The sequence below is a fragment of the Salvia miltiorrhiza genome, chromosome 1 (genome assembly GCF_028751815.1).
Source record: "Salvia miltiorrhiza cultivar Shanhuang (shh) chromosome 1, IMPLAD_Smil_shh, whole genome shotgun sequence".
NCBI classification, from domain to species: Eukaryota; Viridiplantae; Streptophyta; class Magnoliopsida; order Lamiales; family Lamiaceae; genus Salvia; species Salvia miltiorrhiza.
Genome location: NC_080387.1, coordinates 57,846,864 through 57,907,811, shown reverse-complemented (window position 1 = coordinate 57,907,811; position 60,948 = coordinate 57,846,864). Strand labels below are relative to the sequence as shown.

At 35.6% G+C, this 60,948-nt stretch overlaps 5 protein-coding genes across 9 annotated transcripts; 1 reads left to right on the top strand and 4 right to left on the bottom strand.

The window, feature by feature from the left end:
- Positions 1-9,773: 9,773 nt before the first annotated feature.
- LOC131010599 (uncharacterized) lies at positions 9,774-10,937 on the bottom strand. The gene is made up of 3 exons (XM_057938199.1): positions 10,661-10,937; positions 9,845-10,580; positions 9,774-9,801 (listed from the first exon to the last, which is right to left on the bottom strand). Exons 1-3 carry the CDS (start codon positions 10,935-10,937, stop codon positions 9,774-9,776), a joined length of 1,041 nt encoding a protein of 346 aa, XP_057794182.1.
- A 4,927-nt stretch (positions 10,938-15,864) lies between these two features.
- Positions 15,865-19,579, top strand: LOC130998254 (low-temperature-induced cysteine proteinase-like). Its single transcript, XM_057923688.1, has 5 exons — positions 15,865-16,798; positions 18,001-18,236; positions 18,343-18,483; positions 18,684-19,133; positions 19,212-19,579. Exons 1-5 carry the CDS (start codon positions 16,342-16,344, stop codon positions 19,302-19,304), a joined length of 1,377 nt encoding a protein of 458 aa, XP_057779671.1. The 5' UTR covers positions 15,865-16,341; the 3' UTR covers positions 19,305-19,579.
- Positions 19,580-24,949: 5,370 nt separating this feature from the next.
- Positions 24,950-29,420, bottom strand: LOC130998216 (protein RICE SALT SENSITIVE 3-like). Of its 4 annotated transcripts, none has more exons than XM_057923653.1 (8): positions 28,711-29,420; positions 26,568-26,674; positions 26,392-26,445; positions 26,189-26,320; positions 26,013-26,121; positions 25,877-25,915; positions 25,739-25,795; positions 24,950-25,660 (listed from the first exon to the last, which is right to left on the bottom strand). In XM_057923653.1, the coding sequence occupies exons 1-8, from the start codon at positions 28,762-28,764 to the stop codon at positions 25,076-25,078; spliced, it is 1,137 nt and encodes a 378-aa protein (XP_057779636.1). In that variant the 5' UTR covers positions 28,765-29,420; the 3' UTR covers positions 24,950-25,075. The 4 variants fall into 4 exon arrangements, with proteins under 4 accessions (XP_057779636.1, XP_057779631.1, XP_057779648.1 ...); XM_057923648.1 differs by having other exon boundaries at positions 25,877-25,918; positions 28,711-29,270; XM_057923665.1 differs by lacking the exon at positions 28,711-29,420 and adding an exon at positions 26,840-27,040 and having other exon boundaries at positions 26,568-26,706.
- A 135-nt stretch (positions 29,421-29,555) lies between these two features.
- On the bottom strand, positions 29,556-33,076 carry LOC130998241 (protein RER1A-like). Of its 2 annotated transcripts, XM_057923680.1 has the most exons (3): positions 32,539-33,076; positions 30,032-30,212; positions 29,556-29,924 (listed from the first exon to the last, which is right to left on the bottom strand). In XM_057923680.1, exons 1-3 carry the CDS (start codon positions 32,901-32,903, stop codon positions 29,871-29,873), a joined length of 600 nt encoding a protein of 199 aa, XP_057779663.1. In that variant the 5' UTR covers positions 32,904-33,076; the 3' UTR covers positions 29,556-29,870. The 2 variants fall into 2 exon arrangements, with proteins under 2 accessions (XP_057779663.1, XP_057779658.1); XM_057923675.1 differs by having other exon boundaries at positions 29,556-30,212.
- A 12,416-nt stretch (positions 33,077-45,492) lies between these two features.
- Positions 45,493-48,716, bottom strand: LOC130998179 (putative F-box/LRR-repeat protein 8). Its single transcript, XM_057923614.1, has one exon. The coding sequence runs from the start codon at positions 47,349-47,351 to the stop codon at positions 45,792-45,794; it is 1,560 nt and encodes a 519-aa protein (XP_057779597.1). The 5' UTR covers positions 47,352-48,716; the 3' UTR covers positions 45,493-45,791.
- Positions 48,717-60,948: the final 12,232 nt, after the last annotated feature.

The window sequence follows — 60,948 nt, the reverse complement described above, 5'->3', positions numbered from 1 at the left end:
TGAAGTGATTTAAGGCCATCCTTGTTAGCCACTTGACTTAAATTGTGTCCAAATTCTCATGCGATCCTAGTTTACCATCTTTGTGCCTTATAGCCTTTCTTTGAATTAACCAATGATGGGTAGAACTTAGATTGTTAGTGGTTACTTTGATGAAAATGTATGAGAAATGATTGAAATTACTTGTCTAACTTTGATTGAGTGAAAATCACTAGTCCCCTATGAGCTCCAAAAGAAAAGAAAAGAAAAAGAAAAGCAAAAAGAAATGTTGAATAAAAGAAGTATAAAGGGGATTGATTTGCCTTTTGAATCATGGTCTTGATAAGTATTCATAGGGTGAAAAAGAAGAAATGTGGGGATATTGGTTGATTGATTAGAAAAGAACAATGGTGAATATGACTTATTCAATTTGGAAATTGTATGGGATATGAGTCACTTTGCCTATAAAGACCTCACCTCACCAAAGAGCTCTCATTGCAACCTAAAGAAAAGCCCTTGTTGATCATTATTTATAACACATTGAAGTATAGAGAGTTAGGATAAATGGCAAGCCTATGGTAGATTGCATACATGATTCAATTTGAGTGCAAACACGTCCAATCTAAACACTTGAGAGTTGAGTGCATCATTGAAACATCCACCTTTGTGAGGATTCAAGCTTGGAGGCTCTAATGTTGAACTCTTTGACACTTGTGATTTCTTGAAATGCACATCTACTTGTGATACTCATTTGAAAAAATTGTTGAAGCCCTTGAAATGACACCAATTCATGCTCACATGTTTGTTTACTTTTATTTCTCTTCTCTTCGTCGTTTGGGGACAAACAACACTTTAAGTTTGGGGGGTTGACAAACAAGGTTTTCGTACCTCAATTCCACATGTTTTGTTTGTCATTTCCCTTCATGTTTTGCTTGTGAATGCTTGTTTGTGCCCGAATATTTAGTTTTATGAAGATTTGATGTCTTGGTGTAGTTTTGGAGTAATTTCAGGAAAAATCAAGGATTAATTGGAGGATTTTGAAGATATGAGATTGAAGTACATCTCGAGAGGAATCCGTGGGCGCAAACGGCGACCAAATCCGAGTCCGGACGAGGGAGAACGGAGCAAAACGAGCGGGCTGCACAAAACGCCCAGTACCCCGCGGTCACCACCCGCGGCCACGGGGTGGGACCGCGGGTCAGCTGCCCCCGACTCCAGGACACACCCGCGGTCACCACCCGCGGCCGCGGGGCGGGACCGCGGGTCCCCTGACTCTCCCCCACGTTTGCCGGCCGCGGGCGCGGGCCAGGACCGCGGGAAAAGGGCGGAGCCTCCCCAAGTGGGCCCCAGTCGGGTTTTTCACCCCTTAAACCCCTTTCTCCCCCTTTTCCTCACATTATTCATCTTCCCCAACCTCATACTCACCCATTTCCATCTTCCCCAATTCATTCACACTAAACCCTAGCCTCCATTACCACATCTTTTTACCAAGATTGAAGGCATTGAAGAGGAGAGAAGATTGAAGAAAGCTCATTAATAGGATTTGTCACTTCTTACTCTCTCTTTCATTTATGTATTTCTTTGATTTTGGTTTGTTGTTTGTGAACATGTTTGGATAAAATCCCCCATTAGTTTGGGGATTAGGCTCATGGATGATGTAATAGATTGATTATTATGCTTAATATATGTCTTGATTACTTCCTTGTCATTATCTTTGCAAGCCCTAGTATTCTTTCTTGTATGGATTGTTGGCCACTTTCTATGCATTTCTCATTTGTGATTTGAATCGGGAGAGGATAATCATAATAGATTAGGAGCTTGAAACATATTGACTCAATAAACCGGGAGGTTGAGAGTTGGGTGAGAGTTTACCGATCCTTTGTGCTTTTGGGAGTTATAGGTTAGAAGTTGACCGGGGACGGCAACTATGACCCGTAATCTACCGTTTTAGTCGTCCGGGAGGGGGCTAGAACTAGTGGGGAGATCACTCTAGATAAATAGGAATATCAAGACTAATATTGAGCTAATTTGAAGTCCATTGCTAATCCATTGATGCCTAATCCCTAAACCACCTTCATCACTTAATTAATCCACTTTGTTTGATTGTTCTTATTTTGTCTTTGAATTTGTTAGTTAATCAAACCACTCACCTCCTTGTTTAGTCTAAATAGCTCTAGCATAATGAATTAGGATAATCACTAGATTGAACTACTAATCCTTGTGGGATACGACCTTGCTTCCATATATTACAACTACCCGTATACTTGCGGCGTGGTGAAAATATTAGCGAACATCTCTTCAACATGTAATCCTTTAATATATTAAATAGATAACGCTGTTGAGTTTAAACTCCTTTGCTTTCCCTTTGTTTGAGTTTCACTACTTCACATTATATTTTGTTGTGTCATTTAATAAAAAAGATTCTTATTTAATTGTCTTATATACTACATAATATATAAATGAGTTAATGGGCTCAATTAGCCGTTCTTGTATAAGAAAATGAAAAAATGTCCACCCAAATAAAAATATGAAAAAACTAGCATTTTCTAACGTAAATGTACAATTATACCCTTAATACTGTTACACACTTTTTCTCAAAAGTATGTAATAACATAAAGTGTGTCACTGCAAAAAGTGTGTAACAGTGTATTTTACACTGTTACACACTTTTTCACAAAAGTGTGTAATAATGTAAAAGTGTGTGGTTGCGAAGAAGTGTGTAACAGTGTAAAATACACTATTACACACTTTTTTCATTTCTAAAAAGTGTGTAATAGTATATTTTATACTGTTACACACTAAAAGGGTATTTTAGTCAGAAATGCTATTATTTCCATGGCTAGAATTTCCTATGACTAAAAGGTTTTGGCTAGAAAATATATAAGTTAACGTTATTTCATATATATAATTGTATGCTAAGCAATAAGCATATAGTATTATACTACGTTGTATACGTATGTGTATATTATGTATTAAAGGCTCATTACTTCGGCAGTATGCCAGTATCGCAGTATCGCATATTTAACTCAATATGTCGTATAAGGTATCAGTATCGTTTGCTTTTATGCATTAAAATATATCCGATTAATACATATTTAATACTATTATTTATTTGAATGTATTAAAATTATCATAAAAGATACTTCTATCTCTTATTTTAAAGAGTTAATTGCCTATAAATACATCAATTATACTCAAATTTTGCTTTTTAACCAAATCTATTTTTGGGGTAAAAAATACATAAACTTTTAATTTTTTGAAATTTGACATGACCCCAAAAGTTCGTTAGCCAATAAGTTGATTGTCTGAATTCTAAATCTAAAGGTATAGTTGGAAAGCTATTGACGTTATCTTTCTAATGATACTTATATTGTTAGGTTTTGGTAACCGGAAGTGGTCGAAAAAAAGAAAAAATATAGAGTTTCGTGACCTCGACTTTTATGCCATTTTTTTTACCACTTCCGGTTATCAAAACCCAACAATATACGTATCATTATAAAGATAACATTAAGAGCTTTCCAACAGTACCTTCGGATTGCCCATCAGAATTCAAACAATTAATTTGTTAGCCGACGAACTTTCGGCTCCGGTCAAATTTCAAAAATATAAAAGTTATGTATTTTTTGAACAAAAAAATAGATTTGGTCAAAAACCAAAATTTGAGTATAGTTTGTGTATTTATAGGCAATTAGCCCTATTTTAAATATGTGGCAGGGTGAGTGACACGGGTTTTAAAAAATTTAAACCAGATCAGTGTATTGTAAACGGAAAAGGGATTCCAAGTGTTATGTTAGATGATAGTGTATTATTGTGGGCCATACATGATAATTTTTTTTGTGAATAAGTATGAAAAGAAAGGATAAAAAATAAATGAATTGTGGTGAGATATTATTCAAAAATGAAAAGTATATTTTGGTGAGATAATCTAAGATGGTAAAATGTACATGTTTTTAAGAGATGAAGAGAATATCCTAATACGATGATAGAACAAATGTTAATACACCTTGACGTGTATCAACAGGAAGTGGGGGATATATTGATGGATAGAATAGATAAAATTTATATTGCCTCCATCCAATTCAATAGACCACAAGGCCTGGGCAAATATATTAAAAACAAATAGTTTATATTAAAATAGGAGATAGAAGATACCTTATATATTAATTAAAAATGAATAGTTTATAATAAAATAGGAGATAGAAGATACCTTTAATTTTTTAGGGTAAATTTGTGAAAAAAGTATGAGGGATAAATAAAAATACTATTTTTAAAATAAAACACGAGATAATTTTGTGGGGGGCACAATGACATTTGATGTAAATATTAATGAGTTTTGTAGGAGTGCTTGTTATGTATGATTTTTTATTTAGAAAGTGACCTATTGAATTATGTCGTCCAAATAAGGAAACATGGTCTATTGAATTGAGACCGAGGGAATAAGATAGAGTAAGTTAAGTTAGTTAATTTGGAGAGTGATTAAATAATCAACTCGATTTTGAAGTGATAAATAATCATACAATTAGATGATTAGAGTGCAAACTAAATTATCCATTATGAACTGAATCATACAAATCACACATTCGATTAAATTTGATTATTTTATCAATAATATTTTATGAACTGTAGGGCTCATTTGGTATGTAGTACTAGATGAGATTGATATGTCTTTTACTATATAACTAGTGTATCTCCCGCGCGATGCGCGGTGATTACAAACTACACATATAATATACTTACTTCGTTCATTGAAAATATAATCAAAAATATCAAAAGATAAAAAAGACAAAAAAAAGGTTTACAGAAAAGTTTAAACACGTTCGATCTTTAGATAAAAATATATAAATAAAAAGATATTTAATTTATTGAATTTATATCATTATATTTTATATATTTATTTATTTCAGATTCAATATATATTGTATTAAATAATTTTTCTTGATCTTTAATTTAATATACCACACAAAAATAATAAGATGTGTTTTGTGTAAAGAATACAAAAAATAAAAATATTAAAATTGCATACTTCACGTCTTTTTCAAAAATAAATATAAATGCACATTTAAAAAAAATAAAATACTATAATTAAGAAAACAATAAAATTTGAAGAACATATTATCCTAATTCATTTCATTCATGAATGAAAATTTTCATTTGACAGATCATGCTAAATCACGTAGTTCCGAATTTTAATTTAATCATGTCTTTGATTTCATTATAAGTCAGTTTTTAAATGATAGCGAACAAATTAGGTAGAAATAAATTTTATTCAGTTTTTTTTCCCCCATTATTTTCGGCAGTTAGTATTAGATTTAGAGTATTGGATGTATATTTTTCTAATTCCAATTATATCCTTGCAATTGTATCAAATTACATTTACTTTGCTTTTATATATATAAAGATATACTGATACCATGTTAGGTAAAATGTGGAGGATTGAATTATACTCTCTCAATTTTATTTATAATAATAGAGTCCACACAATTCTACCTACATTTAAAATGAGACTCATATCCCACTAATAACTTTACTCACATTTTATAAAAATTTGTGTCATTCACAATGTGGCCATTTTTGTGTGGATAGAAGAAGTATATAACTAACAAATATTATCATTATGATTTGTATCACATATACATACCACTAGGCTTTGGTCTTGGAATAGAATTTTTAAGATTGTTGATAATGTGATGGATTTTGATGCCTGTTGCTCCAATGACTTGATTTGTAAACTGCTTTAAGGCTTCTGCATTGGTACCTCTGGTACCGATTTATTTAATTTTTACTTTTTTCTGATAAAAAAAAATCTGGAGGTGGTATATAAAATTGCACAAGTACTTTTGATTTATAATGGCCGGGAATAGTATTTTTGTACCAAATCAAATATTAAAGCGTAACACCCGTACCAAACGAGTACTTGTGACTGTTGTTGTAAAATTAGCTATTGAACTGTATTTTTTTTTTAATTTCTTGATCAATATATTATATATATAAAATATTTAAATAAAAATTCTATAATTACATGTATATATTAATGAGACTGATATAATGATGGCTCGTCAATAGTTAATTTTAAGAAAATATTACTGAAAAGTAAACAATTTTGAGGAAGTAATAAGGTAGGAGTTGAAAAACAGAAAAAGTTGTACATGGGCAATGTTTAGGCTTGGGCCTCGGCCTGTTAAATATAATTATAGTTCATGGATCGGTGATCATACTCGCTACCATATTCATTAATCAATCCAATAGCAAATTTTCCAAAATGATATTGATTTAAAAGAAGAATACTAGCCCTCAAAAAAAAAAAAAAAAAAAGAATACTCAAATGAGAAAATTCTTCTTAGTAATTTATTCAATTTCAACTACTTGAGCATTTGGTACCAAAAATAAATAAATAAAAATAAAACCCTACTTGAGCATTTAAAATACAACTGACAATTGCAGTCCAAATGGGTAAAATCCAGAAACTAAATTATTGGGCTATTTATGCTTTCAATTTGGTGCGGTGGTTGCGCACAGACTAAAGTGACTCGTTATGAGTAACAGATCTAATTCCATATTGTTAGTTTTCTTCAATTTTATTGGGATTTTCTAACTTTATCATCTAAATCTATTTAGCTAAAGTAGAAATTGTATAAAAGAGAGAAGACAAAAAAAACTTAAAAAATCTTTGAAAGCAAAGAGATGCTAACAAAGAGCTAAGTCTCGTTAAAATCTTTATGCCGAAAGTTTAATAAAAATAAATACCATTAAATAAAAAAGAGTATCACATCTATTACAACAAGAAAAAAAAAATCAAAACGATCAAACGCAACCCTAAAACACGAAAATAATGGAGGAAAATGAGCTTCTGACAAAACACAAAACTTTAAATAATAGAAAGACCACGCAAGTCTTTAACAAAAAGAGCCCGAACTATGTGTGTGTTGTCCAAACGGTAATGGATTAATGCCTAAGACCAAAAGTCTTGAGTTCTTGAGTTCGAGTCCCCTGTGACGCAACCTTTAAATTTCTTATTTAATACTGTTAATTTATTAACCAAAAAAAAAAAGAGCCGAACTGCCCAAGGCCCCAAACTCGTCCCAACACACCAAGCATTTAAAAAAGGTTCCGATAGGTCACTCCAAAAATATGTACCACCACCATCGCCACAAATAAATCTTATAATACTATAATCTGTACTAAATCTATTTTGCAAATATAAAGAAAGGCTAACTCCAAAATCTAATTTCATTGAATTACTCCACATATTCATATAAACCATCACAAAAACATATACTTCATCCATCTATAATTTTTTGGCTCATTATAGCCGACACGAATTTTAATAAAATAGTTATTAATATTATAAGTGAAGTGGTAATCTCACTATAAATGTAATTTGAATTGAGTAATTATAAAATGGAGGAAGACCCCATCAATGGCAAATTTTATAAAAAATAGGAAATTGAAGGCTAATAAAAAGGTGAATTGTGTGGATCTTACTATTGTAAATAAATGTGGCAAAATTTTAATGGACGGATCGAAAAGAAAATAATGACAATTTTTTCGTGAACGAAAAGTATATCATATAACAAAGTAAACTATATGCGCAGCAGATGTAACAAAAGCTCCTGCCAGAAATTATTAGGTTCAAGTTAGCGGTAATTAACCAACTTTTTTATTAGTAAGAAAACAATTGGACATCCGATTGACCTACTAAATTTCTTCAATAAAAATAAATCCTATTGTTTAATAATTTTGTTTGTATTCATATAATTTTGTTGTCTTCTTTCCCTGATAAAGTATGCCTTTTATTTCCTTTTTCTATTTTGTGGTTCCTGAAACTCTTGAGTTGATAAAGAAAATGATCAGAATCCACAGCTGATAAGAATAAATCCGTTTTTACAATAAATACTATACTTAAAAGGAATAAATCCTTTCTACATTTTTTTTAACTATGAAAAAGCCCATTTTAAACTTATTTCGGGACGCTTGTTTTAGTATTTGCCCATTTCCTTCCGAGATACGAAAAAATGATAGTTTAATCGGTGAAGTAATTAATGCAATGATCTCGTGGTTGAAAATTTTAAAATATAAATCTTCATCTACTTCCTTCATAATATAAATGTATCTACTTCCTTTAAATTATAATAGTGTAAATATCATTTAACAAATTAATGTATAAGTTGACTAAAACAAATACAGGCACTTTGATTTGATAGTACACAAATTACATGTATGTACTGGTTAGCAGTACTTGCATACTTGATAATTAGAATCATCTATGTGGATGAATCGCAAGTTTAAAGGATATAGACAAGCCATAAACTTAAATTTATTATAAGTACACATATATATACACAAATATATAATGTAATTTATTCTTAATGGTGTGACCAGAAAAAATAGATTCTATTACAAATGTTTTTATTCTTAAATATGATTTATCCTCGGTCATTTTTTTATTACTATATAGATGTAGTTTACTCCTATATTCAATATTCCTAATGGGGGGTTTCAATACACAATTTCTATTACAATATTCAACTTCAATTATTTGCAGACTTTTGGACCAATACTTTTCGATTCAGTATGAACACACTGTCCCTGGAATCTTTTTCTTTGTCTTTTTGCCTACTCCAGATACAAAAGAGAAGTAAAAATCTTGTGGTGTTTGTGAACATATATGACAGTCGTTACTTCTAAAATTGTTATTTTCCAAAAAAATTAAAAACATATACTCCACCCCTCTAGCTGAGTATATATGACAATTATACTCCACGTAGATTGTCAAGTACATACACTATAAAAAAATATGCAATTCACGATGAATATTAACGATAAATTATACCGCCGTTAATCAACGATGGATTCTCGATGAATTATCGTTAAAGATTTATTAATAACGAAATATTTAAAATAAATAAATAATAACGATGACATATTCCGTCATTACGACAGTTTCCTATTAAATTTTATTTACTTGTTTTTGTTTTTATAATTTTTTAAAAATAAAAATACGATTGACAATAGCTAGATGCATGCAGTCATGGACTCATGTAGTCATGTGTAGGGATATCAATTCAGCCCGAAATTCGTGGACTGACCCGATTAACCCGTCAATTTGAGAACCCGATAAAAATTATAATCCGACTAGCCTACAATCGAATAGCCCGACACCCGATAGGGTCAGCTCGACTAACCCGATGGGCTAGCCCGAAATTCGAATACTTAACATAAAATATTTAGATATAAAAATTAAAAAATAATAAAATTTTATAAAGTCTCGTCATTTCACTTCTCTGTATTTTTAATAAAATACTAACATAAAATATTTAGATATAAAATTAAAAAATGATACCTATTTAATATATATATATATATATATATATATATATATATTAAAAAAACACTCAAGGGTGAGGGGTTAGGTAGACCCTCAAATCAGTAAATAAATCAAATCAACTAGTATCTTATACATGACACTGCCCAAAATGTTGCATATTATATCTTTATTATGTAAATCGACGTTGAAATTTTATTTATTTATGTGTGAATTTATTTATTACAAATATAATATTATCAAGATAAATATATTAGTTAATTTTAAAAAAATAAATTTTGAGTTCGACTAACCCGATGGACTAGCCCGAAACCCGAATATTTAGGGTTAGGGTTGAAATTTTCTAACCCAAATTTTTTTTCAACTCGATTAACTCGCACCCGAATAACCCGTAATCCGACAGGGCTAACCCAAATTTCGATGGGTTGGCCCGATTGATTTTTTTTTTTTTTTTTGATCAGGAAAGGAAATTGTATTAAGCAAGAGACTGGTACCAGAAGTACCTAAATGTCAATACAAAACGAAAGAGAAAAAGCCGAAGAGCACCAAGTCTCGAAGCTACAGTCCACGACGAACAGCTTATAAGATTTAATCCAGCTCCAGAGTCTACCTTTCGCTTCCAAAACCAGATTTTTCGCCTCCCAAACATTTCCATCAAATCTGCTCTCGTTTCTTTTCTTCCAGATGAGCCAAACAATACACATCCATAAAGCTTTGAGAATTTTAAGGCTTCTCTTACCTTGTCCCAGATGGCTGAACATCAAGAAGTGCTGTGCCACACCTTTTGGTCTAACCGTGCTGATGCCGATCCATTTTTGAAGGGCGTCCCAGATCAGTTCGGATTTCCCACACGAAAGGAAGAGATGATCGTTTGACTCCTCTCTCAAAATACATGAATTGCACCAAGCTTCTTTGACCGGAAGGAAAACGTGTCTCTTGGAAAGATTGCAGCAAGTAGCAAGTCTATTCCTCAAACACCTCCAGGCTGTCACTTTCACCTTGTGTGGAGTCGGCGCATCCCAGACCTTTGCTAAAACCTCGTGTGGCAGTTGGTTAGAGTGTGAATCTCCTCTGCTTGCAGCGATGACATGGTAAGCCGAGTTAGTCGTAAATTTCGCAGACTTAGTCGCTTTCCACTTCCACTCGTCACTCATACCTGCACGAGGAGCCCCATCAGAGATAACACTAATCAAGTCATCAAGAAGCCCTTTCTCCCACTCAAATAATTCCCTTCTCCACTTAAGCTCCCACAGCCACCTCCCATTCTCCCACCTTCCCGACTCTTCAATAGATGCATTTAAATTTTCGCAAAGTCGAAAGAGTCTAGGGAAAGCAAATCTCAAAGGTTTTCCTCCCACCCACCTATCAAGCCAGAACTTCGTATCCCTACCATTCCCCACCTGACGCGAGAGATTTTCAAAGAACCACCTCCCGGCCACACTTCCCCCGACTGCAAGAACTTTCGGCCACCACCCTCCCCCCTTCCTCCCTTACACATCAGCCCATTTTCTCCCCATTCAACATCCCCGTAGATAGATCTCACCACCCTAATCCACAGCTCCTCGCCCCCCTGAAGATATCTCCAAAGCCACTTTGCCACAAGAGCACAGTTAAACCAATCCAGATTCCGAAATCCCATCCCACCCTCATCTTTTTTGGAGCAAAGTGCACTCCATTTTACCCACGCAATTGTTCTCAAGTTTCCCCCTCCGCCCCATTTTTGCTACTAAGTAAAGGGGTTGGCCCGATTGATATTCTTAGTGGTGTGTGTAGGGACATAATTATATTGATAAAGTTATTTTGAGTAGTTAGTTATAGTTGCATGTAAGCTATCTTAGCTCTTAAGGGCCTGTTTGATATGGGTTTATAGGTAGGATAAATTAAATTAATACATATTAGTGTGATGTTTGATATCATGTGCAGTTAATATGGTCAACTCCTACTTAATCCTACTTCTCCATGCTATTTTGTGGGATTAACCCATACTAATAATCCGCCCACCCCCCCTCGGATAAATTTAATACTGAGAAGTTGGATAAAAATTCTGCTACCCTTCCTCACGCATATCGATGCAAATGCCCAAGTAATGGTGGACACACATGATATTTTTAAAATTATGTGAGGATAGTTTTGGTATTAGATAATATAATCCAACATAATCCTATGGATATCAAACATAATATAGGATTAAGTAGCCATGATATCAAACACCCATGAAATAGTATAAATCCACACTAATCCACACTAATTTCTCAAGATAATTTTAATCCTAATCAATCCTAAATTGCAAATCAAACGGCCCCTAAGCGTGCTAATTAATTGCTACACTTTCAAATTTCAATACATTTTGTTTGACCTTAAAGAGCACAACTTTGCTTAACTTCCTAAGCTTCCCTCTAACTCTGAATCGCGTAAATTTATCTAAACTTTATCTTTTTTGGTTATATCATAAAGATTTATGCTATGTCTTTAGAGGACGTTCACTTTGCATGCTTAATAAAATGAATGATTAAATATTTTTATTTTTAAGAGTAGAATCTCTCTAATCTCACCATTTTAATGAGTTATGAATCAAATAAAATTAGCTTAAATAATAAAAATAATCAAAGATCTTGAAATATTTCAAAGTTTCAATCCATCTAAATAAATAAAGAATTAGGCTTATTATTTTATCCATCAAAATTAATCCTTAAAATTAACGTTTAAGTTAAAAGCTTATATTTATTGCTTGAGAAGTCCGAAGCAACCTAATGTATCCGTTTTAAAAAATAAAAAAGATTCTCTAGTTTCAAAATGAAATCCGTATGCGGGTCAATTGTAGATTTATTTTGTCATTAAGAACATGAATACCTACCCTAAAAATGGAGGTAAATTGTGTGTATATGTCGGATTAGTAATATTGGCGGTTAATATCTAAAGTTAAATATTTTAAATTTGAATATTATTATGTGATTTTAAAAATATATGTTTATCTAATCAAAAATGGAAGTAAGTTTTTTTTTTTTTTTGTGATACGGTAAAAAATGGAGGTAATTAGTTGATATCGACAATTAATTATTCCGTATTCAATTTTAGCTATTCTAAAATAATTCTTAATAATCATGCTGCAATGAATATTTTTAAAATTTATATTATTAAAAATATCGCATATTATGAGTTCGGTGTATAAAATATCAGGAGACCGTCATTTTAATTATCTTAAAAAAGAAAAGGAAAAGGAGGCTGTCACTATATATTTTTAAAAATTGAAATATAATAATGATGTGATGTGACAAGTTTTAGAAAAATGATCACAGATTTTAATTAGCTGTTATTATCATATACTCATGTAGTCTTTGTCCTAGCCCCAGTTTTATTTTTAGATAAGAAGATTTTTGTTTCTTGATATGGATAATTGCACGGCTGCTGGTTCATAAATTTATTTTGAATATCATAATATTTATGAAATAATATTAAATCATGTTAAAAAAAATGAATTAAGTTAGACAAGCTCTATAGTTCATATTACTTGAAAAAAAACATGCCACGAATCTAAAAATATAATTGAAATATTAAGAAATAAATGAACTTAGTTTATTATTTCTGTATAGTTTTCTTCACATTACGTCTACGTTACAACATCGATCTTGTCAACATTTTCTTCAATCATAGTTTTTTTTTTAAAAAAACCTCAAACTATTGAACTTTTTTCCATCATGGTAGTCTCCACTCTACACATCACCTTTTGGTTGATCTTGATAACTATCACACATTTATCAAAGTAGTCAATTATATAGTATTGCTAACTCTCACGTTCAAGTGGATGATGGTTGAAAAGAGAGATGCTCCAGAAAAAGTTCCCCATGGATTTTTGAAGCACATTTGGTATAAGTTTGCTCCTCATAAAACTTCAAAGTTTGTTGGAAGCTTCTTTTGAATAAGATCTCAACTAGGCAAAATCTATTAAAAAGAAGTGTTCAAGTGGATGATGACAAATGTCCTTTTTGCTTCACTGATGGTGGAACTGTTTATCATTTATTTTTCTCTTGTTCGTTTGCTCATAGAATCTGGGCTAGCTGTTACAATTAGTTTGGGCTTGCGTATATTGGTCATGTCAATCCTAACTCTCATTTTGAGCAACATTTGGGGTTATCAAGGAAGAGAAGAACTTTAGAGGTATTGAAGGCTTTATGAATTTGTCTGGCATGGAATATTTGGATTCACATAAATGAAAAGGTCTTTAAGGCTTTACCAAGCAGCAATGAGGATTTGATCGAGTTAATCAAAGTGAGGTTTTGGTTTTGGATTTCTAATCTTCTTCCTAGCACTTCTTGTTATAGGTTGGGGGATTGGTTGTGTAATCCTTCTCTTGTTTTGATTCATTGGGATAAAATCTTTTGTTTTGTTTTTTGGAACTGTGTACCAGTTTTCGGGTTGCACCCCTCGTGCGTTTTCTTTTTTGAATAAAATTTTACTTACCAAAAAAAAAGGTCAATTATATATTATTGGACAATAAATAACAGCTAAGCTGGTATGTGTGAATTATTTTGTATTTTTTCTAGAGTTTTTTATTTTTTGAAAAAAAAGGGTCAATTATTGGCCTTTGCTTAGGTTTCACAACCAATCTCTTATTGTGACTCTTAATTTAAAGTTTCCTATTTGATAATAAAATTTGTTTCCTCGTAATTTCAATTGCAAAATTTTGTTAAAAAATGATAAATTTTCTATTTTACCATTGAGGAAATTAATGTACTTGTTATATAGTTATATTCTTATAAATCTACTTCACACCTATAGGCTTCTTTTCACCTGGAAATTTTAGCTTCCGAGTATATTATTCTTCTCAATGACATATAGACATGAATTTCTTTATCCATTGCAATTTTCCTAAAATCCGTCGCAATAATAGCATGGGGTGATAATATTTTAACCGCCAAAGATTCTCAAAACGAAGATGCAAGAGATAAATCAACTCACGAAGTCACATTTTGAATCAAATTGAAAATTTGAATTAAACCATTTTGATTCTTTTAGCAGTCGTTTTTGGTTCTATTTTAATATTTTTAAAACTAAAGTTGAATCCAGCCGATAATTAAAGCGGATTTGTATTATTCATCATGATAACTATAAAGTGCATACAACTAAAGTTTTTATTTTTTTGAATTAACATCATACTAATAAAGTTGATAGGCGTAGTTCCCCTCAATTTTCTACTTGTGATACCACTATAATAATAAAAAAAAAACCCCACCGCTCTCCCTCCCTTAAAGTAAAAATAAATAAATAAAAAATAGGTAAATTTGAGTCTATGTGTTGACATAATGGTGAAATGATCAATGTTCGAAATCAAATTTTTTGGATTTGAATTTATCATATTGTGATTTTTATATATAACTTTTAATTTGTAAAAAAGTAGTAGTAAATTCGAAGAGTAATGCTAAACAGCCGCATTGTGGCCACCCACAATTTATCTAAATACAAAATAATTTAATTTATTTAACTTATTTTTTAAAATAAAAATAAAATTTAGTTATTTTATCAAATTCTCTACATTGTAATAATTTTTTTGCAATTTTTTGGTAACTTTTTTATTTTTATTAAAAAATAAATTAAAAATAAAAAATGCAAAAAAAAAAATAACTACAATGTAGAGAATATAGTAAAATAACTAAATCCTATTTTTATGTTAAAAAATAAATTAAATAAATTAAAATTTTCCTTATTATACTAGTGTGTGGGTGGCCATAATGTGGCTGCATAGATTTATTGAAATTCGAAATCAAGACAAACAAAATTGAGAATCTTGGATCATGGTCCATTCGATAACAAATATTATTTCCCATGAAATTTCGTTGTCCTTTAATATATATCACGTCAAAAGAAGGAACATGGGTTTAGCACTAACATTGGGGAGTATTAAATAGCTCGTGCAGAATCGTATAAGTTACACATATTTTTTTTTATTATTTAATATAAGATGAGAGTGTCAAATAAGTCCATGTATATATTGTACAAAATATAAATTATTTTCAATTTTTAAAATTTGAAGATATACCATGAATTCATGACTTTAATGAATAAAATTAGTGATGTAGGGTTCGATTTTGGTATGCGGTGAAAATTTTATTTTTTTGAATTATTCATCTTTCACAACAATTAATATTTTATAATAAATTTATAATGTATCTATTTTATAGTACAATTGTATAATAACTATTCCTATATTTATACATGTTATGAGAACAAAATTAATCTAGGCCTGCGGAATTGATTTTATATTTCTATGACATGTTTATAATGATTTTTGTAAGTACAAATATACTAGTGTTAATAGGCAAAAATGCCCTTTTCTTATAAACACTTGTAAAAATGCCCACTTTCACTTATGAAAGTGGGCATTTTTACAAGTGTTTATAAGAAAAGGGCATTTTTGCAAATGCCCCAATATACTACTCCACTATAAAGATAAATTTATATGCATATCTTAACCCATCTCACAAAAAACTCGTAATATTTTTCTTTTTTGGAAGAGAAGACTTCTGATGCTTATTATTCCCATGTGATTGACTGGTAGAATACCTTGATCGGAATTCGGAAGCATGCGACTTTCAATTCCAAAAGTTTCGCAAATAAAATTATAATTACATAAGTAGCTAGAATTGAAAAGAAAATGAGAAGACATTTGAAATAAAACATTGCATAAGTGTGGCATATTTATTGGAGGATGAAGCAGAGCCCTTGTTGCCCCTATTTGGGAGCCTGAAATTTTGGAAGCTGCATTTCACTTTGCTCATTCATCACATACGATACGACGCATCCACGATCATAATCCGCATACAATATTAATTCACACTACCCAATCACCACCATTATCCCAATCTTGAAAATAAATATCTCAACGCGCAGTTGCGTATATACATACGCATACGTATGCAACTTGCGAGAATCTTTTAAATCATATGGTAATTCCCCATAAAGTCCCTCCCTTTTTTCCCCCTTTATAATTCGACTCTCTTCTTCTTCATCCCCTCACCCACAAACAAGGAATCTCATAAAACCTAGCCATGCCTACAAACTCTCTGCTCCTCCTCTCTCTCTGTCTCCCCCTCTTCCTCGCCCAGACATGGGCCGCCGACATGTCCATCATCTCCTACGACGCCGCCCGGACCGACGAGGAGTTCACGGCGATGTACGAGTCGTGGATCGTGAAGCACGGCAAGTCTTACAATGCCCTCGGCGAGAAGGAGAAGCGCTTCCAGATTTTTAAGGACAATCTCAAGTACGTCGAGGAGCAGAACGCCGTCGAGGGGCGGACCTACAAGCTCGGCCTCAATCGCTTCGCCGATCTGACCAATCAGGAGTACCGGATAAATCATCTGGGGACCCGGCCGCGCGCCGCGCGGCGGCTCGCCGCCACCAAGAGCGATCGATACGCTTTGAGAGACGGCGATGATTTACCGGACTCCGTTGACTGGAGAACCAAGGGCGCGGTCGCTCCGGTCAAGGATCAGGGCAGCTGTGGTAATTAATTTTCTTTGCCTTTTCAAATCCTGTTTTAATTTTAATTGAAGTATGTATACGTGTGTATATTTATTATTTATTTATTGGTGCATAACAAAGACGTTTAATTATGTGCTGTCATATTTTAGGATCTAAATTCTAAATATTAGTAAATTATTCTGATTGTTTGATCCGTAGGCTTCCAGAATTTACAGAAGTTATTATGTATTTTCATCTCATTTTTAGGGCAGTTGAGTTTCTTTTAAATGTATTTGTCAGAGGTGTTCTAAAATATGATAGGAAAAAGAGTGGTAACTGCAGTTTGATTCACAGATATGTATGTCCAAAATCAGATGTGTTAAGAGAGATCCTCCTGAGAAAATTGGGTTTAGTGGATGAAATAAGTGAAGAAGATCATAGGTGGGCTGTATCGGTATTATAAAAAATTATTGGTAGTTTACGTTTGGTAGCAAATTGCTGGTATAGAATATAGGAATCGGTTTATTTTAATAAAGTTTCTCTCTGATTCTTTTATTTTTTATTATTTAAAAATTATGGATAAGACAGAGAGTGTGCTGTTGTTTTGTCGACTATTTTGTCGACTATTGTTGGTCTGTAGACAAATGAACATGACCTTTTATTTTGGTGGACCTCTTCCAAAAGGCAACTCAATGAATAAATAACTTACAGCGAAAAAGGAGGGCCTTTTTATATTTAGTTTTCATGGTTGGCTTTGGCTATTCTCTCTCAGTATAAGTATATAGAATCCGATCATTTGTATTTTCTACATCACATGTTCGTATTTGGCGCTATAGGGAGTGCATAGAGCCATAGATGAAATTGCTTACAATCATTATCATTTCAGCATATAAAGGGTGATTCTTGATGGCTGATCATCTCTCATCAGTGTGTAAATCTGGTTTCCCTATATCTACTTTCTTGATATTAGTGTTTTCCAAAAATCATCCACGAATCCGTTTTATGGCCATTGGGCCACGATAAGACGGCTAACTTGGCTGCATCCTACTTTCTCAAAGATGACACTTTTAAAAAAAATAATTTGTGGTTTAAAATATCTGTTGATTTGTTTTATTTGGAAAAGACAAGGACTTTCCTTGTGCAAGACATGGTGGTCGAGCCTTAAAGTAACTAAGGCAGATTTGTCTTCCTTTTATTCAAGATCTTGATAGTGATGCATCCTGTAAATGATTGGAATTTTATAGGAAGTTGCTGGGCGTTCTCTACAATTGCTGCAGTAGAAAGTATTAACCAGATCAAAACTGGTTCTTTGATCTCGCTTTCCGAGCAAGAGCTGGTGGACTGTGATACGTCCTATAACCAAGGGTGCAATGGTGGTCTTATGGATTATGCATTTGAGTTCATTATCAAAAATGGTGGCATCGACTCGGATGAAGATTATCCTTACACAGGGAGGGATGGCAAATGTGATACTTACAGGGTTAGTTCTATATATTGATTCTTTCTTGGCAGTTTCTTTGAGCTAATGTGGCACTCTAGTTTGTCTTGCTCTGAAATTAACGACGTCCCTGGTAATTTGTTTGCAGAAAAACGCCAAAGTTGTATCAATTGATGATTATGAAGACGTACCTGTAAACAATGAGAAGGCGCTGCAGAAGGCAGTTGCCAACCAACCAATTAGCGTTGCCATTGAAGCCGGTGGTAGGGACTTCCAGCTTTATCAATCAGTAAGTTCTGTCTTCAATGGCACATTAATACCTCTCATCCCTGAGATTTTGACATAATTAGAAAGTTGCTTAAAATCCATTTTCATCAGTTGGAAATTGTCTTATCAGAGGCCTCATGCTGCCCACCCTTTATGTATAGTTGTTCAAGGGATCTTGGTTTCAGTACATAATCTCTTATTTCGCCTTCCAAATCTCATCAGGGTATATTCACCGGAAAATGTGGAACGAATTTGGACCATGGTGTGGTTGCTGTCGGGTATGGTACTGAAAACGGCAAGGATTATTGGATCGTTAGGAACTCCTGGGGTTCAAGCTGGGGAGAGGAGGGGTATCTTAGGATGGAGCGCAACATTGCAGCTAAGACTGGTATCTGTGGAATCGCTATAGAGCCCTCGTACCCAACCAAGACAGGCGAAAACCCTCCTAACCCCGGTCCATCTCCTCCATCCCCTGCCCCAAAACCCTCAGTTTGTGACAACTACTTTGAATGCCCCGAGAGCACCACCTGCTGCTGCATCTATGAGTACGGAAAGTACTGCTTTGCATGGGGATGCTGCCCGCTGGAGGGTGCCTCTTGCTGCGAGGACCACTACAGTTGCTGCCCCCACGACTACCCTGTGTGCAACGTCCGTGCTGGTACCTGCTCAATGGTGAGTATTTGCGTTGTTTGTGCTTTGTTCCTAATTCTTTGTTGCTCATGTAATGAATGTGGTTAATGCAATGCGCAGAGCAAGGAAAACCCACTGAGCGTGAAGGCGTCGAAGCGCATTCTTGCCAAACCCATCGCCTTGGGTAGACAAGGGCTTAAGAGTGATCTTTGAGACAATGGGATTGAAAGAAGGCAAGTAACCTCATATTGAAATCAGAGGGTATGGAAAGCTCTGGTTTGTACATGATTCTCCATTTGCTTCAGATTTGAATCTCGAAAACCAAAGCAGATTCTTGTGTATAGTTGGATATTTATTTATGATTAAGATGTAAGAAGTTGCTGCTGTGATCATCCAGCGCGGCTCGGGGGAATTGTGATTTTACCTTTTCAGTTCATACATTCAAGAAACCCTTTTCCATTCGGTATTTATGGATTTGCATTGCCTCATCAGTATTGTCGTTTTGCTTTTTCAAAGTTTGTGCTCATTAACTGCCCAAAAGTTTCTTGCGGGTACTTTATAACCAAGTTTGGTTGAATCTCTAAATTTTCGAAATCGCTATGCATTTAAATTTTAAAATACAATGTTTGGCTATTTCTTTGTTTTCACATTGGATATTTCATAAAATTGAGTACTCATTGAAGTTATAACCCTTGAAATTTTAAACTCTAGTGAAGGCATGGATGCTAGATTTTGGAATATATCCCTTGAAACGAGAGATCGGCTTTTATTTTATAAAACTGATAAATTTGGAAACAATAAATCTATGCATCCACATTATGGCCTTCCACACACTAATATAATAAGAAAAATCTTGATTTATTTAATTTATTTTTAAAAATAAAATTAGGATTTAATTATTTTATTATATTCTCTACATTGTACTTTTTATTTTTGCATTTTTTATTTTTAATTTATTTTTTAGTAAAAATAAAAAGTTACCAAAAAATTGCAAAAAATTAACTGCAATGTAGAGAATATGATAAAATAACTAAATCTTATTTTTATTTTAAAAAATAAGTTAAATAAATTAAATTATTTTTTATTTAGGTAAATTGTGGGTGGCCACAATGTGGGCTGTTTAGCATTACTCATTTGGAAAATACATAATAAATCTTGGGATTATGACTAAAAAATACACCAACTTTGAAAAAAATTGCAATTTTCAACTGAACTTTCAATTAAACTAAAAAATACATAAATATATATTTTTGTTGCAATTTTCGCTTAAATTTGACTTTCAATTAAATTAAAGCTTAATTGACAGTTGATATTAAGTCAAATATATTAATTTTTGCCTTCTTAGACCACCAAGCTTCCAACTACTCCTCATTATCATAAGTTAGACTAACATAAGGCTAATTTTCGATTGCCAACTAAGCTCTAATTTGACCGAAAGTCAAACTCAGGTGAAAATTACAACAAAAATATAAATTCATGTATTTTTTGGCTTAATTGAAAGTTCATGTGAAAATTGCAACTTTTTTCAAAGTTCGTGTATTTTTTGGCCATAACCCCATAAATCTTAATAACTTTATGGTTTTGAAACTTGATGAAATAACAACAAACATTCTTATCTTCCTCAATAAAAGAATATCGAGATGACTTGGTACAAACTTGATAGTTTCTTATATACAAAAAAACCATTTGCCAAAAATATTTGAGGCGGTCTTGCTACTAAAATCAGGTGCAACTCATTTGGTCATTTAGTTAAGTTTCATTGATACGAATTATTACTCCATTTGAAAGGTCATTGTCACCAATTATCACTGATATTGAAAATAGATGTACATCATGAATGGAAGAGTTGCTGGAAAACAAAATGACTTTTGTTTTCTTGTACAAGTGTCTTTCCCTCGTACGATCATATAATTATGATTTATGATTGATTAGTTTGATTGCAAGTTTTAGTTTCGTGTTAATAAGTATTATGATTGATTATTTTGATTTATATTGTTATTAATTATAAGAGCTGCAGGCTACAGCCTCGAATTCGATTTTTCTAGTGTATATATGAGATTCTACATTTCTTTTATTTTGGAATCTCGATTCCACAAAACAAAATTAAAAAAATTAAAATAAAAACTTATCTAGTTCGTATTTTTCTAGTGTATATATGAGTTCGAATCCCATAGATTTACAAAAAAATTATTTTTTACAATTCATACATTTACCCAGCCAATTCATGCGTATTCTACATAAAACTCATATATTTTTTATAATTCTTATTTCTTATTTTAATAGGTGCTCTCACGGTAGCCCTCCCATATATATATAGGGGAGCGCTCCAGTGAGACCCCCTATTTTTCGTGTAATATGGGGACAATGAATAAGACATACATATTGATGAACGAGACAGTATATACTGATGAACAATGCAGAGTATACTGATGAATAACAAAATTTAAAATATTCAGCTCCCTCCAGAATTCGAACAAAAAAAATCTCTCTCCAGATACAATATCAGTCATAGAATTGATAAAATAAACGCATTAGATCGTGCCTTATGTTACACGAAAAATAGGGGATCTTATTGGAGTGACCCCCTATATATATATATATATGGAGTGGATCCATGGAGAATGATAAAAATTTTGAGTATGAAGAATACAAATAATCCGTTGGATTTCCTAAATCTAACGGTAGTAATTGATTTAAGTAATCCCTAAATATTAATAAAGGCTAATTAGGTAATTAACTTTTTTTTGTTAACCGCCCCATTTCCTATTTGTGTTGACCATATCTCTTTAGTTCCGGAAGACATGCTCCACATATTTATTCATGTCGATTTTTTATTTTTTATTGTCCTTTTATACTACATTTAACAATTTCTAATGAAGTAAGATTATTCGCTATATTTGTTTTGTTTTCCATATCTAGTTTAGTTTTTGGGGTTTTTTTCTCTTTATTTATTTTTGGTTTGTCTATGTTTGTTTTCTTTTTAATTATTTTACAACAATAAATTATTTAACTATCAAATTATGTATAATTTTAAAAAATTGTCATCTCTTTTACGTTTATTTTTGAAATATTTTATGTCATAAAGAAAATTTGAATATTTTATTAGATGTTCGTAATTTTATTACGATTGTTCGAAAAATTCTTTGTTCAATCAGAAAACATATATTTTGAAAGAAGAGAGAAACAATCCTAACCCTTGAATTCGCTTCATCGAACGCACAAGATTCACGTAGATATAATCTCTATTTTTGTAAGTTTAGGAATGAAGGATATTATATTAATTGAATCTCCTATCATATCCATTAATTACCTTAATTAAATCTAATCAAATCTGATTTAATATTCGATCTGTAGAATAAAGACATCAATACTTGTGAATAGTTAGTAAACATACAAAATATTTTTGTTGAATTCTTCATGTATTTTATAAATTCATCTGAACATTGATATACATGCAATAAAAATTTACAGTGAACATTGATATAGTTAGATGAACATACAAAACTTTTTTGTTGAACTCTTCATGTATTTTATAAATTCATCTGAACATTGATATACATGCGATAAAAATTTACAATGAACATTGATATAGGTAGATGAACATACAAAGCACTTTTGTTGAACTCTTCTTGTTTTTTAAAAATTTATCTAAACATTGATATACATACGATGAACAACTGATACATATTTCATGAATATATTGAAATCAAATCAGCTCATAGGATGGAAAATGAGAGAAATTTGCGGGATATAAACTTCCATAACAAATTTGCGGGATATGAACCAAAATCAGATTTTTCGGTAATTAATAATATTAATTAAAATAAGAAAGTGACTTGATCTCAATCGTCCATTCAGTTTCAATGAATGGTTCAGATTTCTTCTTCCTTCTCTTTATAAGGGGGTTTTCTGCTGAAATAGACCATATATATATATATATATATATATATATATAAAATTGAGATTTCTAAATATTTGTAGAATTGAGATTTAGATCTCATCCTTCTATTTTATGTAATCTAATGGCTATCAATTTCGCTGAAATTTTTTATGAACATGTATATAATTTTGATGAACGCAACATATTTTATTTAATATGTTCACTGTAGGATAAAATATTTAGAAATCTCAATTGAACCTAACCATATATATATATATATATATATATATATATATATATATATATATATAGGGAGAGGTTCAAGAAAGAACCATAAATAAAAGAAGACCGGAGAACCATTTTCAGTCATTCGATCATCAAGATCTACGGTGGATGCATCATCTTGTTAGATGAATGCAGATCCTGGGTTTGAATCCTGAAGGGAGCATTTTTTTAAAATTTTTTTAGTGCATTAATTTTAACAGCGGATGCATTAATTTTTACAGTGGATGCATTAAATTTGATGGTTCTCCCGTTCTCACAAATAATGTAGTTCTCTCTAGAACCACACCCTATATATATATATATATATAGGAATTGGTTCAATTGAGATTTATATATATTTTGAGATTTTGAGATAAATGAACATATAAGTACATTTTGATGAACTTGTCAATTAATTTTTATGAACGCGCGTTGGTCTGGGGTTCAATCCCTACAAGTGGCGTGTTTTTTAAATAAATTAAATAGATTCATATGTTCATCAGTTATATTGGTTATGTTCAAAGAATTTATTGATATGTTCATTTATCTCAAAATCTCAAAATATTTAAAATCTCAATATAAGCTAACCCTATATATATATATATATATATATATGGTGTGGTTATAATGAGAACCACACTTATCGTGAGAACATAAGAACCATTAAAATCAATGCATCTGCTATATAAATTAATGCATTTGCGATTAAATTTAATGCATCCGAAAATAATAAAAATTTTGCTCCCTTCAGGATTCGAACCCAGGATCTGCATTCATCCACCAAGATGATGCATCCACCGTAGATCTTGATGATCGAATGGCTTAAAATGGTTCTCCGTTCTAATTTTATTTAGTGGTTCTTATTTGAACCTCTCCCTATATATATATATATATATATATATATATATATATATATAGGGAAGGGCTAAAATAAGAGCATTTCTTAATATATAAAATAAGAATCATTTTCAGCCCTTGGATCATCAAGATCTACGGTTGATTCGTAATCCTGTTGGATTAACTACTCCATATGATAAAAAATTATGAAAGTGAGTATATTTTCACTTTAGTTATCAAAAGTGTGTATATTTCCTTAATATTTATATAGATGCTACAAATTGCCCAGAATGAGGAAAAAACACAAATATTAGGGTACTATTTGCAGTACATTTTTGAGCGGTTGGCCTAGAATTACTGCTAAACACTTAAACCTAAATACTATATTCTTAATTATGTTAAAGCACTTCTCAATATGGAGTGATCCTCAGTAGCAAAGAGTAGAAAATCGGCATAGAAAAAGAAGGTACACCTTTCCCTAATAATATCAAGAAAGCAATTAATTGTCCAAATCATCAACCAATTAAGCAGAGTGGGCCAATTTCAATCACCAGCTTCGCTGTATAGGAAATGGACAAATGAATTATAGTTGTAGCTTAACACTAATCATATGGTGTCTCCTAACATCCAAATTATACATGACACTGATGGCTCAATGTTCATAAACATTCCAAAATGGCAATTATTCCCCTCTCTCTCTCTCCTATAATTCTACCAAACCTGATTTAGGTTTAAACTACAAGTTCTTGCTACTTCTAATATCTTAGGCTTTGTAAATTGCCAGTTATGAGTGTGCCGGTACTTTTTTACTTACTATCAATTTAATTAAATTGTTTTGACACAAATATTTATAGCGCAATTGCATAAGCTAGGACAATAGAAGATAATCACTTAGTATTATTGCTCTGTATAACAATATGAACAATTCCTTGCACACGATGAAGCTAGGGACAAAAATAATGCTAGTAACAATATAATGGCATTGACATAATGCCTCAATGGATCAAGATTTGCAACATTTTTGTGCTCCTCTATGAAGTTCAAATCCTAAAGCCAGCACCCCATCTTCCAATCTCATAGTCTGGCTATGCTTTTCTTCACCAACTCCCTCTTCTTGCCCGCCTCCGGCTTCCACCTTAACAACATCAATATTGTCATCGAAGGACGCGACACCCTCTAACTTGTGGCTCTTTAGAGTGATGCTGTTGCTGTTGCTGTTGAGCAAGATGTCGCCATGAACAAAGCCTTGAGGGCCGTAGTATGGAAGCGGTGCTGAAGGAGCCTTTGGGAGAAACGGCCCAAGATTGGAGGGCAAAAGGGGTGGAATAGACCACAAGGGTGATGCTTCAGCGCTGCAGATTTGTGGACTGTTGTTATATCCTAAACAGTTTTGCCTTTCGAAACCTATCATCTGATGCTTGTCACTTAGCGTTGCAGTCGCCTGCATAAGTCTCGGGGCAGTGTTGTAGTCGAGCTGTGGATTGTGAATGGGATGGTTTGGCCTCTGTGTCATGTATATGCCTGGTATGCTCTGAAGGTAGCTGAACTTTCTCTGTATATTTAGCACCATGTTGAGGTCTTCATCAACCTAAAGAAATCAATAATCTTGGTTAAATGTGTTTTGCATAATGTATGATAACAACACATTGACTACTATTATACACACCTTATCAAATGAGCCTAGTTGGATTGCACCTTCTCGAACTGATATTAGCGCGATAGTCTGTCATGTATATGTTGTTGTTGAAAAATCTGATGCAATGTAATAAGAGAGCAGAAAATTTAAGAAAATGCATTTTCTGACCTCAATGCCTGAGCTGAACTGAGCCTCCCATGCTCTTGGCTGCTGTTGACACGAAATAGAGAGAGATTCAAGAGATTAAGCAGTGAAATGGGAACATCTTTTATTCAAAAATTGGAGATGTAAAATATTTTCTTACTGGATCAATGGATACATTCCATGAAGAAATGAAGGTAGGATCATTTTCTGTTGGGGTATCTCTAAACACCCATTTATGGCTATTATCTGATGCAACTTTACCCACCAATCTGTCAAGAAAAACGAGATTGTAAGATGCTAGTTTGTATATGAGTTGAGAGAGTGATGGGATCTTACCCCTCTCCAAAATTGTAGACTTCATGAGTCATCTTGAAGAAGATATCAGCTCCAAACCTTCTCCTCCCGAATCCATTTCCAGCTCTTTCGCACTCAAAAAAATCACAGAACCCGTCTTCCCAAACAAGAATCCTGATCCAGATGAGGAATCAGACATGGAAAAGGCAAGATACATTTGAAAAAATTGGTTGTGAATGCATTACCAGTTCCTCTTGTTTCCCTTAGCTCGATCGAGGAGGCCGCCTCCATGATCCCACCTGAACAAGATCAAAAGACATGTTCACATAATAACAACCTCTAAAACAACCGCACCAAGAATCAAGAATCAAAGCAATGATGGTGTCACATGATTCCTTTTCTGCAAAGAAAAGTTGCTTACTTTGGAGGTGGAAAATTTCTGGGAAGAATCCTCCAAAAGACGGCGTACACCCACTTTGAAGGAGTCGGAGAAGAATCGGAGCATGCACATAGGCTTCTGAGTGTATGCTGCAACAAACAGTTGAGCATAGGAAGTCCACCTTCCATTGTTCAATTATGAGAGAGAAGAAAAGGAGAGAGAAAACCACAAACTAAAAAAACAAAGGCTAGTGCTTGTTGTGCCCGCAATGAAAAGGAAACAAATAACAGCAAATGAAAGAGAAGTTGTGGTACCAGGCCACAGGGATTTGCAATATGTTGTCAATAATTTTGCATTAGCAAATGCTAAACTCCTTCACATGCTATTTTTTTTTCTTGGATATCATCTTTATCTTGTGGTATATATAGCATGTTGTTATGTTTCTTGAAAATTCTAATCACAGCTTCACAAAATGATGCTTGCCTAATCAAGTAATGGAACTATTAGTCTAAATATCCATTTCTTGTAACATTATGACAACGACATTTATTTCTCCCCGACTCAGAAAAGCTGACCAGAAGTTTACTGCTTTATCATTCACCTTTAACTCTAACCCATTTCCTCACTGTACAAACAAACCAGAAGCTATTTTCTAACAAGAATGACTTCAACTTCAACAAGTTCTTGATCTCAGATCAAACAAAGTCCACAAACTTTAATCAAGACTAGGTTTTTGGTTGACAAAACTCTCGAGAAATTGGAAACTTGGCATCGTCTGTTAGTCGATCAATCTTTGTTTCGGATCATGCAGTTCTAGCTCAGAATTAATGAGTATATGCCACCACCACTAACCAGCATGCATCTGCTGGTGGTGGTTACATGACAACGACGTGCTCTTCGATCCTGCCCCCTCGCAGCACCGCCAAGATCCCCGTCACAAGGGTTTAGATCAAATCTCAGATCTGGGATACCGACATGAATCTTAGGTGCAAGCATACGAGATAGTACTATACTAGTACACTGACAATATTATGTTATATCAATTTCAAATTTGGTTTAGAAATTTTTTATCTTGTTAAATTCTATAATCAAGCTGCTGCTGTAATCTAACCTGTCTCACTTTAAATTTTCATCACCTAAAAACTTTGAGCTAACTTTATGGGCCAAAATGCTGGGGCATATCTTGATTGCTATAATGCAGGAAAGAGACAATATATTGTGGACCAGAATTGAGTAAATTCTCAATCAATGCAAATCTTAAGTAGGTTTAGATTCAACCAACGTCCATACTTGACGCCTGTGTCATGCATTTAATATTTAGCATTAGTCAATATCAGTAAATAACATACGCCATCAAGTTGCTCAACTCTTCTTAACTGGATTCGTTTAATGGTTTTCATCACTTGGAACAGGGCAACAACTTTTGTCTTTGTCTCAACCATAACAAGATTCTTCCAACATAAAAATCCCAACGGGAACAAATCTTTAATTAGGAGATTGAGAAATTACAAGTCCAAATTGTATTATCAAGAAATCCACTTCCACAAATAACAACTCAACTAAGAAGACGTAGGATAGGTAAAACTGTTGCGCTGCATGCGGAACGTAGGATAGAGACACTCAAAGACCAAAAGCAATAATAATATTTCTTAATTGAACATCAAAGTGAGGCATTAGAAAACAAAAAACAGAGTAAACAAAGACAATTTGGAGAGCTAAACATGAGATGAGCAATATTCCGAATTTTAGAGAGGGAAAGTTGGGGCCGATCGCACGAGACCAATAAAGGGTGGTCCACCCAATCCTTGAGTTAGTGGTGAGAGAGGCCCCATTCACCTTTTGAGTGCTAATCTTTTGGGTACAATCCTCATCTTATTCCTAGCTGCTTTATTCCCACACTCTGGATTTACATATATGGCTTCAAACCATGCCATCGCCAACAGGCTTATCACCTACAAGAGTTATCTTCATCGGCATTTACCACCATACATCTCTTCAACTCAAGCATCTTGCAAACCATACACAACAGTTCATACAAACAAGAGATCTACCAATCAATTTTCTCAAGGTCCTCACTCTCAATTTAACGAACCAATATTTCCAACACCATATTTCATCAGATATATCAAAAACAAAGAGGAGATTATGAATAGACTACTCATCCCTATCTCAATTCCTCACTTACCAGGAGGTAGAAAAACTTGAGTGCCTTTCTGCATTTAACCTTTTCCCCGACCATTGATGTAAGTATGGCTGGCTCTGTTGACCGTATAGGAAGAGACTAGAAGCCCAGATACATAATTTGCATGGCAATGCCAATCAACATACTATTTTAGACAGCAATTAGCAAGACTTAAAACGTTTATTTATTACTGAAGTTTATATAATATGGTACCCTCTAATACGACAAGCCAATGTGAAATAATGTACCAAATGGAAAGTAGTACAGAGACTTGATAATTAGAAATACTAAGGCAGAAGAGTGTGCTACCCCTTTCTACAGTGACATCAATAACATGGCCCTTCCGTCCCACCAATAATATCAACTTCCCTACTAGCTTCCCTTATCTTTTATGATAGAGAGCTTTCAAAGATGAATTCCTGTAACGCTAAAGTTCATTTCTCATCTATTCCATGAGAAAAAGTTATCATCCATCTCTTGTGATTTATGAAAAACAATATCCTAAGAGTAGAATCTCATATTCACAACCACACAAAAGGAGCTCACTGCACCTACAGCTCATATATGCAGTGGCATTCTTTTCAGCCAGTGATAAAATTTTATGAAAAGATTGCCATAAGTAGCCTTCTAAAGTTTGAAACATTTATGACATCAAGTGGCATCAACGGCAAGTTAAAATAGGAGCTGACAATACTAGAGAGATTTATTTTGTTTTATTTTTAGGGTGAAAGGTACTTGTCTGAAAGCCTGCACGGAGCACAGCCAACTATGATGGTCACTGGTCACAGGAATGAAGCTGACATTTCTATTTTCTTATTAGGGAGGAAAGATAGGACCACAGTATCAGATGCATAAAAATCTCTCACATATTTCATAAAAAATTAAAAAACAGGGCAGGGCAAAGAAATGTAATTGACCAGGAAAGTTTACATATCGCCGATCAGATAATGAAATCCCAGGTGTAGTAAGCTATACCTAGCAGGAGTTAAGAAACGACAGCACTTAAACACAGGAAAATGAACTTCAAGAAAGGTCACTAGCCCCCTAAAGAATTAATTGCTGATGATACACATGAATACTAAAAGGAGTACAGTAATCACAATCAAAATTTGACGGAAACATGTGAATCTTCAGAATTCTAATGCCCTAATCTACCTTAAGAACTATGGTCTTCCAGTGTTTGTCTCATCAGTAGGAGCTGCCTTCTTGCCATAACGCTGAAGCAAAAGATTTAGAAATTTAACATGGGAGGTAACTGAAAAGTTAAAACTAAAAAGAATGGCTTTGGAAGAAGTTTATAACAATGGATTGAATGAGGACACACCTGCTTCCCGAATGTGAACGGGACATATTTATACTTAATCATATGCATGATTTGCCTCCTCATAGTTAAAAAGAACAGAGCCGACCAGTAAAACAGAAGAATTGGCCAAAATACAGGCACATCAAAGACACTGAAGAACGTCAACAAAAGAGCAACACAAAAAGCCTTTATGAGTGAATGCCTACAACAGAGAGAGAAAGAAAGAGATCAACCCATCATCCTGCAGATCAAGATTAGAAGTGATTATGGTAAAAGTAAAAAAGACAAAATATTAAAACCAGATAGTTTCCTTTAAACTATACTGTATTGGAGATTGAATAAATAATCATAGTGGAAAAACCCGACAAGATGGGATAAAACATATTTCCAATAAATTATGTATTGGAGATGGAATAAATACTCATAGCAGAAAGGACCAGCAAGATAGGCTGAACTGCATTGGAGATAGAAGATATATACTAGGCCAAAAAATCACAACAGGGGTGGGTGTAAACTGCTTAACTAGAACAGTAAAAACTTTTTGGCATTCATATCAGCTAAAAAGTACTCGTATCATCTTACAAAATGTCAACTCAAACTTTATTACAGCCTCTTGCAAAGTGAAACCTACTCATGGCTAATGGTTTCAAAGCTTTGACGGCTTGAGTCCTTGATTCAAATTGATATTAAAATCGACTAAATCAAATAGTATATCATCACATTCATGTCATTGACACTAGACAATGAGTTTTGCATATAAACATCCATTATCTTGCCTACTCACTGTTCAAGGCAATGGGGAAGGGAACTATGTTTTGACCAAGAAAATCTGATAGTAGACAATAATAAAGAATTTAGTTAACAAAGTTAGCGATGAGACATTCTCAAAATGTGAGCGAGAATGAAAATAGATTAAATCTGGTATCTAGATTAAAATTCTACGAGGACAGTACCAGTATCAATTCAGGGTTTTTTCAACACTGAATTCATACTTATCTTGCTTGCTTACTGTTATGTGTGTTTTTACCAAGAAACCCGATGGTGGACCATAATAAGGGATTTGGTTAGGAAGTGAATGGATAATGGACACACACATGTCTATCTGAGGCTTCCAGTATAGTAGTTTTTGAACTAGTGATGTTGAATTTTTAAACTTAATGCAGATGTGGATTGTTTTCTGTCAATTATTTTTAAGTTTGTGATGCAGGTCCTCATATGGCTACCATTTTGCCTATATCTTGGAGACCAAGAATTTGAGTAATAGCTAGCTTATTGCAGATTGCAAGGTTTGAGCCAAGCTTTTTGGCCAAAGTTTGAACTGCGAAATTCAAATGAACTCTAGCACACTTAGTCTGGGAAAATAAGCCAGCAATTTAATTTACCCACTTTTTTCGTACTTTTTTTATGAACAATTTCCAAGCAAGAGGAGACATTAATTTATCAAAGAAAACCATTATTCACTCAGTGATAATCAAGCAGCATGACATTTGAGGCATGTGCAAATGTGCAGAGCTAACAAAAAGATGTTTCCAAAGGAATCAACATCTATTATGAATAAAATATGAAAAGTTCAATCCAAAACTGTCAGCACAGACACACACGTAATGCTCCAGCTCTAGTGAGAACTGGACAATCAACTTCTCCTATCATTGGGAACCAGGAATCATTGTGTTACCATTCTAGAGTCTAGACACAAATGGCCTACTGGAAGGAAAAGAGCAGCCTAGACTTACCTAAACTCATAAAAGACGGAAAATAACTAAGACACGAGAGATCTGAAAGAAGAAAACTAAAAAAGGACTAACTATGCCCGATCACCGGTAAACTAGACAGGTGCCAAGTAATAGGAGTCGTTACTCGCTACAAGCCCATCAGCATCCCATACACTCAATCAAATACCCTGTTCACTAGTATTGGGCTTTAGAGTTTTCCTTCCAAGATTTGCTATTCCCTGACAGACAAGGACTTACTTAAAACAAGAATAACTAGGATTCTCTCACCTGGTGGAACACATAAACTAAATAGCTATTTTACAACTCAAACATCAAAGTTGATACCTGTTCAAACCATTGATAATAAGGTCAAGCAAATGCTTAGAGATCTTTCTTCTCCCTATCCTTCTCCTTTCAATACCTCACCTCCTACTCCACTCCACAACCCACTAATTTGGGCACATGAAATCTTATATTTCTCTCTGTAAAGTCCCAGTGGGCACCTTACAGCAAAGATGCAAGCATTCACCACTCAGATCAACCCTAAACTTCAATGCGCATAAATCATTGGCATGAACTGACATAAAATTCCTCATCCCTATCAAAATTAGCTAAATTTATGATCTTAACAATAATGCCGTGAATGATGACTAACCTAAAATTTGGTCCAGGATACGCTCTGACCTAGATGAGAATGCCATGCCAGATTAAGTCTTATGTAACTTGTTTTAAGTGCGCGCGATACGCTTACACTATCGAACCAGTAATTGAAGAGAAATTATTTTAATTAACAGATGAAGAAAGATCTCATCTGACCAGAACTTAAACTCAGGGAGACGGCGGACAAAGGGGCGAAACTCTTCGGAGCCGCGCGTGGGGAGAGCGGGGCCGTCGGTCAGCCCCTGGATCTCGGGGTCCACCTGCGGCGACAGGAATGCGATCAGCAGCTGCAGGATATAGATTCCTAGGCCGTAAGTGATGATGTAGAACCCCTGAACCAAGTAGACGCGCAGCGCGTATACCCCCGCGATCGCCGCCAGGAAGATCCACCGGTACAGCACCAGCGGCGTCGATTTGTCGAGGAGATGCTGGTAGCGCCGCCACGCCTCGTGGCTTAGTTGCATGAAGGAGGAGGTGCTCGTGTACTCGTCGGCAACGCCAGCTCCGCCGCCGGTATTCATTTTTGAATTCTTTTTCTTCTCTTTTCGGCTATATATGAATTAGTCAGATTTAAACAGAGAATTAATCAATACTGACGAGGGAAAACGGTAAACGCCTTTTCCTGTGCAATTTCGCAATTCGGATTGATCTTCTTCTTTTTCAACGGTTAAAACTGACTGAAACACATTCTAAAGAGATAATAGGGTCAAATGGCCCTATTCAACATACAACATCAAATTTTGTCCACCATTTGAAAAAATATAAATTTTGGCCATTTTTTGTATGTCATGACCATTCTACCATTCTCTCTATCTCTCCTCTCTCTTTCTCATCTCGCCTGCCGCTCTCTCCTCTCTCTTTCTCATCTCCCTCTCTCTCTCCAGCGGCGCCGAGCTTGAAGAATTCGTCGAAGCTCTCGCGGCTTGGGCAGACTTCGTCGGAGTAGAGGATGAGGCGGCGGCGGTGGAGGAGATCCGGTCCTCTGAAATCGGCGGCGTGGAGGAGGTCGGTCAGGTGGCGGAGGATGAGGCGGCGGCGAAGGCAGATCTTAACTGATAAGGCGGCGGTGGATCTGATATGATGAGGCGGCGGCGGTGGATCTGATTTGATCGTTGCGCCGCCTCCTCCATCGACAGATCTGATCTTCGCCTCCTTCAATTTCAGCTATCGACAAATCTGATCTGTGCTGCACGTATGGCACTTATGGCACTTATGGCACTAATAGTGCCATAAGTGCCATACGTGCATACTTCCCCTAGGGTTTAGATATTTCATTTAGGGTTTAGATTATCCATTTGAGGTTTAGATGTTCCATTTAGGGTTTAAATTATCCATTTAGGGTTTAGATGTTCCATTTAGGGTTTAAATGATGTTGTTTCTGTATTTGTGCTGCATGTATGACACTTATGACACTATTAGTGCCATAGGTGTCCAAATGATCATTTTACTTGATTTTATTTTGAATTTCCGTTGGCACTTATGGCACTATTAGTGCCATAAGTGCCAAGATGACTATTTTACTTGGTTTTATAGAGGGTGTCATGGCACTATTAGTGTCATAAGTGCCATCGGAAATCCAAAATAAAACCAAAGTAAAATCTTGGCAGTTATGGCACTAATAGTGCCATAAGTGCCTAACCCGACCCGGCACGCGACCCGCGTGCCTGATCCTACCCGGTCCGCCTCATTAAGGGTAAAAACGTCCAAATCAATAAAAATGACCAAAATTTGTGTTTTTTCAATGTGTGGCCATAAATTATGTTTTATGCTTCATTTTGGCTACTTCAAAATTTTACTCCATTCTAAAAGCTTTCCAAAAATAATACTCCCTTCGTCCCACCACGAATCTTGACACGTATAGTTTCGGCACGAGAATTAAGAAGTTGTAGATTAATGTTTAGTGTATTTAATAAAGTATAAAAAAGATAAAGTAAGAGAAAAAAGATAATAAAAGTGATAAAGTAGAAGATAAAATATAATAATTATTACCTTATTTGAAAATATGTCAAGATTCGTGCGACGGCCCAAAAAGGAAAACGTGTCCGAGGGACGGAGGGAGTACTTACAAAGTGGATGAATTAATGGGCTTGGGTAACGGCATAGATTGAGGCCCAGTGCTCATTTTGGGCCTTTTTATTTTTTAATCCAGTAACACTAAAGAGTGTCAAATGGAATAGTACATTATTAGTAAATTAGTTTGTAAAATAAATAAATAAATTGTCGCAAATACGTGTTATTTTTAAGGCAAACATACTATTTGGACCCAATAATTCACTTTTTCAGGGGATGCTGATAGTTTATTATTATTATTATTATTATTATTATTATTATTATTATTATTATTATTATTTAGGCCAAGGGGATGCTCAGTTGATCGACTCTTTTGTTTATGTTGTTGTTTTGAGGTTCAGTCTGAAATAAATAATTGGTTTGATAATCACAGAACCGATCACCTATCCACCGTGGGCAAGCATAACATGTCCACTACTGATGTGACAATTTTAATTAAGAAAGAGAATTAATAAATTTTACTCTAATTAAAATTATCTTACTATAATTACAATTGCCACATCATAATGGGCATGTTATGCATGCCCACGGTGGGTAGGTGATCGTTTTTGTTGATAATCATCCCCAGATACGAATGATGTGGAGTTGGTATTATGTTTGAATTATACCAATGTTTCCGTATGTTTGATTCTTTCACATTTGATTTTTTAAGTATAACTAGTATGACCATATTTGTAATGCACGGTAAAATCAAAATTAAATGATACTATTTAAAATAAATAAATATAAATATTAAATATAATTAAATATAAATAAGTGTAAAATATTATTTAAACATAAAATATCAATTATTCAATAAAATTTTGAATTTAAAAACGTAATTTTCAACTATGTATAAATTGTCATGATAATTATAGTTATTAAATAATTTTAAGTGTAATGATAATTATAGTTACTAAATAATTTTAAATTATTTGATAATGAAAATTAATATGCACATAATTATTATTATAGATTATTCCATATAATAATAAATAGATATTTTTATAGACAGAAATACATAAAAAATTGTAAAAATTTAATAAAGGAAAAGAAAATAAAATATTTTAAAATTTTAATAGCATATTCACTTTAAATTCATTTTTGATGATTTTTATACAATATTAAAGATCTTATTACGAACTTAAACTTAAGATGCATATTGAATATTTTTTTATAAATCAAATTTGACGATAGTTAGGAAAGAACTAAATTAAATAGAAGAAAAAAAACATAAAAAATAGTGAAAAAATTGATGGGAGAAGAGAGAGAAAAATGAAGGGAGAAAACTCATCTTTGATAGTATATTATATAGATTTACTCGTCCAATTTGATTTGAAAATTTTTGTATTGGAATATCAGTTTTCCTAATGCATACAAAGATAGCGGCTATGGATTTCATAAACAGAAAATAATGTTTACGATGAGGAGTAAAGTACGCATCAGCGTTGTGTATAACAGGATTGAAATATTTTTATTTATTTATTTATTTTTATTTTTATTATTATTATTATTATTATTATTATTATTATTATTATTATTATTATTATTATTATTATTATTATTGTTGTTGTTGTTGTTGTTGTTGTTGTTATTTTAAATATTTGATGCAGCATTGACTTGACAGGGCTGACCTGGCTCTCGCCTTGGCAAAGTTCGATTCCACCTTCCAGCTATGTCACATGCCAGCTATAATAGCTCGATTCCAAGATGCACATCAGTATAGCGAGGCTTGAGCCTAATTGCTTGGGTTAATGGGCTTTAGGGGTCAAATAAGCCCAAAGACTAGGTTTACTTTGATGCTTATAAATAGGGTCTTCATTATTAAACTAAAAAAATGGTTGTTTTCAATTCTCACTATGTAAAATGTAATCTCTACACAAAATACTCCCTCCGTCCCACTGTATCTGAAACTCATTCTATTTAAGGCGTCCCACTGTAAGTGAGACTCTTTCATTTTTTGGTAAAGATTTTACCTTTAAACACATTTTTATTTTTTCACCTACAAACAAAATAGACTTTTCTTAATTTTCGTGTCCAAAAAAAGGTCTCATATACAGTGGGACGGAGGGAGTATATTAAAAACTCGGGCAACCTCCGTGGACGTAGATCATTATGATCGAACCACGCATATTCTTGTGCCGTTTTCCGTTTTTATCTATTTTCTATTGTTGGAATTATTTCTGAACTCATCAACTGGCGCCTTCTGTGGGATTATTGTTGGGATTTCATAAACATAGAATAATGTTTATTTATTACGTAATTTAGTGATTTATGATGATTTACTATTGAATAATTTAGAGGATGTAAAAGGCTTGTATTAATATTTTAAAGAGAATATGCAGTCATATTGTCATATTGCGGATTGGAACTTAATATTTGGACCTCTATTTTAAAAATATAAAATTTGGCTATTTTTTACAATTTAAGACTATATTGCCTTTAATTTGGGCAGACCGGATTAGGTTGGACGCGGATTCGGGTGGTACTTTTGGCACTAATTAATGTTATAATTTGTGCCAAAAGTACCAAATTACTTTGAACAAAAAACATACCAAGTAATTTGGTAGTTTTAGCATTAATATTGTCATTTGTGCCAACAGTACGAAATTACTTGGTGTTTTTTTTTTAATTTATGTTGATGCTTTTGACACCAATATTCTCATTTTTCCTAAGTAATTTGGTACTATTGGCACAAATTATAACATTAGTGCTAAAAGTATAAAATTAGTATTTTTTTTTTGTTTTGTTTTCTGTTGATACTTTTGGCACAAGTTATAGTATTAGTGTTAATAGTACCAAATTACTTAGGACAAATGAGAATATTGGTGTCAAAAGCATCAACAGAAGAAAAAAAAAACACCAAGTAATTTCATATTGTTGGCACAAATGACAATATTAGTGCTAAGATTACCAAATTACTTGGTATGTTTTTTGTTCAAAGTAATTTGGTACTTTTGGCACAAATTATAACATTAGTGCCAAAAGTACCACCCGAATACAATTCAAAATTGTAAGATTACCAAAATTTGTGTTTTTAAGATGGATGATCAAATATTGATTTTCATTACTCGATATGACTATCTTACAAATTGGCTCTATTATGAACATGCTTAGTTAACGAAGGATCAATTGAGGGTCAAGAATTATTTACATAAGGTTGCAATGCACTTGTGGATATAAACGGGCGATTGAATTTGAAACATCCCAGCAGAAAGAGGGTGTCATGGACCGACGTCGTGCGCATGAGAATATTATTCAAGGAACTAAAATGAAATTGTTGAAAGAAGAAAAAAACTTGTGATCACGTTTTTCTTTCAGAGGAGGGATTCGTTTGATTTGAGTGTTAAAATATGATTAATAAAATAATTTAATACTTAATTTATGTTGGAAATATGGTTTTAAAGCCATATCTGGAAATTATTATTTAATTAAATATTTATTATTTAATTAAAATAATGATTGGATGTTAATCTACATCTCGAGTAGATCAACGTGATATACTTGAAGTCTCAAAACCGATTTCCGATGAGTGAGATATTGTATGTCAAAGTTTGGATGTTGAAGAGGGAAAATAACATTTATGTTATGTTATCCCACATTGGAAAACATAGAGATGTTTTTCATGTATAAGAATAGCAAAGCACATGGAGTTGATAAATTGACTTGTGGGCTTGCTAGTGGGCTTGATCTAAGTACTAGCCTCGCGCGCACACACACGCGCGCCGACGATCGATCGGACGGACGGACGGACGACGTCGTCGCCGCCGCCGCCGCCGCCGGACGGGCGGGTCGGGTACGGGCCGCGGCCAAGGACTTGGATCTTGGCAATTGGTGTTTGGGGCCCAAACTATTTTTTGGACCAACTCCATTGGGCTTTTAATTTTTGGCCCAACAGAATTATTTTCTTGGCCCAACTGAATTATTTCCTAAGCCCAGCCCATAACTACTTGCAGTTGACAGCAGCAGTAGCAGAAGCTACGACTTCTGCATGCGTATTCAATTTTGCAGCTAAGTTTTCTTCAATGGCTGCGCCCACCGGCCACCTCTTCAACGTTTACAGCTTCCAGCCACCGGAGTTGAATTCAATGAATTGAATTCATACTCACCACTTGCCTATAAATAGGCCTATGGAGAGCATGCAGAAAAACTACAAAATCCTGCATTCTGCCATTTACAAACAACTCTCTCTGCAAACCCTTGTGCTCAGTTCTTGATCCTATTTAGTTCGCCGGAGCTCGCCGGATTGTGGTGCTACATCCGACGAGACGTAGTCGTTTTACCTTTGGGGAAGATACGCCAAACCGAAGAGCACTACCGGGGCGATAATCTTCTTGCGGGAAGAGATTCATCTCGACTCGACTTTGTTTATACGTATAATTTATTTATACAGTGTATTTCAGTTGTATCAAATTATTTGAGTTGTAATTTCTCAAATTATTTCGTTGTAATATTTTTCAATTATTTTGAGTTGTATTATCTCAAAATATTATTTTGTAATATCTTGATCGTGTACCCGGTTATAACAATCGCAAGAAGATTAATTTCTCTGCCGTTGATACACGTTCGAGAAATGGCTCACACCGACGTCAATATGGATGGCTCCACAACCTCTGCAACCATCGGTTCAACCACGTCGTCAATATTTTCCTCGTTTGCATCAACGGGGGCTTCATCGTCAACATCTAGAACTATTGGTCTTGCCGATAAACCATCAACGTTCTCAGGCAAGAACTTCAAATATTGGCAAGAGAAGATGCTATTCTACCTCACAACCGTGGGGTTTGCCGGATTCTTAATGGAGGATAAACCTCCAACCCCGAGTGAAGGGGAAGGGGAGACAAGCCAAGAAATTCGTACCGGATATTTGAACTGGTGTCGCGGCGACTACTTGTGCCGTAACACCGTTCTCATGTCTCTGGACGAACGGCTCTACCGTGTTTTCAAGGTTCATGAAACCGCGAAACAATTGTGGGAGGCCCTTGATCTGAAATATCAAGTGGACAAGGCAAATACTACCAAGTATATTGTCGCCAAATGGTTGGAATATAAAATGGTTGACTCCCGACCATTGATGGACCAAGTGGAAGAATTCCAAAATCTTTCACATGAGGTTCAAGCCGAAGGGATGCCCTTGGCGGATGCATTGCTCGTTGCAATCATCATAGAGAAATTACCTCCTAGTTGGAGGAAATTTCAAAACCTTTTGAAGCATGAGCGCTCGGAGATGTCCGTGCCGATATTAATATCCAAGCTTCAAATGGAGGATCACGTGAGAAGTCGTGATCAAAAGGGAAAAGCTCCGATGGAGGCAAAGGCCAATCTCACCGAGAAAGGCGGACCCTCCAACAAACGTGGTCGCCCTAACCCTAATAATAAGGGTAAATGGAAACAAAGCGGTAGTCAACCATCAAAGTTTGATGGTGTATGTTATAATTGTGACAAAAAAGGTCACATGGCTAAGGATTGCCGCAAGCCAAAGCGGAAGAAAGCAAATGGCAACGTGAACAACGTCGAGAAGGACTTCGACGATTGGAACCACGATGACTTTGCTGCCATGATCTCCGAGGTGAATCATGTGGACAACCCGAACGCTTGGTTCGTGGACACCGGCGCTACCGTCCATATATGCATAAATCGGGAGTTGTTCCACAACTACAAAGAAGTGGAAAACAAAACGATAATGGAGGCTAGCGAACGGACATCCCAAGTCCTTGGCATGGGAGATGTGATTCTTCAACTCACGTCGGGCGTGGAGATCACATTAAAAGACGTATTACACGTTCCAACTGTCCGAAAGAATTTAATTTCGGGCTTTTGGCTTACGAATAAGGATTTTGAATTGTTTTTCAAATCTGACTATGTTGTAATACGCAAGTGGGGAAAGTTCCTAGGGAAAGGCTATGCCTCCGAAGGACTTTTCAAACTTGGTGTAAGAGCTTGTAAGCCTGCCAAGGCTAAAATCAATAAAGATGCATCAACTTCTTCTGCTTACTTGATTGAGTGTTCTGATTTATGGCATTGTAGACTTGGACATGTTAATCTAAATGCTATAAAAAGATTAGTAAAAATGAATTTACTAAAAGTTGATGAATACAACTCACAAGAAAAATGTGAAGTTTGTGTTGAAGCCAAAATGGCTAAGTTACCGTTTAAATCGGTAAAAAGGAGCACTCAACCATTGGAACTTATTCACACCGATGTTTGTGATTTAAAGTTCGTGCAAACTAGAGGTGGCAAGAAGTACTTTATCACCTTTATAGACGATTGCACAAAGTATTGTTACCTTTACTTATTGAAAAGTAAAGATGAGGCTATTGAAGCTTTTAGAAACTTCAAAAATGAAGCCGAGAATCAACTTGGATGTCGAATTAAGATGGTTCGAAGTGATAGAGGTGGAGAATATGTAGCTCCGTTTGCTGAATTATGCAACGAAAGTGGTATAATCCATCAAACGACGGCTCCTTATTCACCACAATCTAACGGCGTTGCTGAACGCAAGAATCGAACTCTTAAGGAGATGATGAATGCCTTGTTGATTAGTTCAGGATTACCCCAGAACATGTGGGGGGAAGCTGTCTTAACGGCCAACTATATCTTGAACAAGATTCCACTCAAAGGGAAAGATGTAACTCCCTATGAGCTATGGAAAGGAAGGAAACCTTCGTATAAATACCTCAAAGTGTGGGGGTGTTTAGCCAAGGTAGAAGTGCCTTTACCAAAGCAAGTTACAATAGGACCTAAAACGGTGGATTGTATCTTCATTGGTCATGCACTTAATAGCAGTGCCTATCGTTTTATAGTGCACAGATCGGAGATACCTGATATACATGTTGGGACAACGATAGAATCAAGGAATGCTATATTCTTTGAAAATATCTATCCTAACAAGGATAAAGGTACATCGAACTCTAATGATGGAGTTGATGGTGATGCTACAGGTTCTAAACCTATGGAAGTAGCTAGTAATTCTACTCAAGTAGATGATGCCACGGGTTCTAATCATGTACCACCTAATAGGAAAAGACCAAGGTCTAAACCTATGGATGTAGAACCGAGACGTGGGGAACGAGTTAGAAAAGCTAATGTCTATGGACCGGATTATGTTGTCTTGATGCTAGATGGCGAACCGGTGACGATTAAAGAAGCTATGTCTGGCTCAGATGCAGCTCTCTGGAAAGAAGCCATCGATATTGAGATTGATTCCATTATGCAGAATCATACTTGGGTGTTAGTGGATCTACCACCTGGAAGTAAAGCTTTAGGATGCAAATGGATCCTAAAGAAGAAGTACAAATCTGATGGTACTATAGATAAGTACAAAGCCCGACTTGTCGTTCAAGGTTTCAGGCAGAAAGAAGGGTACGATTTCTTCGATACCTATTCACCTGTGACCAGACTAACATCTATTCGGATGCTTCTCGCTATTGCTGCCTTGCACAATCTCGAGATTCACCAAATGGATGTGAAAACTGCGTTCTTGTATGGCGAGTTGGAAGATGAAATATATATGAAGCAACCTGAAGGGTTTGTAGTACCTGGGCAAGAGCACAAAGTATGCAAACTTCAAAGGTCTTTATATGGGTTGAAGCAAGCACCGCTTCAATGGCATTTAAAATTTGACAGTGTAATGTTGTCAAATGGATTCAGAATCAATGAGTGCGATAAATGTGTCTACATTAAGAATTCTAATAACGGATATGTTATTGTTTGTCTTTATGTAGATGACATGCTCATCATGGGAAGTAATTCCCGAGTGATTCAAGAAACCAAAGGCATGCTAAGTAAAAATTTTAGCATGAAAGATATGGGCTTAGCTGATGTTATCCTTGGAATTAAAATTCTAAGAAGACCTGATGGTATTACTATAACACAATCTCACTACGTTGAGAAAGTGTTAAAGAAATTCAACGCTTTTGACAAGCCAATAGCTAAGACACCATGGGAACCTAATGTGCATTTGAGTGTACACAAGGGAGAACCTGTTGACGCGTTAGAATATGCGAAGATTATTGGGAGCCTGATGTATCTAACAAATTGCACTCGTCCCGATATAGCATGCTCGGTCAACAAGTTGAGCAGCTTTACAGCTAACCCTAGTAATGAACATTGGAAAGCTCTTGAAAGGGTTTTGAGATATTTGAAATATACTCAAAACTATGCGATTCATTATACTAGGGAACCCTCTGTACTTGAAGGGTACTGTGATGCAAATTGGATATCTGATGCCAAAGACTCGTTTTCAACGAGCGGTTATGTATTCACTGTGGGGGGTGGTGCTGTGTCTTGGAAATCCAAAAAGCAAACATGTATTGCTAGATCTACCATGGAATCAGAATTCATAGCTTTGGATAAAGCTGGTGAAGAAGCCGAGTGGCTTAAAAATTTCCTCGAGGATATTCCATGTTGGTCGAAACCTGTGTCGTCCGTGATAATTCATTGTGATAGTCAAGCTGCTATCGGACGAGCACAAAACCATTTGTATAACGGTAAGTCGAGACATATTCGTCGACGTCATAATACCGTGAGACATTTGATCACCAGTGGAGTTATCTCAATTGATTATATAAGATCAATTGATAACATAGCGGATCCTTTGACAAAAAGTATCCATCGAGATCAGATGTATAAACTGTTAGGGGGAATGGGTTTGAAGTCCACAAATTAAGGATAATCATAGTGGCAACCCAACCATGATGACTGGAGGATCCCAAGAACTTGGTTCAATGGGACAACTAAGCTATGAAAATCCGTGTGTTGAACACTCGAATTGCCTATTCCTTGTAGAACAGTGAGTGTTCGGAAACCTGCACGTGGTGAGGTTAAGTCTTTGACTTTTAATGACTCTAGAACTCCTCGAAGAGGACAAGTATAGCAGGATACTTGAGTTAAGAGTCACCTATGTAAGTGTGAAGTGGGGCCGCTTCGATTGAAACACTTATGAATCCAAAGAGGTGTTCCAAGGCCAGTAATGGACACAAACGTGAGAACGAATAAGGATTGAAGCAATATTGTGTCAATATTGTTGACTCAGTATACACCGAGGAGGACTAGTTCAAGGAATCATATCCACTAGGCCGCCGGTATACTCGATAATATTGACTATGGCAGGTTCAAAGCCACAAGCTACATTTCCAAATGCAATGTTGTATCTTAAGAGGACTGAGCTAAGTGTTTGCATACTTCGCATACTGTTTTCTCACTCATGTGGGGGATTGTTGGAAATATGGTTTTAAAGCCATATCTGGAAATTATTATTTAATTAAATATTTATTATTTAATTAAAATAATGATTGGATGTTAATCTACATCTCGAGTAGATCAACGTGATATACTTGAAGTCTCAAAACCGATTTCCGATGAGTGAGATATTGTATGTCAAAGTTTGGATGTTGAAGAGGGAAAATAACATTTATGTTATGTTATCCCACATTGGAAAACATAGAGATGTTTTTCATGTATAAGAATAGCAAAGCACATGGAGTTGATAAATTGACTTGTGGGCTTGCTAGTGGGCTTGATCTAAGTACTAGCCTCGCGCGCACACACACACGCGCGCCGCCGCCGACGATCGATCGATCGATCGGACGGACGGACGACGACGTCGCCGCCGCCGCCGGACGGGCGGGTCGGGTACGGGCCGCGGCCAAGGACTTGGATCTTGGCAATTGGTGCTTTGGGGTGGTGTTTGGGGCCCAAACTATTTTTTGGACCAACTCCATTGGGCTTTTAATTTTTGGCCCAACAGAATTATTTTCTTGGCCCAACTGAATTATTTCCTAAGCCCAGCCCATAACTACTTGCAGTTGACAGCAGCAGTAGCAGAAGCTACGACTTCTGCGTGCGTATTCAATTTTGCAGCTAAGTTTTCTTCAATGGCTGCGCCCACCGGCCACCTCTTCAACGTTTACAGCTTCCAGCCACCGGAGTTGAATTCAATGAATTGAATTCATACTCACCACTTGCCTATAAATAGGCCTATGGAGAGCATGCAGAAAAACTACAAAATCCTGCATTCTGCCATTTACAAACAACTCTCTCTGCAAACCCTTGTGCTCAGTTCTTGATCCTATTTAGTTCGCCGGAGCTCGCCGGATTGTGGTGCTACATCCGACGAGACGTAGTCGTTTTACCTTTGGGGAAGATACGCCAAACCGAAGAGCACTACCGGGGCGATAATCTTCTTGCGGGAAGAGATTCATCTCGACTCGACTTTGTTTATACGTATAATTTATTTATACAGTGTATTTCAGTTGTATCAAATTATTTGAGTTGTAATTTCTCAAATTATTTCGTTGTAATATTTTTCAATTATTTTGAGTTGTATTATCTCAAAATATTATTTTGTAATATCTTGATCGTGTACCCGGTTATAACAATTTATAAATGATAAAACATGATTAATAAAATTATTTAATAGTATTTGATTTATATAATTCAATTTGTAATGAATAACTCATCCCTCATTAGAATAATCCAATTGCATGATGAGGAGCTCTCTCATGCATATATGATATATCTGCACCGGTGCACAATTTTAGAGTATGTGAATCCGCGCGCATTCTTATTTCTTAGGGAAGAAGAATTTGCATTGTAGGGTTGTTTATCACCCTCAAATTAGGCTGACCATATCTTCCCATTCAAAAATATCATCGCTAAATTATTATTGGTTTTGTTTATTCTAAATCTTTTACATTTTTGCATATTATAAATAAAGGATCCTAATTTTTTCTATGGTAGCTCTCTCTCTCTGTACATTTTAGTCATAATCCTTGAATTTGTCTTAGCGATAATTAATCAATCCAAACACAAAACTAAATAATCCAATCTTACTCCATCCTTTCCACCAAGCCAAACCAAAAGCACAGTTCAATCTTGAATTAACACAATCAAATATGACTTCACAAAGCACTCAGCACAACCAAGATGCAATCTGATAAAGATGCCATCAATTATGCTATATATATAATGCTGCAAATTTCAGTGCTATAATAATAGAGAGCTAACTCTTCATGTGCTTGTTTCACCAGGTGACAGAAATAGACTGAGAATTCATGTGTCTGTCTTAACACGACATTACTAAACTTGGTACAATTTCAGTATCCGAATCCAAAACCAATGGCAATAACAAAGATATACATACAAGTTTTAATGAGGTTGAATCTCTATAGTATTCAGCATAATTGAAGTATCACAAGAAATCAAAGCTTCTAATTTTCCTACGAAACCAATGGCTATGAGAGCTGTATTCAGTTGATAAATAAACATAGCAGCAAGAGGGGAAAAAGCAATCACAAATGTTGATGATAATGACTGAAACAAGGCATGAATGGCACACAGAATTTACACATTGCTCACTCCTAATCTGCATAGTTTCTTCCCAAATTACTCCGGAATCTGCTGACAAAGCTCGGCCACCTCCTGATGGAGCACGCCACCAAGCTCCTCTCTGTGAAGGAGCCAAGCCTCATCTTAAACGAGGCTGACCTCCCAGGGCCAGCGCTGCTCGAAGCCACAACAACCACAGCTTGATTGTTATCGCCACCAACTCCTTGCTCCATTGCATCCGGCAACTCAGGCTCAACAGCATCCAAATTCACTGCAAGCGAGCCCCTGCTCGCCCTCAACCAATCCGCGCCCTCAGATGTCACTCCCCGACACTTCCTCACCTTCACCTTCACCAAATTGGGACACCCTCCAGCCAATGCTTCCATGCCATGATCAGAAACAGGGCAACTCTTGATGCATAGCTTCTTTAGGGCAACACATTTTGCAGCGATGCAAGAAATCTCGGCATCACCAATGGTTTCGCTGCCACACAAGGCCAACCTTTCCAAATTCAAACAGTTAGTAGCCAACTTATCCAAGCTCAAATGCGTAGGATTCACACCAATTAAGACCAACTCCTGTAGATTAGGACAATTTACAGCAATGGCGATTAAACCGTAGTCGCTTATCCTATTTGTTCGCCATCCATCAATGCGGAGCTTCCTCAGCAACTTGCATTTCTCGGCGACAGTCATAAGCCCTATGTTGGTGCACTCAGCAGTTTTCACCAAATGCAGAATTTCAAGATTTGCAGAGTTTGAAATGGCGGAAAGCCCTAAGTCACCGACCTGAATCCTCTCGAAATGAACCTCCACAAGCCCCATGACTCCATCTGCAATCACTCCAAGCAATTCATCCCAATCACCGGAACACCTAAACAGCTTCAAAATCTTCAAATTCTTCGCCGCGGCAATCAGCTGCCCGAAGCACTGCGCGTTGTACAGATCCTTCAGGCAGATCATTTTCAGCGCCGCCGCCGCCTTACCCGGCCGAATTTGCTCAGCGGCAGCTCCATTGGTAATGCCACGCAGCCGCTTCACCGACAATTCCTCGAGAAATTCGCAATTCTCGAGCAGGGCGTTCACCCCTTTCGCCCCAAAGCTGCAAGATCCGCACGAGAACTTGCGTAAATTCTTGCAATTCTCCGCGAAAGCGGCCACTCCATCGTCGGTGAGCTCGCGGCAGGTCCGGAGCTTCATCCTGGTGAGATTCCGGCACTTGACCGAGATCAGAATCAAGGCGTCGTCGCCAATGCTGACGGATCGACGGTCGCATTTCAAGGTCAACTTGGTGACGGCGTCGAAGCGAGAGAACAATTTCGGAACGACGTCGGCCAGCAGGGACTGCGCGTCGAGCGTGAGACGATGGCGGCTCTGGCCCTCGATTGTTAGCCAGCGGCGGCACACCAAGGAGGAGCGCTTCCGGTCGCCGGCGGAGAGTGAGTGGAAAATTAGAGCCAAGCACTCATCTGGGAGATCCAATGTGTAGTCGTACCCAGAAACGGCGTCGTCGGAGTCGGGGGTGAGGCTACAAGGATTTCCATCCAACACCGGCGAGGATGTGGGCCTCGGCGTTGAAGCTGATTGACCCATTCGCCTCTTCTTCCTCGCAGCAATTTGGTGATTCCCTCTAGTCTAGGGTAGGAGAAACGGACTTGATGAAGTCGGCAAAAACAAAGAATTCAGGTGAGAAACACGAAACCTTATTTTGGGATTTGTAAAATTTGGATTAATCTTTTTATTAGGAGAATTTTGTTGCAATCAAATTTGGAAATTTAGGTTTGAAGTTGAGTGCGGGCAATTACATTATTGTCTTGGAGGATTAGAGCTTGCTTTCAGTTTCGGATTAAGCCTACAAGTGTCATTGTGTCAACTTACTCCATATTTGATTTTTCATAAATAAACCTCATTAGCTACAAAAAAGAAAAATACTCCTTTTGTGTAACGTATACAAGTGTCATTGCCCCAAATTACTCGATATTTCATTTTTCATAAAAGAATCATTTCAGTTCGTCAAATCAAATTACAAATTAATGTGGAGCTCATTAGCTACTTAATTGAATCTATTTGTTGGAAGAAAATCACTAACTTTTATCAATGAAAATCATGAGTGTATTTTTGTAAATAGATTTACTTTGAGTGTTGGCAAGTTATTTTTTCTTTTGAAGGAAACATAATTAATTTTTGTCAATTGAATCATGAATAATTTAATTTACAAGGTATATTTATAAAATTCAATTAGGTAAGTAAATTCATGAGCTTTCACTAATTTGATTAGATTAGTTCAACCACTACTAACACAAGAAAACAAAACATAATCGAATTCTTAAACATAAAAAGTTTGATTCAATTATAGTTACAGAATTATGTAATTTTCCACCTTAAGTTATCGCTGATCCAAACGAATAAGAAGAATATTTATCGAAGCATTCGATAAACTGTTGGATTCAATTCAACTAGTATACGTCCATCCGTGTGATGCACGACGGACATTAAAATTAAATGAAAAATTTTAATAAATAAATAAAAATTAAAACTAAAAATATAAAATATATTTAATATAATAATTCACATCAACTACTCAATAAAATTCTGAATTTAAAAGTATAAATTTCAATTTATACAAAATATATTGATAATTATAGTTATTAAATAAATTAAAAAATTATTCGATAATGAGAATTTGCATTATGCATATTATTATATAGTATTATTCATCATAATAAATATTTTCATACACAAACATAAATAAAAAGTTATAAATTTTTAATGAAGAGACAAAAAATAAAATATTTTAAAATTTTCATAATCCATTCATTTTTAATTCATTTCTAATGATTGTTAGTACTATATTAAATTTAAGATACATATTAATTATTTTTTCATGAATCAAATTTGACGATAAGAGGCAAAAAAACTACACTTTTATACCTGGATAGATGCTATCACCATTTTTTTCATTCACGCCTCATTGGAGGCAAGATCACCATGAAACCCGGCACTTGCACCTGCAAAACAAACTCCTTATAGATACAAATTGGAAAGCCTAGTTCCAGAGATGCTTTAGAGCGCCATAATCTCCATTACTGTGAAGAATCCTGCACCTCTATTGGATGAATTGAGTAAGGCGATGGAGTTTTGGAAGGTGGATTTGAGGGAGGGATGGGATGTCACCGAATTCGAATTCGAATTCATAGGGAAGACAGCAAGTACGAATTCAAGGAAGGTTTTCGCAGGCCTTTGTTCTTTCTCTTAATTTCATTTTATTTTTTCCTTCTAAATATGAAATCGACTCACAGGCATATCACTCAAAGCTCCCTCCGACAAGCACCAGAAAGCGGCGGCCTGTGATTTGACTCATTCTCGCAAGCCAGCTGATTCCTTTTACCCCCAGCTTCACTTCGGTAAATTTAAATTTTATTCGATTATCCGTATTTGCTTTTAATTTCTCGTGGTGTTGACGGGCTATTGTATATGGATTCTACAAAACTTTCTGATGAATCAATTATAGATTATATCTCGTATTTTCTTGAAATTTTGATGCATCTGGGTTACAATGCATATGTTGAAGATATAGTGTACAAGCAGCTAAAGAATTCCATTTTAAGGAGGAAAACAAGAGGATAAATTTGGAAGAGAATTGACTAAGATCATGAATGATTTAGAAGTATTTGTTTCACTGTATAACATTAATTCAAGCAAGAAAAATAATGCGAGACTACATTTTGTTTAAGCTTTTTAATTGGTCTACATTTTCTTCATTTTAGACTCCTCTGAATCATTTGAGCGGTATGTTTGTTAGTTGTTAGTATCGTTACTGTTTTAAGGGATTTCGTGCCTGATTCTGAAGTACAAAAACCTGCATGCTGCACCATCACTTGTCTATGTTCAACTCATTTGATCAGGAACCTTACCGACAAATATTTTGACCAAGGATGTATGGATTGAGATACAAGCCTGTTTTGGACAAAGTTGGATCATGAGATAGCATAGATAGTGTTATTTTGTGTCATAGGTTAGGCACTCATAAAATATTTCAATATGTTGTCATGTTAGATCGTTTACAGCAATCTCTTTGGTGCCAAGTTATTCTTTATACCTGCCTTGACATCTTAGTTGCTAACTGTCGGAAGGGGGACAATGCAAACAAGGTCCAAGGGAAACATAATTTGTGATTTACTAGCTTTGCGGTTAGTTCTTGGAGCAGCATTTAGTTGAATGTATATATTGTCCTCTTTTATTTCATACAGTTAGTGTTCAGTCCCATTTGGTTTAATTCCAACCCTTTTAATCCATTTTCTTCGAGTTTCGATGTATGTGGATGTTTTATCCATTCATTTACTATTCTCAAGTTTACTTTTCCATGTTTCTTTTCTTAAGTCTAATGGTTTATTTTATTGTGATTCAACTGTTTTTTGCTTACTAATGTACTGTAAATGAAGAAGGTGAAGTACCTAGCCATTCATGAAAAACTTCTGAATGTTACTCTTTTGCATGTGATCCTAGAATTAGCACATCATAACAAATAGTAGGACAAAACCAACAGTCCTAATGGTGAACTAGGAAACCGAGTATTAACTATTAATTCATGCTCAATTTAATTGACGTAAATCACCTAAAGTTAACCAGAATGTGGATACGATTCCTTTATACAAATAAATTAGTTTGCAGAGTATGATATCCAAACCTTAGCTGTATGCTAGACTTAAAATTCTCCAAAATCACTGGAATGGCTTGCTCTTCAAATAAAATATCCTTCTCTATAACTGAAGCACCAGTCAACAGAAAAGGCTGTTAGAGTACTAAGAGCTTTGTTTTCGCATAAGATAAAAGGAGCAGAAAATCATTATTCTTCCCATCCCTTCTCACAGAAGGGGCACATGTCTTGTTTCCTTGTTTGAGATTATTATCTGTAAAACTGGAGTATGCTTTGGGTACTTGGGATTATTGTTTACTAAGATGAATTAGAAACTTGGGATATCCTAAAGTCCTTGATTATTTCTGCAATTTGAGATAACTTGCTTGATTCATATCGTGTTGAAAGGGCTAGCATTGCAGAAATCCTTGTCTCAATACAGCCAATTGAAGTTTCAATTTACCACTCCAACTGGCTTGCCGATTATATTATCTTCTAATCTTCCTTTAAATGCTACAATTGAATACTCATGAGTCATACTAGATTGCTCACTTATCCACGTGTAAATCCAATAATGACTGCTGATTCCTCTCGAGGTCATAGATTAAAGAGATGGTGGCTCATAATCCAAAAGCAGAGATTTCACCCAGATAAGGAGGATGTGAATTATTTGGAGTTGGATTTCAACACAAGTCTCTCAAGCGGATCATATAACAAAAGGACCAGCATGTTAAATTCATCATTTTCTTGAACTCATACTGGAAGAGTTGGATTATAGTTCATCCAATCTTCATTCATTTCAACTTGTTTGTTGATTTTGAATGAAAAGATTAGTTAAACATAGAAACAGTCAAGACAACAAATATAAAACGATACCTAGAGGAAACTTCCAAACTGCACTTAGAAGCCGTGACTTTGCTTGGGAAGAGATATGGAAAAGGAAAGAACGCTTCCAAAATATAACTAGCTATTAACTGAAGCTGAGAGTCTTTGTATTTTCTATCTGGATGCTAATATTCTACTATTTGGTATCCTAATAAATGTTTTTTCTTTTTCCTTTATTTTTCTCCTCAAATTAGCTTTCAGTGAGTATGATCTTCTCTTTTGTGGATTGTGGTTATGATGATACTCCTGCACTCTAATATGAAAATTTGTTAGCTACATCTTGGTATCATCTGTATCATGGAGTAATGGGATACTCATACCACATTTACTAAATAGATACAGAAATGGTGGGATATAACGTGAAGAGGATGAGAAAGCTGTAAGAAATAACTAGCTGCTATGCTCATTCACTTCTTTGACTATCATCACATGCTAGCAGTTTACCTAATTTAGGTTTGGAATTGAGTTAAAGTAGATTAAACTGCTAGTATATAATTTAGGTTTGGAATTGACTATCATCACATGCTAGTAGATTATGTTGAGTTTAGAAGCCCTTCGGCTTCATCTACTAGGAAGTTGATATGATTCCAAATATGAGTAGAAAAAGTGTCTGAACCTATATGTCTTACTTGTAATTTTGCACTGCTTATCAAATTGTCCACTCAGATTTGCTAGAGGAAAGGAAACAATTAGAGTCAAACATGATCATTTGTACGTTGTCGACATTTTCAGTCATCAACACCGACAATTAATTAAGTTGACAATTTAGCCTTATTGTTTAAGTAACTCTTGACTAAGAGGGGCTACTTCTGATCTATTCACACCATTGTTAGTTTCATGCATTTCCTCCTTGAATTAAATAGGGTTGTAATTTCCTTGCCCCCACTTCCTTCAATGGAACCTGGTAAACAAATGAACAAGGTCATAGATGTGCTATTCATTGACCTTATAATTTTTAGGTAGAAATCAGTGTTCTTTCTCTTGGACAAGTTAGCAAAACAAGTCGATATGCATTCATTTTACCATTATCAGAATTTGATGTTAAAAGTGGACTGGTAACACCATAATTTTGCTACTTTATTGCCATGAGTGAGGGATCCTTTTGGCAAAAAATGGTAATAATGTTAAAGTTATAACTGCCAGTTCCTTTGATTCACAACTCTGACATAATAGCTCTCCAATCCAATGTTTGTGCTTTCAGAAGGTTGATTAGCTAAGAACTCTCTTGCTGCACCGACTTCCCCTAGCAGAAGCGTCTTCCAAAACCTACATCGCCGCACATGCAGAAACACGTAAGAAATCCCTCATAAGTCATGCAGAAAGATCTATGAAACAGCGCTAGTGCCTTAATTTTCTAGTGTGGATGTTGAAGTTCCTTCAAGGCTGGAGACATCGTAATTGGGCTAATAATAAGGTATTGAATTTTGGAAAAATAATAGTAATGATAAAGGTAGTTAAAAGATGGACAGCTATGTGCATATATTTTTCTTGGCAGAATTTAATGACGTCTGATGGGATTCAGTGTCCCACATTGGCCCTTCATGCATCTGTTTTCAATATGGTAGATATAAGCAGGCTGGCATCCCCTACATATTATACTCCTAAATTCTTAGCTAAAAGTTAGACTTGGTTGCTATGCCAATACTCTTTTAACTACTACTAATTCTTTAATATTATTGTCTCACATTTATTGTGCACATTCTTTCATTGATACAGTATACAGACAAGATAACTACGTCGCGTTTTATTTTTCAGATCATGAAACTAAAATCTTCAGATTCCCCTCTTTTTCTTTTCTCTTTCAGCAGAAAGTTGAAGGAATCCATGATTCTTCCTACAAGGTAGTTATATTTAGTTTTGGAATTCTTGATTTTGTGTTATTTTTTAAAAAAAAATTATTAGTAGTATATTTTTTCAGAATTAAGTGGTCCTTTGTGTTAGATGGGCTACAGCTAATTGAACCATTTAGTTCAACAGGCCTGAAGACTAAAATATATAGTCAAAGTAATGTGATGAGTGATGACTCCTGCAAGAGTGTTTTTGTAAAGGCAGAAAACGAGGGTGGGATCGGACCCACGTTACTCAATATTGATGCATTACAAAAGACCCATCCCAATTTTGATTTCTACAGCTTTAGATTCTTCAACTTTACACTTTTTGTTCACCCAACTTTTGAGTTTTTTTTCTTTCTTTTTTCCCATGATTTATTTCAACAACACTACATTGCATATACGAGACAATATTCTCATTGAGTTATGTTTTGCGCTAAGGATAAACATATTTGGTGTGGTAGTATATATTGGAAGTGTTAACAACAAATAAAAGTAAAAGGATGGGTTAATTGCTAGACAAAATTACGAATTTTGATCTGATCACATTTTGAAGTGTATATTGGAAGTGTTGCACAACAACAGCACAATTTTTTTTAAGTGTTACACAACCAAACGGCCCCTTAGAAATTACCCAATCCGAGTAGTTTGGGGTAATTCATTAGGTCGGTCAATTACATTTCCAACTCCAGCTGGACTTGGCCTTCTCCACACGAATAAAATTACCCCATCTCTCAATTTTTGCTTTCAAATACTCGACTTTTCATTTTTAAAATTACCCATACAGATACTTCTACTTTCAATTATATGCGATCAAAATTTCACTTATTATTTTTTCACAAACTTGCTCATCGATTCGTGTTCTGTCATGATCACTATGACTTCTCACTGGAGGAGCTCTAGCTATTTATTTCAATTTAACTTTTGAGGTTTTCTTCTATATTTGATCATAATATATAGCACAACAAATCATGTAATGTATGGTCAATGTGAAAGAATCACGAGAGAGCATAGCTCAATTTGTCTAAAATATTCTGTCAAATTTCAAAAATATATATTTGCTGATTTATATAAGATATCAAATCTGATTTTCGGAATTTAAGGTTTTGAATTGGAATTCGACTGGTTTAGATCGAGAAGTTTCAAGTTAAATTCCAAAACCCTAATTGTACGTCTAAGCAGCTTATCCGGAGACTGCAAGTTAAGCTACCTAAATTAAAATTTATCAAATTTCAAACGCCTTAAATATGTAAGACACTTTGACACGTGTGAAAATGGATTTTTGTAATACCACGTAAGTTCAAAGTTCAAGCCACGTCAAATTCGGGACTATCCTATTTAACTGTTAGGTATAGAAAAATTCGTTGAATGACATATTTGTATAATTTTTCGTAATTTTGACAATATATAATATGCTATTAATCAATAATTGGTCAAAGTTGGCAATTCATAATTTATCAACGTAACCCTTGAAAGCACAAAAAAACAGACTAAGAGACGAGTCTCGTTAAAACCCTGTTATGGAAAACAAGGTTGATCAATAATTAATTGGTCAAAGTTGGCAATTCAAGATAGATTAAAAAGAACGAAAATAGTACTTTAGGATATACTACTATTTGATAATTTAGTCTAAAATTAATTACCAAAATGGAATATAAATTAAGTTGCTGGCATATATACATATATAGTGATGTCGAAATCTGCCAGAATATATGGTCATTAACTTTTTGACTTATATTGCATGCATGAGTTGCAAATTGCAGCATACATCTCTTTTAATCATCAACGAGATGCCAGCCATTGCCATTGCCATTGCCATTGCCATAGCCCATCTTATTCATTAATCAATACTATTAATTATTAATTCACAAAACATAATAATGCAAGAAATTGTGACATTTCTATAAGCTAGACTGACTGATGTTTCATGAAATATATATAGATATTAGACGAGGAGCTGTAACGTGGTTGGGAAAATATGTCAGAATATATTTATTTTCGATCAGTCTTCTCATTTTTTCCAACTCGTGAATTTGTTTGTATTTTCTTCTGCTTCATCCTTCAAATTTTCGCCAGCTTGTGGAGTTGCATGACTACTATATCTAGGTAGGTATTCATATACACGAGATCCTCTATTTATATCCATGACTATAATAGAAATTTTAGATTAGATTAAGAGGGTGTTTAGCTAAGCTTATTTTAAAGAGTTTATAAGATGTTTCAAGAGCTTATAAAATGTAATTTTTAAGAGCTTAGGCTATGTTTATCAGCAACCATCCAACCACCCAACCATCCAACCATCTTCAATATTTAATTAATTTCTCTCTCTTCCACATCACTATATTTATCCCAACCCAACCACCTCTATTTTTGTTGATTTATCAATGACCACCCCAACCACCCAACCACAACATTATATATAATTATTTTATTATTATTTTTAATAATAATAATTTTAATAATATTAAATATAAATTAAAATATTAAAAAAATTAAAAGAAAAAAAACAAACTAATAAAAATTTAAATTACAACAAACTAAAAATATAAATTACAACAATGCAAACTCGAAATAGAAAAAAACAATACATACTAAGCATTTAATTATCATCGCCAAACTTTTGCCAAATATGCTCGATCAAGTCATTTTTAAGAGTATTGTGAGCTTCCCTGTTACGAAGTTGTGTCCTGTTCCTCATATAGCTTTCAAGACTTGCAATCCGTTCCGTGGAAAATTCAAAATTAGGATCATCATTAGCTTCAACATCTCCACTTTGGCTATTAAACCTTCTAACTTCCATAAATTCTGTTGGATCACAGTAATTTAAGTAAGTATGCCGCTCGTCTTCCACTATCATATTGTGCATAATGATGCAAGCAAGCATTACTTTTCCCATCATATCACGATCCCACATGAGACATGGTCGTTTGATAAAATTGAAATGAGCTTGTAAAACTCCAAATGCTCGCTCAACATCTTTTCGAGCAGCCTCTTGATGTTGAGCAAACAGTTGATGTTTTCGAGTTTGTGGATCATTAACAGATTTGACAAATGCTACCCATGAAGGATATATACCATCAGTGAGATAATATCCCATATCTTTTTCATGGCCATTTATCACATAACTAACCTTTGGTGCTCGACCTTCCAATATATCTGAGAAAACAGGCGATTGGTGAAGCACGTTGATATCATTTCTCGAACCTGGAGTCCAAAAAATGCGTGCCAGATCCATAAGTCTTGAGATGCGACTGCTTCCAAGATTATTGTTGTCTTACCGCTTCTTCCTGTATATTGGCCAGCCCAAGCAGTAGGGCAATTTTTCCATTCCCAATGCATGCAATCAATACTACCAAGCATACCAGGAAAACCGCGTTGAGCACCAACATACAATAGATAAGCAAGATCTTCTTCGGTTGGCCTTCTGAGGTACTCCCCACCGAAGTTGTGAACTACACCTTGCACGAATTTTTCAACTGATTTTCTTATAGTTTGTGCGCTCATCCTAATGTATTCATTGTGCAAGTCTGCTCCTGTTCCGTATGCCAATACTCTCATCGCTGCAGTACACTTTTGAATCGAAGACATACCTAAACGACCAGTCGCATCACGTTTTTGTTGGAAAAATTTGTCTGTGGCAACGAGTTTGTTCATTATTCTTTCGAATAATGGATTTCGCATGCGAAACCTTGTTCGGAAAACTTCAGGAGTGTAGATTGGATCGTTCGGAAAAGTATTGCTTTCACTCATCAATCATCACTAATCTAATATTATTACTAAGAATTGAAGATTCTTATTAAGAATTTTATAATTATAACTTAAGAATGTTAATTTGATTAGTGATTCATTCACCAATCATCACTAATCTAATATTATTACTAAGAATTCAAGATTCTTAGTAAGAATCTTATAATTTTTTTTTTTTTTGATCAATTAAAAATCTATTAAAAAACTGGGGCGGTACCAGGAGTACCAAAAACATCATACAAGTGGTGCGTACTCGTTAGAGCACCACAAGGTAAAAGGAACATTGGAATCGACCACATGGAAGATTTTGTTCCAGCTCCAAAGCCTCCCTTTGACCTCATTAACAAGATTGGACACCTCCCAATTCTTGTTCTCAAACCTACTCTCATTCCTATACTTCCAGATCAGCCAAACAGTCCCGATCCAAAGAGCTTTAAGGAAGTTCTTGTTTCTCTTACCTCTTCCTCCTCCAATGAAAGACATGAAATGATGTTCGACTTTTTGTGGTTTAGCCGTTTTCATTCCGATCCATTGATTGATTTTGTCCCACACGCGGTCGACTTTCGGACAATGGAGAAAAGAATGTTCAGTTGTTTCCTCCCTCCACACACACGCATTGCACCACTGTTCTTCGGCTGGGATGAGGACATTCCTTTTGATAAGGTTTTCGCATGTTGGCAGCCTGTTACAAATGCTTCTCCAAGCTGTCACTCTGGCTTTGTTAGGGGCCGGTGCCGTCCACAGTTGTGCGCTAGCTTCAATGTGTCTCCCAAAATGATCACCTTCCGCCTTTGCGCATTCCTCATAGGCCGCTTTAGTTGAGAATTTTCCCCCCGCTGCGTCCTTCCAGCTCCAGCCGTCCTTTAGGTCTGGGCAAGGAGAAAGCGCCCCAATGACTGACCGCAAATTTTCCTCCATCTCTTTCTCCCTCTCCCTCAGCTCCCTTCGCCACTTGAGATCCCACACCCACCCTTCCTCCGTCCATTTCCCAGCCTCCTCCACATTACCATCTTTAAAGAGGCTAAGATTAAAAAGTCTAGGGAAGAGGATTTTGAGGTTGCTGTTCCCCACCCACGTCTCACCCCAAAAACTAACCTCTCTACCATTCCCCATAATCCTTTGAATATTGCCACTAAACCACTTTTCTTCCTCCCTCCCCACCCTCCCAACAATTTTCGACCACCATCCCTTCATCCCGCCCCTTTTCTCCACCCTCCACTCCCCCCCCTTCCCTCTTGACAAATCCCCGTACAAGGATTTAATCACCCTGACCCACAACGCCTCCCTCTCGACCAAATACCTCCACACCCATTTAAACACCAAGACCTTGTTAAACCATTCAATGTTTCGAAAGCCCAATCCCCCTTGAAGCTTGTCGACACACATGTCTTTCCATTTGAACCAAGCAATAGACCTAGACACGCCACTTCCCCCCCACAAAAATTTTCCAAAAACGGAGTTGAGGTCTTGAATTACCGATTTAGGAATGAAGGAAAAAGATAATTGATACACTGGGATGGCTTGAAGGACCGACTTCACAAGAACGATGCGCCCTGCCAAAGAAAGAGATTTCTTCTTCCAACCTCTGATTTTCCTCAACACTTTTTCCACCACGCAACTCCATTCCACACTGCTATTCATCCGTCCCCCAACCTTGATACCGAGATAATTGAAAGGAAGAGATCCCTCCTTACAGTTGAGATAACCTGCCCACCTCCTTAAACACGTATTTTCGACTCCCACTGCCATCAAGTTGCTCTTGTCGAAGTTGATTTTGAGCCCTGAAAGGAATTGGAAAAGAAGAAGGATCCTTTTAATAAAATTCACATTCCCTTCGTTAGCTGCCAACAGGAATATTGTGTCATCTGCATATTGAAGATGTGACACAGAAATTTTCTCCATCCCCAAAACAGCCGGAGACACGAGCTGGAGATCAGAAGCTCTCTCCATCAAGGCATTTAACCCTTCGGCGATAACTAAAAAGAGGAAAGGGGACAACGGATCCCCCTGCCTTAGACCTCGTTCCATTTTGAAGACACCTGTGGACGATCCGTTCACCAGCACGCTGCCTGACGCCGAGTCGAGGCATCCCTTAACCCAATTACGCCATTTCTGATCGAAGTTCATAAGACCGAATAAAGCATCAAGGAAATCCCATTGAACGGAGTCGTAAGCTTTAGCAAAGTCGATCTTGAAGAAAATACGACCAATCTTCTTTTTCTTTGCTTCCGTAATTGCTTCGTTGAGAATAACCACACCATCAAGAATGAACCGTCCTTTAATAAAAGCGCACTGTTTGTCCGAGATAATAGACCCCATCACCATTTTCAGCCTCCCTGCAAGGATTTTTGCAATGATTTTGTATAAGCTATTGATCAGGGAGATCGGTCTGAACTCATTCATCTTCTCTGCCCCTTCCTTCTTCGGAATTAGAACAATGAACGAAGTATTGCTTCCTTTGGGGATCCTCCCGTTCTCGAAAAACTCTTTCAGAACTTGGAGAAGATCATCCTTGACTGTCGACCATGCATTCTTCCAGAAGGAGAACGTGAACCCATCTGGACCAGGACTCTTGTCGCCACCACAGCTCCGCACCGCTTCCTTAATCTCCTCCAAATCGAACTCCCTGCACAGCCAATTCCGCTCTTCATCAGAGAGTTTTTTCTTGAGGAAATCGTTGGGGAGGTTTGGCAGAACCCGTGTCCTTTTTTTGAAGAATACTTCGAAATGTTCCCGTACTTTGGATTTGACCTCCCCTGGATTAGACACCCACTGATTTCCAAAGTATAATCCCAAGATTTCATTCTTTTTCCTTCTCCCAAGAATCGCTCGGTGATAGAATCCCGTGTTAAGATCACCGCTTTTGAGCCACCGAACCTTAGCTTGCTGTTGCAAGACCCTTTGTTTGTCTTTCAGCTGTAGGAAAATATTCGCTTGGATTTCATTTCTTCGAATGATTTCGGACTCCTCAATTCCATGCTCTTCATCTTTGTGGTCAAGAGTTTGCAATTCAGTCTTCAAAACCTGTATCTTCTCATCAATATTCCCAAAAGTGGATTTATTCCATTCTTTCAGTTCCGTTTTCAATTTCTTCAATTTTTCACTGACCACAAAGCATCTCCATCCCGTCATTCCGTCCGTTGTCCATACTTTCCTAACCTGTTGTTCAAACTCCGGATGTGACACCCACACATTGAGGAATCTGAAAGGCCTTGGTCCCCAATCTTCTGCTTTTGACACCAAAACAATAGGGCAATGATCCGAAATGGTGCGTTGCAGACCACATCCCATCGACCCCTCCCATTGACGCAACCACGCGTCGTTAACCAAAAACCTATCCAGTTTACTTTTACACATCCCATTCGGCTTAAACCACGTAAATTTGCGCCCTTGAGATCTGATTTCTGTAAGGCCGCTATCACTGATGAAGCTGTCGAAGGTTCTTGCATCTGCTGCCCCATAAGAGTCCCCGCTTCCGACTCTTTCTTCCCGCTTCCGCACCGCGTTAAAATCCCCCATCACACAGACACCGCAATTGGCATTCTGTTCCACTATATTTTTTATAACATCCCAAAGTCTAGATTTCTCTTCCGAAACAACTGGTGCATAGACATTAATGATGCAACACCCAACATCATCTTGAACCCATTTTCCATTCACCACCACAGCCCCGCTCACGTCCCATTTGCTAGAAGCTTGGAAAACGTTTTTATTCCAAGCACTAACCAAACCACCAGACCGCCCTTCAGAATTCCGAACCGCAAGATCAAAATTATCAAAACCCCACCAAGAGTTACACATCAATGAATCAAACTCAGTCATTTTTGTTTCTTGAAGGCAACAGAAGTCAATCTTTTGCATTTTTACAATCTCACTAACATCTTTCTGTTTCCCAATACTCCCAAGGCCCCGAATGTTATATGACAGTAAATTCATGAACACTTACTTGGTTGACTCCCAGCTTCTGTCCTCACATTGCCTTCCTCTTGGTCCTCAATTTGCGCAGCCATCTCCTGATCTGTAAGTTGGCTTGAAAGCCCCAAAGCTTTCCCTAATTTCCAGATTTCCAAACTTTCGGTTTCCAAATCCTCAA

What these genes read in the sequence shown, in the direction of transcription:
- LOC131010599 (XM_057938199.1), bottom strand. Translation starts at nt 10,937, where the DNA reads ATGGGATTTCGGAATCTGGATTGGTTTAACTGTGCTCTTGTGGCAAAG. An exon ending in ACGAAGTTCTGGCTTGATAG is followed by an intron (nt 10,581 to 10,660) that starts GTGGGTGGGAGG and finishes CATCTATTGAAG; the next exon opens with AGTCGGGAAGGTGGGAGAAT. An exon ending in GACTGTAGCTTCGAGACTTG is followed by an intron (nt 9,802 to 9,844) that starts GTGCTCTTCGGC and finishes ATTGACATTTAG; the next exon opens with GTACTTCTGGTACCAGTCTC.
- LOC130998254 (XM_057923688.1), top strand. Translation starts at nt 16,342, where the DNA reads ATGCCTACAAACTCTCTGCTCCTCCTCTCTCTCTGTCTCCCCCTCTTC. An exon ending in CAAGGATCAGGGCAGCTGTG is followed by an intron (nt 16,799 to 18,000) that starts GTAATTAATTTT and finishes GGAATTTTATAG; the next exon opens with GAAGTTGCTGGGCGTTCTCT. An exon ending in GTGCTGGTACCTGCTCAATG is followed by an intron (nt 19,134 to 19,211) that starts GTGAGTATTTGC and finishes TGCAATGCGCAG; the next exon opens with AGCAAGGAAAACCCACTGAG.
- LOC130998216 (XM_057923648.1), bottom strand. Translation starts at nt 28,764, where the DNA reads ATGGTCGGGGAAAAGGTTAAATGCAGAAAGGCACTCAAGTTTTTCTAC. An exon ending in TCAAGTTTTTCTACCTCCTG is followed by an intron (nt 26,675 to 28,710) that starts GTAAGTGAGGAA and finishes TGTTTGTTGCAG; the next exon opens with CATACACTCAGAAGCCTATG. An exon ending in AGTTCAGCTCAGGCATTGAG is followed by an intron (nt 25,796 to 25,876) that starts GTCAGAAAATGC and finishes TATACATGACAG; the next exon opens with ACTATCGCGCTAATATCAGT.
- LOC130998241 (XM_057923675.1), bottom strand. Translation starts at nt 32,903, where the DNA reads ATGAATACCGGCGGCGGAGCTGGCGTTGCCGACGAGTACACGAGCACC. An exon ending in CTCCCTGAGTTTAAGTTCTG is followed by an intron (nt 30,213 to 32,538) that starts GTCAGATGAGAT and finishes TCTCTGTTGTAG; the next exon opens with GCATTCACTCATAAAGGCTT.
- LOC130998179 (XM_057923614.1), bottom strand. Translation starts at nt 47,351, where the DNA reads ATGGGTCAATCAGCTTCAACGCCGAGGCCCACATCCTCGCCGGTGTTG.